Raw genomic sequence first — 72,089 nt, forward strand, 5'->3', positions numbered from 1 at the left:
ATAAACACATAGGGAATAAGGAAAATGGCATTTGAAGAAAAGCATCGACAATCTCTATTAAGTACAGTGCTGAATGTTCATCTTGATAATAAAATGTTGAGGGTAGTAATTTGACCTGCTCAATAAGCAAAGCCAGAGAGAACATAATAATTACTCTGTCTTGTTAGTGAGAACACTGTTAATATTAATGAGAATGTAACACTCAAGATCCCGGGGATAGATAAAAGGGCAGCTCCAGATCTATGAGACTTGCATGTGGCTGTGAGGTCTCCTGACAAATTAATTACGGGCTCCTCCACTCTCGTGGGCGAACTCCCAGGACCTCTCCTGTGGCCTCTCTTAGTACACGAGTTGGGGGAAGGTGGACATGGGAAGACAGACTCTATTTTTTAATTCCTCTGAACTGAGAACCAGGCGAGAGGTAGGGATAAATGCAAGGGGAAGCAGTAAGATGAAAAGGTGTTTCCTGGTCTGGATAATTCTCTATCCTTGGGCTGATACAGGGAGCCTAGGAGCCAACCTGAGTTCTGAGGAGTCAAGGAAACAGCGCTTTGACTTCCATGGGCACATGGCCCTCTACCAGGAGGCTCTTGGGAGAGTGGATTATCATCATACAGCTAGTCCTGTGTGCACCCAGATATCCTTGCTGGTAATGTAAATATTTGCCCAGAATGCTACAGTATTAGTCTAATGTGCAGTGAGATACATTTGTAAGGTGTAGGGAGACTCACGGTGGCCTTCCTTGGGTTTGGTCTCCTGACAATAGTCCCTGGAGCTTATTTTAGTTTTTTATAGTATTTTCAAAGTACAGTTATAGCTTTGTAATTTCTTGTATTTTTTTGGGTTGTGGTAAACATAAAAACCAAAACAACAATAACAAACAGCTTTCAGAAAATATGAGTTATGCCTGCTATGTCACATGGCATTTGCATAATTCTCATTTGGGTTAATAATAAGAGTTTGCTGTGTAAATGGTAATCACAGTATATGGCCTTTACTGTCTTCCTTCCCTGCATGATTTATTGCAAACAGGATTATGTAATAGAGTGGATCCTGCGCAAAGGGCAGCCTAATCAGTGGTCAAACTGTTGTTTTCCCCAGTTATTATAAAAACAGATTTATTACCAGGCATATTCAACAGAATGCAATGAATGTCCTGGACCATTCTTTTCAAAGACATCTCAGCATTGGTCTGAAAACCAATTCACAGTATTTAACAGTGTGCCTAGTGTTTTCTGTAATACGCCTTGATCTCTGCATGAACTTCTGTTCACTTTGAAGTACTTCGATGTTTGCTTCTTTGGAAGAAAGTGGTCAATGATGTTTCTTAAATAGTCAAATGGGGGTGCGGATTTAAATACACTTATTTTGTCCTATTTTCTTTCTGGATTATTTAACTCTAAAATAATTGTAACTAAGTTTTAAGTTTGGTTTGGAACATTTTTAATATTTCTGTCATTTTGTTCACAGATATTATGTTTGTACTACCTTCTCTTATTGGATATTAAGTTTCTTGGGGAAAAATATCTTTTTATAGAGCTCTTGAGAGCACTCACCATGACCATCATTCTTATTCATAAGCACTCCTGCAGTGGCTGTTTCCTATGGTTCAGTAAATGGTGGCATCAATATGGAATGGTTTTGAGGCGATGTCCTCTAGTTGATGAAAATGGAGGACTCTGGCCTGGTCACTTTCTCACCAAATGCTATTGACTGCCTGGGCAATGTATAGTCGTGTTGAGTGCCTAAGGGATATTTTGCATGTACTTAGTAATATGACATGTTAAAAGCAAACTTTTAAGATATAGTGTCTCTCAAGATGCATTCCAAGCTCCTACTAGTGTACCACTGGGTCCTGCAAAAGCTGAAAAGTTACAAAACAACCTCTAAGACTTCCTTGGAGAGAAGGTCGTGAGTGGCCATGGGGGTGTTTTGTTTCTTTGCTCTCAGCATTGGAGCAAGTCCCAGGCTCACTCACTAGCTACATGGTTGTTAAGAGGCAGGATGTGAGGGATCCTTGTGCTGGTGAAGAACATAGCAGACACTGTATGATTTGGAAGCAGACAGAGTGGCAGCGGTGTCAGTAGCTTCCCAATAGGGTGGCCCCTGGGTCATAGTGATTTCATGATCCAGCTGCCTGCCTGTGGGGGTTTCTAATTGTGGTGAGGCACTGTGGTTATGGAACTGGCAGTGTCCCAAGGTGGCAGGCAGCTGATCACAGTAGAGGCAGTGCTTTTTCCACTGGCCCAGTTTTGTGGTGTGGCTTGGGAATTATTTCTGAAGGCTCAGCTTAGATGTATTTTTTTAAGCCTTCTGTAGTGATTCTCTAAGCCAATTAATTATCTGTATAAATGCGTTTCTTTTTAAAATAGATTCTGTTCTCCTTAACTATACCGTGACCAGTATCCCAATGGGCCATGTACTCTCTCCAAAATGTTCCAAGGTCAACATTGGCCATTATATTACTGCATGGAAAGTTGTGAAAGTATCACCAGAAATAATCACAAATATAATTATAAGTGGGGATTTTTCAAACCCATTGCAAATGTTTACACATAACAGATTTCCGCCTCTAATCCATGATTTACATTGTGATATCCTCAGGCCCATTAACTTGACTTATAAAATGTCCCTTGAGTTGTACTTTGAAGCCCAACAAAATTGAGTTGTTTGAGCTGGAAAAGCAAAAGCAGGCAAGAGTGCAGAATCTCCACAGGAAATATCTTGCCTCCAGGGTCCTGTCACTCAAACTAGAGATTGAAAATACCAATATTCTAACAGATGTCTAAGGCTGCTTATTTCTGTGGGTTAAGACACAGTGCCAACTAGAGGTCAAAGCAGTGGGTCCTGTTGCCAGGTGAGCCATTTACTTTTACTCTTTTAACTTTCACTGACTACTGGTATTACCTGTCTTTGAAAACACAGAGAATGATAGAAAGGTGGCAAAAGAGACAAAAAGGAAAAGGAAAACTTTCTCAAGATGCTTTAGTGATGATGGGTGAGCAGCATCATTTTCATACCTGGGGGACTGTACATACCAGTTAGTCTCAGAGAGAGGAGAGAAATGCAAACTATATGTAACTGTGAGCCTCACCAGGCCGAGCAGACAAGCATAGAGGAAGCTCACTACCTTGCCTTGGGAAGGAATTTTTATTATCAGGGGAAATGGCATGTATAGATTAAAGTGGAAGAATGATAGAAACATTTTGAGCACATGGGAGAATTTAATACGCAACAGAATAGGAGTTTAAAAGTGAAAAAGGACGTGGTGGAGCAAAGATAGCTCAGGGAAGGAGAGAGACTATACTGCTTAAGAATTATAGTCAGCTGTGAATAATACAGATTCCTTTCAAAATTGTGGCTTTTGATCTCATGTTAGAAAAAACCCTCAAAGTAGGCCATCTGAGGCTGTCATAGCAATGCTGGAAGATAATCATGGACCCAATTTCCTTTTTAAAAAATTTATTTATTTACTTTCAATTACAGCTGACATATTACTATTTTCATGTGTGTAATATAGTGCTTCTATTTCTGTTACCCATGTTCTAAACACAAACTTTCATTCTCAAGGTCAACTCAAGATGAAGATAACTGCCTGAGTTCTAGAGAGCCATTCCCTATTCCAGCCAGCAGGCAGTCCTTTCCTTCCCAGAGGCTCATAGAGTACTCCCTCTTGCATCTCATAGGCCAGAATTTAGTCACATGACCTTACTTAGCTGCACGGGAGGCTGGGAAATTACTTCATTTGCCAAGCAGCAATAGGCTCAGCCAAAAAAAAAAAAAAGAAAAAAAAGAAAAGAAAGAAAAGGAAAAAAAGGGTTCTGTTACTAAGGAAGAAGGAGAGAGTGGCTATTTGGTAAGCAACGCATGATCCTTGCCACAAAGGCTGAGCTCTACCACTAGAAATGGAGTTTCTTAATTTTACTTCTGGGTAATCCAGGAAGCTAGAGCGGTTTTCAGAGAATACTGCCAAAAATGGCTGAGCAGAACACATAGCTGTGTGAGTTTGGCAATGGCAGCGGAGACCCTTTTATCTGCCTGTTATAGAGTTTAATCAATTGCAACGATAGCAGGTGTACGTGGGAATTCTTTGGCATTCTGCCTGGGTATCTTGTCGAATGCCCTCAAACAAATGCTTGCACTGACTGAAACTCTAAAAAGGTTCTAAGAAGAGGAAACAAGGTAGGAATCTTTTCTGAGGTCACAGTCATGAAGAAGTATATTCAGGTGATTTTAGAGCCACAGAATCTCAAACCTGAATTAAAGACACATTGACTATTATAAAAAGACTAAACTTTTGTTTGTACCAAACAGTTTAAGAAAAAATAATTGATCAACATTTGCAAAGTAGTTTATTTCATATATATTTGAATAATTAGATCATTTGATGACACCCATCCTACATGTTGACAACCCCTGGAGCTGAGCAGTGAGTGTTCCCTATAGATGGGGCCTACATTTGCTGGCTCTCAACCATCCACATGTTTTTAATATGTCTAGGTCTAGCCCACCTTTTACTCATTTATGTAACTTGCTGGACATCTGTAAGCATATTTGCTTATGCCACTTGCCAGGGATGGCTCAGAAGGTAACTAGTGCATAGCGTGGGGTTGGGATGGTTGCTGGCCTGCCTCAGTTCCTGAGTGTCAGGCATGTGTGGAGGACTCCAGGCAGGGAGAGGTGAGAAAAGTTTTAAGTGAAAGCTGGGGTTCTACAAGAAAAGAGCCTGACAAGGAGGGCCTGAAGGCTTGTCCAGTATGAGGACTCCAGGGATCACCCATGAGAAGACACATAATTGCACCCTCTGTGTACCTGGTATCTCAAGACTGAAGAGGCTCAACTGGAAGACTTGGTTTACAAAGCTAGAGCCAGAATGTGAATGTAGATTGTAGACAAGTTGTTTCAACACAGGTGATTGAACTATATGGTGTTTTGAAGTGGTAATTGGCCTGGGTAATGTTTTCAGGGTTGTGGTCCTAACAGATGGTGCTATTTGAAATCCTTCCCTACAATCTCTAGGAATGGCTCTGTAACATACTTATAAGGCTTATTCGAGGGGTTCACAATCCAAGCCTATATTCCAACTGGATGGCAATCTGTTTATTAACAGTGTTATCGGAATGTGTGTAGTGGGTATTAAATTTTTGAAGGAAAGAGATATATACAACTGCTTCCCAGGCCACCCTCACCCCAGCACATTACTGATAGACTCATGTGCATTTTTGCAACCCTTAAAAATTCCCTTTAAATCCTGGCTTGTATGGCTCAGTAGGTTGGGCATTATTCTGTGTACTGAGAGGTCACCGGTTTGATTCCCAGTCAGGGCACATGCCTGGGTTGCGGGCTCAATCCCCAGTAAGGGGTGTGTAGCCAATTGAATTTTTTCTCTCATCCATGTTTCCATCTCTCTCTCCCTTCCTCTCTCTCTAAAATCAATAAAAATATTTTTTTAAAATTCCCTTGAAAATCACTATAATTTTAATGTGCAAAAGATGAAGAAGAAAGAACCCTTAAAAAGCTATAGGATTCAAATACTTCTTATTTATAAAAAGAAACATGGTGCTTCAAGATATGTTGGACTGAATGCTTTGAGGAAATATCATTTTCATCATTTGAAACTTTATTTAGGGACCATATTATACATTTTAGAAAAAATCCTGTCTTCTCTCAGCCCAAGTAAGTCATTCTAGTGGTATTTGTACCCTTGGACTTTACTTGAAGTGAAATCTTTTAGCTCTACCTAGCAGATGGTAAATGTCAACAATTTAAAGTGGCTTAATTCTGATCTCTAAATTTGCCCTACTGCTGAATGCTACAAAATAGAAAAGGAAAATAAAAACTATTTGCTACATTGAGAAACATGTGCAATCTCTATTTGACTTTCCTTAGATGTGAGATCTGTAATTGTAAGATCTGATTTTATTCATTATAACTGGGAAAGCTGCAGTACTGTAATTAGCAATGGTGACAGTAAGTACATCATTTCTACTTCAGTGCTTTGAGTTTTAATGTTTTTCTTGGGTGTATTTAATTGATATAAAAACATTATACAGAGGTTGGCTCAGCTAAAGGTTGATTTTTCTAGTACTTGAAATGAGATGCATTCAGTGGTGAGACACAGTGTATTAAACTACAATCTGCACAGGAGAAAAATAGCAATTTGCTTTTTATTTGGCTTTACCACTAGTATTTATTATGGCTGTATCCTAACAAATTCAACATTTTCCTATTGTGCTGTGCTCCATTGTATGTAGTAATTTACATATTTTATTCTAAATTTACTTTGAAGTATTAGGTTTTATTTTTTAAATTTATTTATTTATTTATTTATTTATTTTACATTTTTTTATTGAGGTATTATATGTGTACATATCTTACCATTACCCCCCCCCACCCCACACCCATACATGCCCTCACCCCCCAGAGTTTTGCGTCCATTGTTTATGCTTATATGCATGCATACAAGTCCTTCGTTTGATTTCTTATCTCCCCCACCTCTCCATAACTTTCCCCCTGTAATTTGAAAGTCTGTTTGTTGCTTTACTGTCTCTGTATCTATCTTTTTGTTCATCAGTTTATAATGTTCTTTATTATCCATAAATGAGTGAGATCATGTGGTATTTTTCTTTCATTGACTGGCTTATTTCACTTAGTATAATATTCTCCAATTCCATCCAGGTTGCTGCAAATGATGAGAATTCCTTCTTTTTTATGGCAGCATAGTATTCCATTGTGTAGATGTACCACAGTTTTCTGATCCAGTCATCTGTTGACGGGCACCTAGGCTGTTTCCAAATCTTAGCTATTGTAAATTGTGCTGCTATGAACATAGGGGTGCATATATCCTTTCTGATTGGTGTTTCTAGTTTCTTCGGATATATTCCCAGGAGTGGGGTTACTGGGTCAAATGGGTTTTAATTTATTAATTTTTATATAGTTTGGGAAACTTACCTTGAAGATACCCTTTTATATCTACACTAGTGGCCTGGTGCATGAATTCTTGCACATTGAAAGGAAATTAATTAGAAGAAATATTTTAATATTGCTATTCACCCTTTCTCTAAAATAGAAGTGTCAATAAATTCATGATCGACAATGACAGATCAAAACACATGCGTGCAATTGGCGCCAGCGAGAGCTTTATATGTATCATGCATGTGTGAGTCAACTTAGCCTTTTATATATATAGTATAAACTTGCTTAATTAGACCTGCTTTCTGATGTAGCTAAACTTTTTCCAGCCCAGTGAATCATCTCAACTTCTCTTTCAGGTAATTGTCAGCAACATGACAGTAAATATCAACATGAAGCAGATTATTATTGTAGGTCATGCAGGGAGAACAAAGGGTAAAATATTTAACTGCAGCAGTGTTTGACTATATTCTGCGCAGTGAGAAAACCTGAAGTCATTTTCAAGGCCCATCATTTCTTATTTCTTTTCAGTTGGGTCAAGTTTCTAAACTTTCTAAATCTCCGTTTTCTGGCTAATAAAAAGAAAATAGGATTTCACCGAGTCTCCTATCTACCTACTCCAGGACTTCTGTAAGAATAAAATGAGATGAGGCATGGGAAAACACTTCACAGACATTTGCACCTGGCTATAAAGCAAGTTGTGTTCCTGGGCTGAAGAAACTGCAAGGAGGCTAGTTGTTACTAGGGAGAGGAAGCCAGGTGTTGCTACGTGACGTCATTATCCGGCGCCCACACACCGCATTTTGCACCATGGGGTCTCTGGCAGCATTGGCTGCGATTTGATTTGGTGGGCTGTCATTCTGGGCTGGTGGCAGGGCCTGTGTCCCACTTGGGGAAAGCTGAGTGTTGCTTTGTGGGTGCCAGGTCCATGGTACCCTTTCTCTGTAAATGGCCAGTGTGTGTCACAGCAGCTCCTGAATTGAGTGTTTGGCCCCTGGTGGTCAGTGCACGTCATAGCGACCGGTTGGATGGTTGGACACTTAGCATATTAGCCATATATATATATATATATATATATATATATATATATATATATATTCTAATTAATACCACTTAAATATTTATTCTAATCCTCTCTAAATTTTAATCTTAGTAAAACAGAACTACAGATTCTGTTTTTAGAGAACACTTGTGTATGTACTTGGGATTTCTTTCAATTCCAAATCTAATATAAAGGTGCTAAGGCTAACATCTAAATTATTATGTTTTATATATGTTTGTCTTTCAAATATATATGTTTCAAAAATAATACAAGTCTCTTAAAGCTTTTTTAAAAAAATATATTTTATTGATGTTTTACAGATAGGAAGGGAGAAGGATAGAGAGTTAGAAACATCGATGAGAGAGAAACATTGATCAGCTGCCTCCTGCACACCTTCTACATGCCCTTGACCAGAATTGAACCTGGGACCTTTCAGTCCGCAGGCTGACACTCTATCCAGTGAGCCAAACCGGTTAGGGCAAAGCTTTTTTTTATAAAATGGGGACAAGCTGTAGAGAGAAAAGAAAGAACAAATATCTTAGAGATCCATGAAATTCATCATAATGGAAATTGAATTTTAAGCAATTGCACTTAAAATTATTTTGTGAGAATTTTTATCTCTAATGTATACATAACCATTCCATAAAGGGATGTGTCATAGATCACTTAGGTTGTTTCTAACAATTCTTTTTTCTACCAATACTAATGCTGGAACACTTGTGGGTAGAAACCATTTCCATATTTTAGATTTTTAAAAGTTGGAATTCCAAAGGTAGATTTAATAGCTCCAGGGATATATTTTATTTAATATTGCTTTGCAGGAAGAAGAAACATATTTCTTAATACCCTGCCTGGATTTTTATTGTGTGTGGGCCTCATGAGAAGTTGGGAGGAGAAACAATGGAAAAGGAAGAAGAAATGTAGGGCTTTGCTACCCAGATCTTGTTTATTAACTGAAAAGAATTTGATGGCAGAAGGGGAGACAGTTTGAACAAGTTTGTCCCACATCTGTGTTTTTCCTTTGGGTTCTGATGGTCCAGAGACAATACCAAGACTTCTGAGATTTTATTGGGACAAGTCAAGTTAACAAACACTTGAGAGTTTACTGTGTACTTTGCAAAGCATATCTCACAGCAAAGTAGGTGGGCAGTTGTCTGGGGCTTTCCCACTGAATTTGAGACAGTTATTAGTCTATTGGGCTGATTGTGATTACTCCAAAGTCAATAGAAAACAACTGAGGAGGTAACTGTCCTGGTTACAGTTCTTTGGAGGTCTTGAATAATGTTGAGTTTTTGCTCTGCAATCTGGCACCTTGATGGCTTTTGGCTTTCTTTCCTCTGCTCCACTTTTTCCCAGTATGGTAACTAACTAGTCAGTGTGCCCAAAATTATTCCCCAGGCTCTGCTAATTCTTAAGTTCTTTAGGCAAGGAAAGTGAATTAAATAAGTGAGAATACAATGTGTGTGTGTGTGTGTGTGTGTGTGTGTGTGCACATGTGTGTGTGTGTGTGTGTGTCTTTGAAGGGGAATGAAAGAAGATTTTTGATGTTAAAAAGCAGCTTTTATACTTGTGAAGGTTGAGATCCACCTCTCCATACTGTGGACAGACGAGGAGAAGAGGAAGAAGAGATGGTGCTTTGTGTATGCCAGATCTCTTGGGGTGATGGGACCTCACAGATGGTTAATTCTGCTCCAAATTCTTGTGCAGCTTGGCTCTTCTGCAATGGTTTTTATTCTGGGTCATCAAGGTGGGCTGATCTACCAGGCCAGAGGCTGGCTACAGAAGTACACTTAACTCTCTAGATTTGTGCTTTCCCACTGATTTTGATGACTGATGATTTTGACTCCTTATCATTTCCTACAAATGAGCATTTCCTTTCCTTTGTTTCTAAATCATGCCTGCATTTAAATGTTTTAAAATATTCACCATTTTTTTGTTGTTTTTCACCAAAACAAGTTATTATCAATATGTGTGAGAGAACAGGAGTCCTTTCAGTATTGCTGGAAATAAAATATGCAATCCATTCTCTACACAGCAGCCAGGGTGAGCTTGTAAGATATAAGTCAGATCACATCAGTCACCTGCTTAAAACCTTCATGGCTTTTCATTGATCTTAGATTAAAAGCAAAACTCCTTATCATTTCCTACAAATGTCTGCATGATCTCGCTCCTACGACCTTATCTCTTCACTACTCTCTCCTGCTCATTGACTTCCAGCCACACTGGCCTTCTCTGTTTCCTGAACTAGCCAACCGCATTTCTGCTGGGAGCCTTTGACATGGCCGTTTCCTCTGCCTGGCTGCCTTGATATGGTGGCCCTTGGCGTGGGTCAGGTCGCAGCTCAAATGCCCTCCTCAGAAAAACCCTCGCTGACCACCCTACTGAAAGTAGCATGTTTTTCCCTTACCCAATCACTATCCCATCACCCTGTTTGTCTGCCTGAAATTATTTTGTCTATTTCTTCACTCATTTACAATTCAGAAAATGCACTCTATGGGAGGAGGCACCTCCTCTCTCTAGTTCATTGCTTCAAGCTCAGGACTAGCATAGTGCCGATAAATGCATGTTTTGGGGATGAATTAAATCATTAGTGTATATCATGTCATTTCCAAAGATGACAGAATATCATTATTGAAATTTAATTGATAAGGGATATTGGGATGTAGAAAAAATGAAAGGTATACTTAATTAGCATTAAAAATGCAATGGTTTCTCAGAACTCATTAAAATAATGGGATGTTAGAACACAGAAAGGTGTTTGTTTCCTTTAGCTCAGACTCTTACTTTACAGGTATAAAACCAGACCCAGGGATTCTGTGAGTGGTAGAGCTGGGGCCAGGTGGTATACCCCTGATTCCTACCTCATGAGTGCTGCTTACAATCTCATGAGTCATGGCTACCACCCAGTGGATTGGTCACAGCAATGAATATTAGGGTGGCCATTTGCTCTAGATTTCACAAAGCTATGGGAAATGGATTGAACATAACTTCCTGTTAATTTTTAAAGAGGCAATAAATGATGATATAACTACTCCCACCTTATTTGCAGTTTTTCTTTCTGCAGTTTCAGTTACCCATGCTCAACAGTGGGCCCAAAATATTACATAAAAAACTCCAGAAACAATTTATAAGTCTTAAAATCACATGCCATTCTGAGTAATGTGATGAAATCTCCCCAGACCCGCTCTGAACCTCCTGGGATGTCAATCACATGGCCATGCTCACATCTCCACACTGTATGTGCTCCTCACCAGTTAGTCACTTAATAGACACCTTGATTATCAGATTGAGTATTGCGGTATTTCAGTGCTTATGTTCAAGTAACCCTTATTTTCCTTAATGACAGCCCCAAAGTGCAAGAATAGTGATGCTGGTAATTTGGATATGCCGGAGAGAAGCCGCAAAGTGCTTCCCTTTAAATGAAAGGGTGAGTGCAGTACAATAAGATATCGAAAGAGATCACATTCACGTAACTTTTATTACAGTTTATTGTTATAATTATTCCATTTTGTTATAAGTTATTGTTGTTAGTCTCGTACTATGCTAATCTGTAAATTAAGCTATTACTGGTAGGTAAGTATAGGAAATAACATGGTATATATAGGATTCAGTATGTCAATTGATGGTTATTGGTGAAAATTCAACACCAACAGGAATCCCCAATTTTGGGTGCTGTGAAGAAGGAAACTTTATTCATTGTAAACAGCTTAACAGTGATAAAGCATGGCTATGAAAACAGCACTGCTGTGGAACAGCTCAGTAGTGCTACAGTGTGGCTGTGGAACAGCTCAAATTGATGCAGCAGGGCTGTGAAAACAGCATGGTGGTGAGGTTGCCCTGGGGCCAGGCCTCTCTCCAGCTAGGCAGCTCTTTTTCAGTATGGTCTACTCCCCTCTGCTCTAGGGAGATATCTTGGGTGTTCTAGCTCTAGCCTGGGAAACATAGTCTTTAGTCTTTGGTGGAAAGGGTGATTCCTGAGCCAGAGGGGAGCTGGCTTACTTGGAGAGAAGTCCCCACCCTTAGTCCCTGACTAGTCCACCCTCATGCAAATGAGGACTCTAAATCCTCACAGTTTGATTGGTCCAAAAGGCATTATCCTGATTGGTCAGAATAGAGCCACTCTGATTGGTAGGATCTGCACAGTTCTGGTTGGGTGAGAAAAGTCTTGGTCCTATTGGTTGAAATAGAATTCCAGGATCTCCTTTACAAGGGCTGGCTCAGATTGCAGAAACACAGTGCAGGCAGGCAGTTCAGTGCAAAGGTAGGCAGTCTAGCTTGAAAGCAGGTAGTTTAGTAGAGGCAGATAGTCTAGCACAGACACTTCTCTGTGAAGTGCAGTTTGCTTGAGAGGCCCCTATGTAGGAATGGCTGCTAGGTTCTGTTTTATTTTAGCCCAGTTATCCACCAGGGCCCCTTCTTAGTAGGTGTCTTCTTTCCCAGGGTTCACATGTACTATCCACAGTTTCAGGCATCCACTGAGGGTCTTGGAACATATCCCATGAATTGGGGTAGGGGGGGGGGTGGTTACTGTATTTTAGGATATTAGAGAAAAGCATCTGAATACTTTTTCTAAAATTTTGCAAGGTGAATATGGAAAGAAAGTTGTAGCTTTCCTTTCTCCAATTGCTTTCTGAATGTCAACAGATTATTTCAGCTTGCCTAGAATGTCATGAGTAGGATTTATATCTTCTCACATACTCTGTACTGTCAGAATCAGACTCACTCATCACCAAGCAGGATATTCTAGTTGAATTTCCTTTAGAAAGGGCAGTAGGTATAAGACAAATGAAAAATGTGATTCATTATTATCATAATTTTGATGAAAATGGGAAAATTCATCCTGGCAAATTAAAAAATCTATTACATACTCATGTGTGTTACATATATATTCTTTATTTCTTTGTCCTTGTAAGATTTTACAACCTGTAGAAAATGAGAAAACAGTAGTTTAAAGTTCTTAATTGAACTAGCAGCTTTGTAATTTACTCAATGAATATAAACTTAGGCTTTTTTTAAAAAAGAAAATGAGTTTGTTTGGAGACTATGAATATACACTGAGTGGCCAGATTATTATGATCTCTGAACACATAATAATCTGGCCACTCAGTGTGTGTGTGTGTGTGTGTGTGTGTGTGTGTGTGTGTGTGTGTATATATATATATATATATATATATATATATATATATATATATAATAGAGGCCCAGTGCATGAATTTGTGCATGGGTGGGTCCGGCCAGCCTGGCCAGGGGGAGGGGACATGGGTGGTTGGCTGGCCTGCCTGCTGGTCGAACTCCTGGTCGAGGGGACAATTTGCATATTAGCCTTTTATTATATAGGATATACACTTAGTGGTCAGATTATTATGTGTTCAGAGATCATAATAATTTGGCCACTCAGTGTATTTCAGAAGTACTTCAATGATTTTATAATCTAAATAAATATTTGTATTATTCTGAAAAACAATTGGGTAATATGTTTCAAGTATTTGAATATATTTACTCCCTTGGCTCAGTAATTGCCATTTTAGAAATTTATCCTACCTTAGGAATCCAGCCTAGAGCAAAATCTGAAATTTAGTTAATTTTGCAGAAAGATTTTTACAGCAATATTAGTTACAATAAAAAAGTTGGACTCACCTAGTATTTATTTATTTATTTTTTTAAATATATTTTATTGATTTTTTACAGAGAGGAAGAGAGAGGGATAGAGAGTCAGAAACATCGATGAGAGAGAAACATCGATCAGCTGCCTCTTGCACACCCCCTACTGGGGATGTGCCCGCAACCAAGGTACATGCCCTTGACCGGAATCGAACCTGGGACCCTTGAGTCCGCAGGCCGACGCTCTATCCACTGAGCCAAACCGGTCTCGGCTCACCTAGTATTTAAATATAGGTATAAGATAATTTGTGGCAGACCCATTGATATAGGTCTATACAACTGTTTAACAAATTTCAATATTTACAATTATTTAAATGATAAATAAATTGACTCAAAACTATAGAATAACCTCAACTATGTAAAAAACAATGAACAAAAGAAGAAAAGAAGCCAAAATGTTAATAGAGGTTATCTCTAGGACTTTAATGATTATTATTTTCTTTTTAGTAGTTTCACTTTTTGGTTTTACAATATGCCTTTATTGAAAATCTGAAAACAACAGAATTTATTTTAAATCTTAGCAAATGAATACAAGTGAATGAACTATGTCAAAATATGGTTTGAATTATGTAAACTTCTTTATAGAAGATTATTATATTATATATATATATACACAGTATATACATATATTTATATAATTTCTTTTACTTACTTGCATAAATAGCTTCTCTAATACAGAAAATCTTTACCAGAAATTATGACAACTTAAAATTTAGTAAATTCATGTTTGTTTGTGTGTGTATTTAAAGTATTTATCTCTTGTATCCTATTTATATCTTGTAGCTTTTGCCATAAAACTGAATTAGTTGGTGGGAACTAATTCAGAGTTACGGAACAACTCTTGCATAAAGATTTCATTATATAGGTTATAGGATATATTGTAAGAGAAATGTTTTGTAGAAGAGTACTTGGTGGAAACTCAGAAGGGCTTTATGTGTTCTTCAGTGGTCACAAATACCTTTGCCTAATATACCACTGATACACCCATAAGAGATTAGTACTTAGTGAGGAAGGTCATGTTATATTTACTTTGTAACAGTAAATTTTAGGTGTCCAGGATAAATCAAGAACCCAAACTCATGAATGGAGAATTCTATTGTTATTATCTTAAATATAAACTTAGACCCCTCAAGCAAAGTTCACAGTCCAGAGAAAACCCCTGGGTATGTTCTCTGGGGAAGACTGGCAGCAAGATAGTAGGTGTGTGAGGGAATCATTGTTCATGAAGTAGAGGGCAGATAGGAGACCCTTTATATACTTCTAATTTTATGCCTTTCTATTGTTTCATTAGGAAGTGACAATGTAATCAGCAGCCAACAGCATTGGCTTCAGAATCATTGGAGCCAAATTTGCCAGTTTCTAACTATGTAATCTTGAGCAAGCCACCTTTCAATTTTCTCACCTATAAAATGAGAATAATGGTCTGAAAAAGAAATGAAATGAATCATCTAAAGTATTTGAACCAGAGGGAATTTAATTGGTTATGTGGGTCAGGGAGGAGCCGAGAAGCCAAGCAGCATCACTAAACAACCCAAATATTAGCATTAGCAGGGAGCATCAGCCCCTCTGTGATACAGAGCGAAGTGGCACTGAGATGAGCAAAAATTCCTACCTCTGAGACTTGTTGTGAGGATTACAAGAGGTATTGTGTCTACAGCATTTGAACTGTGCCTGGCAAATATGTGGCCAATCATACTACCATTATCATCATCATCATCATCATCATTGTCAGTGCCATTTGCAGAGTAATAACATCTTTTCATGAATATACTTTTGTATTTATTTTAATATATTTTTATTGATTTCAGAGATGAGGAGAGAGGGAGAGAGATAATAACATCAACGATGAGAGATAATCATTGATTGGCTGCCTCCTGCACACCCCACGCTGGGGATCGAGCCTGCAACCTGGGCATGTGCCCCGACTGGGAATCGATCCTTGACCTCCTGGTTCATAGGTTGATGCTCAACCACTGAGCAAAGCTAGCGGGCTTTGTGAATATACTTTAGATATTGGGTGCCAGGAGGTTATTTCTGGTATAGCTTCCTCTTTTCTGGGCTCTGCCGTGGTCAGGTTGCTAGTCATTTCCGCATTTTCAGTGCCCACCTAGACAGAGGTGTTCCACATGCCTCTTTCATTTTCCTGTTCTAATTTGCCCTGTGCTGAGTTCGGGTAGAGTGACCAAACCAACTCATAGATGACAGAACCGAGCCATGGCCAGTTCCAAATAATCCAGGCAGTTTTGAGAGTATGATAGTATTCATAACCCTACGGGCAGATCCTTGCAAATTAGTTTTAAAATTAATGATTTTCTCACATATTTTAATCCCGCAGGACTTGAGTTTAGCTGTGTCCTACAAAACTGAAAGAATACATATCTTTGTGTGTATTTGCCATAGCTTGATATTAAAATTAATGAACTTAAGGAAATCAAAAGTTTGACAAGATGCCCTAATAGGCCACCAGGAAGAATTACATAGCTGTTTCTTTAAAGCATAGACATAAAATAAAAAATTCCATCCAAACATATCACAAGGCTTTGCCAAAGGGCTCCCTTGAGTTGCTTGCCTTTTGAAATCACACTACTTATTGTAGCATTTTGCGAAGTCCTGGGAATCTCCTTCCTGAGAGATTTTTATCAGTATGAAAAATACCAGCTTTTATAGGTTTTAAAATATTGTTAGTCTTTTACACATTGGCTTTTCAATTATACTCATTCTCAAAAAGAACATTTATTGATCTTAAGGAATTAAGAGTTGTCTGGTTTTCGTCATTGCTGTATTCTTCCTGTTTAAAACCAGATCCTAAATAGGTGATGATAAAAGATAATAGTTTTGAGTGCTTTCTCCGTGTCACTTACTGCTCTTGCATTTTGCCTTCATTCTCTCCTTCTATTGTGCTGTCTGGACTTACAATAACCTCATGAAACAGGTGCCTTGTTTTAAAGATTAGGAAACTGAAGCTGGAAAGTTAAAAATCTCCTCCAAATTCACATCACCATGCTGCCAGATTCACACTCTTAATCACTCTGTGGTAATGTTAACACATTAATGTGAATGTTAAATAGAGAAGCAGAAATGGAGGGAGAACGAGGTAAATGGAAAACAGTGTGTGAATACCTCAGAATTATAGATTACTAAAATGTCAAAGCAGGAAAGGATTTTAAAACACTTCTAGTTCAGTCTCCCCTTTCTACCTTTAAGAAAACTGATCTCCAGTAAAAGAAATGAGCCTCCTGATAATGAAGACTAACCCCCAAGTACCAAGTCTCATATTCTCCTCTGTCTTCCAGAACACAGAGTTATGACCATATCCAGTGACATTCACAGGCTGAGGTTGAAAATGTCATCCATCCCTTTCTTTGTTCCAAAGAAGCAAATGCCTGCATATGGGTTGAAATGTGTTGCTTGTGTTTGCTGTGTGTGCCAGAATCAGGAAAACAGTTATCCAAGGAGGAATTAAGACCCGTGGGATCCAGGAGTGGCTGCTTGTTGCTCTTCTCTGCCTCTGAATTAATGTTGACCAAACATTGGTGTGTGGGCTAAAAGGCTGTTGGCAAGTTGACTCCAGAATACTCCATATTTCCTGCATTTTTCAATCTGGTGCCTAGTCCTGAGTCTCTCCTATCTTTCTCTGGTACGACCCTCTTTTGGGTTAGCTTTGTAATTGGCTCTCTTGTTTTATTATTTATTTAAAAGAAATGGTGCTCTCCCCACCCCCTTTACTAAATAACTTTATTTGAATGCCTATAATATGACAAAAATTTTAATGATTAATTTGTGTATGTGAAAAACAAGACAGAAGAGAATGTAGAGAAAAATAACATGCACATGTTATTCTAAATAGATGCCATTTGTTTTACTTTGGTATTGGTGTCCCTATAAAATTATTCAAAGAGATTTTATTCTTTCATTCAGAACGATTATCCAAAGGCAAACAACACATTGGTTTTGCTTGGTAAATGCCCTGTGTATGGGATTCTTCTTTCAGTTTTAAGGCTCAACAAGGTGGTGAGGATGGAAGGTGCTGTGTTTTGATTTTTAAATGTCCTTGGCTTTTGGTTTTTGTAAGGCTCTTTCAGGAAGTTTAACTCTGCTACCCGTATTTGAGTCATGACACCTGGGAGTGCTGGGGAGTTACTCTGGAGGCGAGGCACACGGTGGAAGGAAAAGTGTGTGAGTGAGAGCCCTGAACCCTGCGAGAATCACAGTGACAAGAGCTCTTCCTGACCCTTCTCGCTCCACCTTGGGGTTAGCATGAACTGACCACTGGTGACCCTGCTCTCAGGAACAGAATCCTTCAGAATCCAGATGCAGTCACTTCTGGAAAAGGCAATGACCCTGGTCACTATGGTGTGGATGGAAAACAGAAGGGCATCAGGAGGGGCCCTGGACAAGAACAGGAGGCCTGGATGTCTGCCCAGGTCTGGAATATGCCTTTGGCTAGGTCATTTGACTATTTTAAGCCCCGTTTACTCTCCTGCAATACAATATGAGTTCAATGATCTTTGTGGCTCTAGAATTGTATGGCTTTTAGTGGTCTTTGAAGCACGATCATGAGTTCAACAGAAAAAAAGTCATTTCCATTCAGAACAGTTTTATGATGTTGCTCTGACTCACTTAGATGGTTAATCAAAACAAAAGCCCCCCCCCCTTTTTTATGTTTTGCATTCCTTTCAGCCAGCATGGTGCTCTATGGCGTACTTGTTGAGAAAATAGAGTTCTCCAGAGAGCACTCTCACACTGACTTATGAACTGGGTGATAACAGAAGTACAGAATAAAAACTCACAGGGTGTGTAAGAATGGGAAAATAGCCTTTCTTCTCTCTCTGACATAGGGAAGAGCAAAGGCACATATTGATGTGTTTATGCCCCTTTCTGAGGTCAGTGTCCTTGTCTATATTATTATCATGTTTTTGTGCACAATTGGGTTGTTCCAACTCTTCCCTGAACTTTGTAACTTTTCATCATATTTCTTATCTGGAATATTCATAAAACTCCACTTAGGCACCTTCATCTGCAAACTTTATTTGGTCAAAGCCTGAACTTGACTGCAAGTGGGGGTACCTTTGATATACTTGTTTGCTTTTAAAAAACGATGTAACTGCTTTATGAAGGGACATAATGGAGCTGTGTTCTGTTCTCTTCTTTTCAATAACGTAGAAAAGAAGGCTGTTATAATTTCCTGGAGAGGTGGAGGGCTGAAGCCTCCCCATGTGCTGCTAATCATGGCTGAAAGGAGAAACTATTGTACGAGGGGGATGTCTGAGGCTGGAGATAAAATTCCCATTATAACCTCTTTCATTATTTCTGCGTTTCTGTGGGGTAGTGAAACTATCCTCTCCAAAAATGTCATCTCTTTTCTTCCTGAGCCAAGTAAAACACATTGTTTCTTTCCCGCAGATTAGAAAAATAATAACGCGATGCTCCACACTTTCTTTTATTCAGTTCGTCAAACAACTGATAATTCAGACTCTCTCTTTTGTTTAGTTTATGCAGTGCCAGGAAAGGAACCGTAAGCAGAGATCCCCTGAGCGTAGCACCGAGGGCCCGAATCCCTGTTTGGCTTTCTTCGGAGAGCTCACTGGCAGCCGCAGCCCTGCTTTGTGCCAGCTCTCAGGCGGCCCCAAAGCCACATGCACAGCGATATAATCTTCAGTGGTTTGGGCTGGTTTATAATCTGCCCCGCTGAGGTTTAGTTCAAGGCCTTTAGGGCATCTGTCTCCTGTGAGCTGAAATAAAAAGGTCTGATTTGGAAGAGATTTGATCCTGCCAAATGAAAGTGGCGCATTTCCAACTGCACATGCTGAGTGGCCTTGGAACACATCCATGCGAACACAGACGTGCATTAGGCAGCTCGGTTGTGGAAGGGCTGTGCTGAGCACAAGGGAGAATTGAAAGACAGACGACTCCCATGAAATACTTACCTTCAATAAGCACATACCGGGTTGGGAAGACAAGCCAAAGATGCACAAAGAATAGCATTCAGTGTAAATTTGTGCAGCGGTACAAGACCCACAGAGTTGGAGGAGAAGACTTTTTCTTTCCAGCTGTAGGAATCAGGGTTAGTAGTATCAGTCGAGTCCAATTATTAGACGCTCTGGAGGCTGACTATCCTAAAGAGAATAGAGTAAATTTGACAGGTGTCATTTTTTGAATGCCCAGATTCAACCCCCTTTCCAAGTTTGGGCAGTTGTTTGCTGTGTACAATCTTGGAAGGAGGCTGTTCTTTCCTCTCTCTGTCTCAGACAACCAGGTTCTAGGTACAGTCATTTGACCCAAGCTCAGCCAATCAGCTTCTCCTGCTCACTCTATAGCGAATGGGTCAACTCAAGGAACTGTTAGAATTGATTCCTGGTGTTTGTGGTGGTATCCATTCGTTTTCAGTGGTGGCAGTAGCAGCACCCCAGTCATTATTCCTGCTATAGGATGGCTCTTGTGATTTTTTACTCCTTGGCCTCCAGAGTACCCTGGGTTTGTTTGTTTGTTTGTGTCCACTTTCTGTATTTTGAGCTTTAGCCTTCCACTGATTCTGTGAACCAGCATGAACTGTCAACAGAGTTCACCTGGCTGGCTAGAGTCAATTTCTGTTACAACAAGCAAGAATTGTGGCAGCAACTGAATGCCAAGGGCTTCATCATTGGTACTGACCCACCTGTCCAGCTCATCTTCTGCTTCTTTTTTCCTGGGTACTTGTCCTCCTATATTTATCTGTATAACTCTCTACTTTAAAGGTTGAGCTCAAACATTTTGATTTTTTCCCCAAGTTATCAAAAAGAGTTTTGTGCTTGCTATTCCTCCATCTTGTAATTATAATATTTTTATACTATATGTCTTTTTAAAAAATTCAAATTCTTGTCTCTCTGTCCACTAGCCAGTGAGTAATTTTTTTTGTAGGAACTCTGTTTTCATCTTTGTTTTTCTAGAGCCTGGCACAGATCCAGTTAATATAAAATGCTCATTGCATGAAGGAACAAATCTGTTTTCAGAGAGGGATGTGCGGTTGAACTTGTGCACTTAAAAAGAATTAAAAAACAAACTGGAATAACTGTTGTAATACATACACTCCGGTGATACCTAGGATGGAATAAAATAGTCTAGACAGTGGTCGGCAAACTGCGGCTCGCGAGCCACATGCGGCTCGTGAGCCGCGGTTTGCCGCTCTGTTGACTAATGAGTTTGCCGACCACTGGTCTAGGAAATGTGTGAGGCCCATCTGAGATTGAATAGTATATCTTTATTTTCCACTTTTTAAAGGCAGGTTTATTTAGGTGTTATTTAGTTACAGTAGAATTCACTCTCTTTATCATACAGTTCTACAAAATATTAACACATCCATACAATCATGTAAACACTACCAGAATTAAGATATTCAAACAGTTTGAGCCCTCCCCAAATTCCCTTGTGCCCCTTTGTAGCCATTCTTTACACTCCCAGCTCCTGGAAACCACTGCTCTATACAATTTATATTTTAAGCAGTTAGCATAGTTTTACAACTTCGTAGAGCAGTTTTATTCTGTGAAACTAGGAAAAGTAATTGGATAGTGGATCTTACCTTGGTATAGAATTACCAGAATTTGCAAATTAATATAGCACATATACTAACAATTATTCATTGTTTATGTGACATTCTAATTTAACTGGGCATTCTGTATTTTATCTGGAAACCCTATCTTGGAGGTTATGGCCACTGTGGGAACTGTTAAAGTTGAGGTTAAGTGTGAAATTAGCACACAGAGGAGGGAATAAAAGGAAGAAAAATATAAAGAATAGAGATTATGGATCATCAGCAATTTCAACCCACTATTAAGACACTTTGGGAAAACCTAAAAGGAGATGAGAGAATGAGAGTTTTGTATGAAAGAAGAAATTCACTTGCTTGTACCTGAATGATATATGCAAGACTGCTTTTAAGACCAAGGTTCTCAATGTTCCAATTTGTAAACCAACATAAGCTTCTATCAAGGCAGCTTGCCGCCAAGCTGTGTTGTGGAGAAGTGCATCTCAGGAAGTCATTAGGCACCTGAAGTACGTGAAATGCATTCTATGGAAACGGTGAAGCATATGCTTGGTTTCCACCCTTAAGAACATGAACTTTTAGTGAGTTATCAAAGAGAGTGTACTGCCTGCTATTTCTCAGGGCGGCCATACAGTAACAAAAATTTTATAGTAAACTATTCTTCTGATTCAAGTTGATCATATTCAAACTGACTGGCTTCTGTTTATTTTTACATTATTGGGACAGAAGGGCTTACTAAGCAGAGCCAAATAAAGGCACTTTCAAGTATGTTTTTCTTATTCTACATTAAAGAATAAACTGTTTAAAAAGACTTTTGGCAAGTCCATTGTTTATACCACAGATGAGTCTTACCTTCCTGTTTTAAGGTAAGCTTGGCAGAACAGTTACTTGGAAATAGGTTGTTAGTGTTTGGTCTGAGTGGTAGCCCCTCATGTTTATGCTTCTTCTTCGTTCTTTTCCCAGCTCTCTAAAGCTAAGCTGCCCTGCATGGCAATCTCCAGCCTTACATCCCTGCCCAAGAGCCTCTACTGCCAACTTGGTTGATGCTAAATGGATAATAGTTATGAATGACTTAGCATTTTAATGCTATTAATTAATACTTTACAAATAGTATCTTTGCCTCCTGGGTTTGAAGATGCAAATTATGAGGAGCATGAGAAAGAGAGGATAAGGGGGAGGCATCTTTGGTTTCTTATCACATAAAGGTGGCTGTCTACTTATGCTTAAAGAACAGGCCCTTGCTGTCCTACTCTAGAAAGCTGGGACTAGAAGGGACCTTGGAGGGCATCTCATTCAGTGGTTTTTGACCTTTTGTTTTGATGTAAATGGCATCAGTTTTTGAAATCACATTGAACGCACAAATATAAAGGAGAGAGAAGCCAAACAGCTCTGATAGAAACAGGGTTAGGGATTCCAGAGTTTTGTTAATTTCTCCTTTTCCCTCTATGCTTATTTGGAAAAATATCAGAATTACTGGAAATGGAAGCAGGAAAAGTCACACACATGTTTGCAAGAGAACCAAGTCCCTTCCCTTCAGAGTTCTTTCTACCACCCCAGCTCAGTTGGCTCAGCAGCTTTCTGGGGAGATGGCTTCCGTATCCCTGGCATGTGCCTCCTAAAACAGGAGTCCACATGGAACAGAGAGGAAGGACTCTGCAGATGAGTACCGAGAGGATATGTCTTGTGTAAACCTGGTGGCAGGGCTTGGCATAGAGTCAGAGCAGGAGGTGACTCAGAAATGTTGATGCTTAATGACATTACTCTGTAGCTGCTGAAATATTTGCAATAAATGTTGCCTGAGGTCTGTAATGTGATTTATAATAACTATTCTATCCACCCCCCACAACCTGAAAAGATGAGCAAGTTAATGCTATTAGTTCTAAAATTGGAAGATGATAATTATTAGGTGGGTCTACTGGGAGCTGGGCTGTGGTGGGTTGTTATCAGGTTAGAAGCAGTTATCAATAGGGTACTATCAATCAACTGGGATTGGCTATGAGGTATCCAAATTTTCCTTTCATGATGGATATGGGGCATGTTTGTATAACCAAGTCTTCAAGAAGATAAAATTGGTGTCTAGGCAACAGAAACATTTAAAGTGATCTTTCCATTATATCATACTTGGGGAAGAAAAAGCATATGGACAAATTCATATTGAAAATGCATGATATGTCCAGTTATGATAGTAAAGGCTATATGTTGGTTGGTTATGTGAGTGTGAGGCAGTGACTTGATACTGATGCATGATTCATGACTAGGACAGGAAGGGTAACCCTGGCGGTATTCCCTCACATATGTAAATGTCATGAGGGAATCTTATCTGGACTTGATATTGACCCATATAGTATTTTTATATGTTCTTTCTTTTCTCTTCTCCCCTTACCATCCTTCCCTTGCCTCTGCTCTTCTCCATCACGAGTTATTGGTTTCAGCTAGACAATTCCCATCACATAATGCTCTTGCCTACTTTAATTTCTTTGATAGAAATGTTCCTTCCCTCTGCTCTGTCTATAGCAGGGATTCTTTACCTGGAGAGTAAGATAAAATTTAGGACATCAGTGAAACTGGATGGGGAAAATTGTATCATTATCATTGTTAATGTGTTACTGAAATTTCACATTTTCTTCAATTATCAATTGGCACAAATCACAGGAATATTAGCAATACCTTTGTCAATAATGAAATCACAGTATTCTCATGTCATATTACAGTTACAGATATCCTTACATATCATTTGTGCTCATCATATGTTGAAATTCTAGTAGTTGATTTGGCCATCTACTAGATCTTGTAATGTAATGTGTTGATTTAAAAAGCATATATATTATTATTTTTACAAATTTGTTTTAAAAATATTGTTTTCCTTTTATATATTTTTAAATTTCTTTATTGATTAAGGTATTACATATGTGTCCTTATCTCCCCATTGCCCCCCCACACACACACACACTCATGCCCTCACCCCCCTGTTGTCTGTGTCCATTGGTTAGGCTTATATGCATGCATACAAGTCCTTTGGTTGATCTCTTACCCTTACCCCCACCCTCCCCTACCTTCCCTCTGAGGTTTGACAGTCTGATTGATGCTTCTCTGTCTCTGGATCTGTTTTTGTTCATCAGTTTATGTTGTTCATTATAGTCCATAAATTAGTGAGATCATGTGATATTTATCTTTCTCTGACTGGCTTATTTCACTTAGCATAATGCTCTCCAGTTCCATCCATACTGTTGTAAATGGTAAGAATTCCTTTTTTATCGCAGCATAGTATTCCATTGTGTAGATGTACCATGGTTTTTTAATCCACTCATCTGCTGATGGGCACTTAGGCTGTTTCTAAATCTTAGCTATGGTGAATTGTGCTGCTATGAACATAGGGGTGCATATATTCTTTCTGATTCGTGTTTCTAGTTTCTTGGGATATATTCCTAGAAGTGGGATCACTGTGTCAAATGGGAGCTCCATTTTTAGTTTTTTGAGGAAACTCCATACTGTCTTCCACAGTGGCTGCACCAGTCTGCATTCCCACCAGCAGTGCACAAGGGTTCCTTTTTCTTCACATCTTCGCTAGCATTGTCTTTTGTTGATTTGTTGATGATAGCCATTCTGACAGGTGTGAGATGGTACCGCATTGTTGTTTTGATTTGCATCTCTGGGATGATTAGTGACTTTGAGCATGTTTTCATATGTCTCTTGGCCTTCCTTCTGTCTTCTTTTGAAAAGTATCTATTTAGGTCTGTTGTTCATTTTTTGATTGGGTTGTTTATCTTTCTTTTGTTAAGTTGTATGAGTTCCCTGTAAATGTTGGAGATTAAACTCTTATCGGTGATAACATTGGCAAATATGTTCTCCCACGCAGTGGGCTTTCTTGATGTTTTATTGATGGTTTCCTTTGCTGTGCAAAAGCTTTTTATTTTGATGTAGTCCCATTTGTTTATTTTCTCTTTAGTTTCCATTTCATCGGTGAAGAAATTGCTTCGGCATATGTCTCAGATTTCTCTGCCTGTGGATTCCTCTAGTATTTTTATGGTTTCCCATCTTATGTTTAAGTCCTTTATTAATTTTGAGTTTATTTTGTGTATGGTGGTCTAGTTTCATTTTTTTGCATGTATCTGTCCAATTTTCCCCAACACCATTTATTGAAGAGACTGTCTTGACTCCATTGTATGTTCTTGCCTCCTTTGTGAAATATTAATTGAGCAGTAGTTTGGGTCAATTTCTGGGTTCTCTATTCTATTCCATTGATCTATATGTCTGTTCTTGTGCTAGTAGCAGGCTGTTTTGAGAACAGTGGCTTGGTAATACAGCTTGATATCTGGTATTGAGATCCCACCTACTTTGTTCTTCTTTCTCAGGATTGCTGCAGCTATTCGGGGTCTTTTTTAATTTCAGATGAATTTTTGGAAACTTCGTTCTAGGTTTGTGAAATATGCCGTTGGTGTTTTCATGGGGAGTGCATTGAATCTATAGATTGCTTTGGGTAGTATGGACATTTTAATGATGTTGATTTTACCAATCCATGAACATGGTATGTTCTTCCATCTGTTTATGTCTTCCTCTATCTCTTTTTATATAGTCAGTTATGCTACATTGCAACATACATGTTCCTAAAATCACCCTGCTATGAAAAATCACACAGTGAAAACCATAGGTTCATGGGAAACATGGAGTTCGGGGCATAGCACTCAAAAACTTTGTCAATAAAAAAACTTTATCATAAAAAGTGATAAGAGCCTAACAAAAATGGTAGCACAGTCTTACACAGTTATATGTTAAGCATTTGATTTCTTATCACATACAGGTGGCTGTCTACTTATGCATAAAGAACAGGCCCTTGGTGTATGTCTTACTCTAGAAAGCTTGGAAAGCATCTCACTCAGTGGTTTTTGACCTTTTGTTTTGATGTAAATGGGATCCATTTTTGAAGTGATAAATACTGGAATAAATACTGGAGCACAAATGATATGTAGAGATATCTGTAACTGGTACCTCACCTTGAAAAAGACCTGAAATATGCTTGTGGAAGTGGTCAAGGCTGTGAGCTATTGTGAAATGGGGTTCTTTGAACTCAGATGGAAAGTTGTAGCACCAGGTATGATCGGAACAGCAGACAACACCTGTGGTGAACTGGGGGAGCTGGTAGAAGTTTGGGATGTGCATGTCTATATGTTTTGTGTTCTCTGATGTAGGTACTGATTTGCATTCACCTAGTGCTTTTTGTGGATGGAATGATTCATAAGCAAACGTGAAATCTGTGTTAATCTAAATTGTTCCCTAATATGTCAGTTGCCTTGGAAAACAAATTCATGTTTTAAAAGCATTATAGAAGAAATGGCTATACTTGATCCAATGTATTTTATTTTGTATATTTAAAAATGTGAGAAGGTTGCAGAGACTTTAGGCTTACAAAAGGCCCATTGCACAGTGAAGGTCAGGGATTCTTGCTCTGACAGACCCTTTCAATTCATGCAGCTCAAACACCTGCAACTCCTCTGTGGAACGTGCTTCCATCCCCTGCATTGCTGCCCACCTCACCCCAACTACAGTCATTTCTTCCACCCTAGAGCTTATGGCACGTGTTTAAATTACTCATCTCAGAACTTAATCACAGTCTGTTTTATATTATTACATACATTTTAAAACATTCTTTACCTCTGCAACTATATTCTAAGCTTCTTAAAGATAGAAGCAATATTTTTCTGTTCTTTTCATTCTTTTTAGTGTTTTATAAATTTATTCTGTGCATTCTCATTGAATGAATTAATGAAACAATATTCAGCCAAGAAAAGTGAAGGAAAGCAAGAACTAGAATAATGAGTTGCTCAGTATTGTTACTTGTTAATGATAGACGAAGGGGTGGGGGCAGAGCACTGTCATCTTCTAAGTGCTCAGGAGAGAAGCAAACAGATTAAAGGGCAGCGTTCATTGTGTTGAGACTACAAATAATTCCTGACAAGAGTTTTAACGACCTCCAAGGGCTCCTGGGAGAGCCTGAGGGACGCCTGCCTCGACGTCCTGTCCTTTACGTCTAGAATAGACTCCCCATTGGTTGGTTGAAAATGTTGCCATGTCTAAAGGTAGCAGAGATAGAATAGATGCTTTTGACATTTTAGCTTTTTAAATAATACTTTGCTCAAGCCACACATGAGTAAGTCAGCCACAGAGTTGGAACCTTCTGAGCCCCCCATGTAGGCTTGTTCTGCGTCCTTATGTTAGGGTGACAGAGTTTGGAGCTAAAACGAAGGAGCCAACCCTGCAGCAGAAGCCGCTTCCAGACCCACTGTGCTAGTTTTGAAATGAGGCATTTTCTGTCCACAGCCATATGCAGTGTGAACGGGCCGCAGATGTACACCGAGTGAGTGGGCGAAATAACGTTTGGTGGGAAATAATGACAGTTTTATGGCATTAGTCCTTGGAGCCCCAGGTGCACTTACTCATCTTTCATATATTTTAAGCTTTCAACCTTGGGAATATTTCAGCAGGTTAGCATCTGTATTTCAAAGACGAGCCCTGCAGTGAATCAGCGAGGACAGCGAGTCATATGTGGATCTGGGAGAAGAGAGGAGAGCACCCTTATTGAGAGATCAGTGTAGCAATGCAGTCGAGGAGAAGGCCATGGATTTTTGTCATTTTGTTTTTGACAATCCAGCTCACGGACCTTACTGCCCTGACCTTGGAGGCAACCTTGGCAGGTTGTACCAAGTTTTGCATACTCCCCTCAAATGTCAGGACCCTTTTCCTGGATTACCCCGACTCTGAGCATGGGCTATCGTTTCTGAGTTCAGAGTATCCTAACCTTTGACTTTTGTGTTGGGGATTTCTACTCTTCTCCTTCTGATTATCTGATGACAGAGTGAGGATTATTTTGTGTGAGTCAGGGCTATGAATATGGCCATTGAATTGGCTGTTTAAATATTTTTTGTTGTTAATTTGAATAAATATATTTTAGATAATTATATGGCCATAAAGATAGCTAAGAATGTATTAGCCTTAGCTAATATTGATTTTTTTCTTATAATTTTATGGATATTATTTCTTGGACTTAGTTTTAGTTGTCTAAAACATTTCCCACCTTTAAAATTATCAATATGCAAAGTACAATTAACAGTAGCTAAAATATTTCTTTAAATCCATACAACTAACCGCAACCATAGTGAACACAATTTGGGTTAGATTTTATTTCATTTATCCAAAGAATATTGTGAAATATACTGAGCAATGAGAAAATACCTCAAGATCTTGGACTTGTTAGAGATTCAGAGTGAATTTCAAACAAAGAAAAGGAAAGAACATGAGTAGCACTACTATAAAGTAGCTATAGGAGTATGGTATCTTAGGGAGGCAGATTGTTGTAGAAACACAGCTAGTGAAATAATCTGCTAGAAAGACTGTTTCTTAAAAATTCTCATACTCCTGTAGCATTTACTTCCAAATCATACTGCCCTTAGACTTGGGCGAGAGGGTTCCCTGCCTGGCCCGGCATGTTGGAGAACCCCAATGTAGCCATCCTCTGGTCACATCATTCTCTACTTGTTCTGTGGCATTGAGGAATCATGTCCTTCCCTTTTATAGATGATGGATGGTCGGGCATGAGGACCCTGGAATTTCCTGCCCCAATGTCCCTAAACCAAGACAAGGTCTGTCCTTCAGAGCAGGTTGCACTCCACACAAGGGGTGGCCAAGGCAGTTGTTTGTAGGGCAAGGAGTGTGGATGGCTGCCAAACCGTGGTGTCCATATCTGAACTTGCAAATCCTAGTGAGGGAGTGAGTTGGTGCAAAGGGAAAGGGGGTGGCTCTTTCTGAACCCTACATTTTGGCGTAAAACTTTTCCTAGGTGCTTTGCACACATTATCTCATTTAATCCTACAGAACACTTCAGGGTAGTGTTTTATCGTTACATCACGGGAATTAGGCTGAGGGGAGTTAAGTATCTAATCCAAGGCCACTGAGTTAGTAAGAAATTGAGCCAGGATTTAAACCTCAGGCGATCGGGTTCCAAAGTACATAGTTGTTTTCACTTTGTTAGATTGCCCTTTGTCAGCATCTTTGTCTTTATACTGTCTCCGTTCTCCCCAGAACCTTGGCACATATTGATATGCAATAAAGATTTGTTGAATACCTAAGACTGTGGAACACACTATTTGTTCACCTTTACTATTAATAGGATATAGAGTATAATCATGGTGTAGGTGGAAAATTCCATGGAAATGTGGCAAAGGGGGACGTTTCACTCTGCATCTATTTATGCTATTACCTAGATACCATGGCGTCCTGGGCTCATGCCTGCACTAGTTAGCCCAGTAACATGCTGCAAGTTTTCTGGCTAGCATGGACTCAAATGTCTCAGGAGGAACTTTTATTCAGAGAAAATATTAACAATCACATGTATGCTGCAGTTTTCTTTTCCTTAAAATGACACAAACTTTGGGTGTTAAGGTGATTCAAGAAGGCTGTCAAAACGCCCGCCTCTCATGGGTTGATTGGCACTCTGCTGGTGAGGCCCCATTCTTGGCTTTCCTGTGCCGTGTTATTCCACATGTGTGTCTTGTTCATGTTGCTCCCTCCTGGAACATTCCGCTGTGCGGTCCCTCAGCTTTGTCTTTCCTTGTGCTCCCTCCCACGAATCAAAGATGCCAAGACCATTCTCTGCTGTTGGCAGAATGCCTTGGAACACTTTCCTAACTCCTGCTATAGACTAGTTGTGGTATTTTCCCCATGTGTTCTTAAATGTTTTGGCTGATTTATCTGTCTTCCTTGCTAGACTATAGCCCCATTTGAGGGCAGGCTTTTGTGTCACTCCTGTTTATCATTGTACGAGAGACCTGATGCACAAAATTTGTTCACTTGGGGTGGGGGGGTAGTCCCTCAGCCCAGCCTGAGCCCCTCACAGTCTGGGAGCCCTCGGGGGATGTCCTAAGCCAGCAGTCGGACATCCTTAGCACTGTCGCGGAGGTGGGAGAGGCTCCTGCCACTGCCGCGGTGCTCGCCAGCTGTGAGCCTGGTTCAGGGCTTCTGGCTGAGCAGCGTTCCCCCTGTGGGAGTGCATTGACCACCAGGGGGCAGCTCCTGCATTGAGTGTCTGCCCCCTGGTGGTCAGTATACATCATAGCGACTGGTTGTTCTGCCATTCTATAGATTTGCATATTAGCCTTTTATTATATAGGATTGTCACATCTAACAGCTTTCAGAGGGGAGGGTGTTGGGGGCTAGGTGAGAAGGGTGAAGGGATTAAGCAAAGAAAACAAAGAAAGACTCGTGGATACAGACAACAATATGGCAATTACCAGAGGGAAAGGGGTTGAAGGGAGGTAGAAGAAGGTAAAGGGAGGATAAATGGTGATGGAAAGAGACTTGACTTGTGGTGCTAATATATAGATGATGTATTGTAGAATTGCATACCTGAAATCTATATTTTTATTAACCAACTAGAGGCCCAGTGCACGAATTTGTGCAGGGGTGAGGGAAGGGACCACAGGAGGTTAGCTGCCAGCACCAAGGAGGGAGCTGGCTCTTGGCACCCCTGGGAAAGGGGCCATGTCCACTGCCACCCACCCCCAGTTCCCCTTCCCAGTCTGGGCCTGAAGGCCCCAGTGGGGTCGGGAGAGAAGGTGACAGTTGCCGGGCCGTTGCAGAAGGAATGGATGCCGCTGCCGCCGTTGGCACCCCGCCATTGTGCGATTCCCTGCCTCCCCCCCTCCTCCTTCCCTCACCACCGCGCTGCCACCACAGCAGGTGGTCACCCCCTGGGGAGGGAGAGGACAGGAGTGAGACAAACCCTTGTGTTGAGGGCTGACTTTCAATGGATCTTAGTGAGGGAGCTGCTCTGCTACATACAAAACCCTGAACCAGAAGCAGGTCTCTATGAATCATTTAGCACCAGGGGCCAATGGGGACCGGCTGGCGAGGGGGAGGGGCTGCGCGAGGTTGGCTGTGGGAGTGCACTGACCACCAGGGGGCAGCTCCTGCATTGAGCGTCTGCCCCCTGGTGGTCAGTGCATGTCATAGAGACTGGTCAACCTGTTGTTCTGGTCATTCCGGTCATTTGATCATAATGGTCGCTTAGGATTTTATATATATAGATGTCACCCTAATAAATTCAATTAAAAAATAAACCTAAAAGGTTATCTAATCTATTTCTTCTAGATTATAGAATTGGTTGTTTTTTTAAACTATGTTTTTATTGCTTTTTAGAAAGAGAGGAATAGAGAAATAGAAACATCGATGAGAGAGACACATCTATCTGCTTGCTGCCTTCTGTGCACCCTCTCCCCCCCCCCCCCCCCACACACACACACTGGGGATCGAGCACGTAACCCAGGCATGCACCCTGACCAAATTGGTGACTTCTTGGTTCCTGGGTCAATGCTCAGCCACTGAGCCACACCGGCTGGAGGGAAGCCCGGGTCCCATGTGGCAGAGGGAAGCTAGTGCTGGCAGCCGGGGGAAGGAAGGCCTACTCTTGTATGCCGCGCCAGCACAGCCAAGGGTTCGGCGAGCCTGAGGGAGGGCTGATGAAAGATGAAGAAAAAGACAAGAGAATAAGCTGGGTCTAGGTGGATCTTCTGTGTCTTGCTGAGGCCACAGAACAGACCCAGACTGCAAAGCTGATGCTTTATTTATAGTCAGGGGCAAACATGGTAATTTACACTGTTCTTGTAAGTTTCACTTGTTTTGGCAGCACTTGCTGCACCTCCCACTGCCCATTAGCTACCCAGGAAAGATCTAAGGAGCAGTCACAAGATCAAGCTTAATTATACTTAAAGGGCTGTGCCCTCCAAGTTGGGACTTGTTTGTGACTTTGCCAGCAGGTCAGCCCGAGGCTTAACCCTATAACCGCTCCCTACACTCTTGCATGAATTTCATGCATCGGGCCTCTAGTATTTAATACAATTTCCTTCTTGCCTTTCCTTTTTTGATGTAAGTATCCCTGAAATGAGTAAAGCAAAATAAAGACCTAAAAACTCAATGATGGCTATTAAAATGTAACAGAATTGTATTGCATTTGAATCCACTGTAATATAGTCCAAATGTTTTTCATCTATTTGGTATATTTTTTCTTATTCTGATAGATGATACAACTACAGAGCAAGCATTTCCTTTGTGTCATTGACTTGCAAAGGTACACATCATCTGCACAAATCGTCCTCACTGTGAGATATATTAACAAGAAAACATAATTGAACTATGTCTGTTAAAGATATGGAACCAGTCAACAAATTGTTCTTAGTAGAGAAAAAAATAATATAGCTAAAATTGACATAGAGAACACAGGAAAAAGCTGCGGCCTTTAAGTGGGAGGGAAAATGGTGGAAGATAGTGATTATCTATTTGAGTGTGCAATTGCATTTTTGAAATAGTCACCTAACTATGTATCCACATGTAGTAATTCTTATTCCATGGTTATGATTTATTTTAAGTATTCTCTGTGTGTAATTTTCAGTTATGTATTAAAAAACAAATTTTAGAAGTGTAATACATTTGCTTGAAATTGCTTTAGGAATGTGTTTACATCCCATTTTGGAAAAAGTAGAAAGATTTTTCTTCCTCTAAATGGTGAAGAAGAAAATTCTGATCTTTTAGAAAAACACATTTATGTTACTTGGATAGTAGGCAGTTAGTCATAAACAGGAGACATTAAGGAAAAACAAGACATTTAATGCATTTTCTTTACCTGATCAGTTAATTGAGATTTTGCCCATAATCTGCTTCTGTTTTACTGGAAGATGTTTATTGATTTGAAGAAAGGTAAAAAAAAAAATTGTCAAACTACATATAAACTGTGGCCAAATAAAGATTTCATAGTTTTTCCTCAAGTAGAAGTATTATCTGAAATATAGTTACAAAAAGTACTTGATTCTCTGCGAGTACATTATTTTGAATGCACATTTGAACTAGCTAAAAATCCTACTCTACAGCTGAATGCACTGCCAGTCTGTTAATCACAGCCATAAATGTGAGTCATTTACAATTGGGCTTCACACATGGAACATCTTGAAGATGTTTCTTCTTTGGATGAGACAAACTAAGCATGCATGGAAGCTCTATTGCGTTAACTTTTCCACAATAAAAATCTCATTATTTGCATTTCCTCCAAAAGTGGCTTGGAATTGAAATTCTCTCTTGTAAATAAAAATGCTTTGGCTTCTTATATGAAGGTAAGCCTACTGACCTTTGGTTATAAAATTGTATCATTGATTATATTATAAAGTATATTTCATCAATTGGAATCCTGTGTTTATTATGCAATTGGAAGTACAATCTCATGGAAAATAATTCCTTAGAAGATTGAGTGGTTAAAAACACCACTTTGGTGATAAAATCAAGACAATGTTCAAAATTGTAGCATGTTTGACACGAATGCACTTCCAGCTGCTTATTTTTCTTTCACCACATTTTAAGTTTTGTAGTACTTTCCCCCATCTAAGTTAACCAGTTCTATTAATCGTGACTCTTAGAAAACTCTCCAATGATTCCTAGTTTGCCACGCTGTAGTTTTCTTTACTTTATTTTTTAAAAATATTTTTATTGATTTCAGAGAGGCAGGGAGAGGGAGAGAGAGATAGAAACATCAAAGATGAGAATCATTGATTGGATGCCTCCTGCACACTCCCTTCTGGAGATTGTACCTGCAACCCCGGCATGCGCCCTTGACCAGAATCAAACCCAGGACCCTTTAGTCCGCAGGCCTAAGCTCTATCCACTGAGCGAAACCAGCTAGGGCACTGCCTCATTTTAATTCAGTGGTTCTCAAATGGGGGTAATTTTGACCATAGGGCAAATGTCCAGAGACATTTTTGATTATGATAACTAGGGGAAGGGTGCTATTGCCATATAGTAGGTAGGAATCAAACATTCTATATTGCACAGGACAGCACTTACCCCTAACCCAACATAGTATCATGTACAGAAATATTTGGTAAATGCTATCTTTAAAAAAAAGTGCAACCCTATAGATAACATTATATTTAAAGGTTGGAGCAAGGCAATAATATCTTTGGTCACACCTCTATTCAATATTTTGCTGGAAATTATGCAGGAAAAAGAACTAAAAGGGATAGTTTGCAAATGAAGAAGTGGCCTTTATTCATAGGTGACATGAAAATATGCATAAGTAATCATAATAAATGATTTCAATAAAAGTGACTTGATTTAATAAGTGAGATGAGCAAGGTCTCAGTTTCTAAGTCAGTACAAATTCAATTATATTTATAAATACTTGCAATGAACAATTGGAAGTGAAATTTTTAAATTACATTTACAATAATATTAGAAAATATAGGTTGTATAGGGTGAATATAAAAAAGAGGAAATGCAAGTAGCATCAGAGAATGAAAACTAAGTAGGAAATGTGATAAATTAAAATTCTGAAAGCTACAATATTTCTAACCATCAAAAATTTGGGGGAAAATTATTTAAATGGTCTTTAAAAAATCTGTCTTTAAATCTGTTTTAATAGTACTCCTCTGAGTTACATTTCCAAAGTTGGAAATTACCTTAGAAAGGAGGTAGAGTCAAGTATTTAATTAGTTGTATTTTATAATTTTAGTAATGTTTCAAAATATAGACCTCATTAATTTTTCTTCCTTATTTTGGAGGATTCTATTTGGATTTCATTCTTATTACATTTCACGAATAGTCAGATAAATATATTGTCATAAAGTTCCACAATATAAATGGATGTGGGTATTCCATTTATGTCTGTTTAATACTTTTTAAAAAAGGTATTTTAAATAAGCTGATAGTCAATGCCCAGGAATCTTTTTAATTACTCTTTAACAGGAATAGCTTAGGAAAGAGTTCATCAGTTTTCCTGATAAGAAAAATAAAAATAACTTATCTATATACTAGAGGCCTGGTGCACGAAATTTGTGCACCATCTCCAATCCAGGACCCCTCAGGGCAGTGATGGGCAACCTTTTGAACTTGGTGTGTCAAACTTCGCCAAAAAACTGAGCATAACTCGGGTAGTGTGTCACTTTGAGGAAAAAACTAACTCCAAGACTCTAGTCGCAAATGTTTCATCCTCAGGAGCAGCAAATGTTTCATCCTCGGCATGCGGCCGCGTGTCATCAGAAATGGCTACGCGTGTCAGTGCTGACACACGTGTCATAGGTTCGCCATCACTGCCTCAGGGGATGTCCTACTGATGGCTTAGGCCCACTCCCCCTGGAAGTGGGCCTAAGCCGCAGTCTGGCCTCCCTCTGCAGGAGGTGACCGGGCTGATCAGGAGAAGGTGCCGCCCCCATCACCTCGCTACTGCTGCCACTGCTGGCCGTCACAGCTGCCAAGGTGTTTTCATCAATGTGGACTCTAGTCCCTTCACCACAAAAAAATGACAACTTTCTTTAGGCATTTTCAAGATGTCTCCTTCATAGGATATGACATTTCTTTTTTTCTTTTTTTTATCCTCACCTGAGGATATTTTTCCATTGATTTTTAGAAAGCATAGAAGAGAGAGGGAAAGACAGAGAGAAACATCAATGTGAGAGGGACACTTCGATTGGTTGCCTCCTGCATGAGCCCTGACCTGGGCCCCGGCCAGGGAGTAGCCTGCAACCTATGTGCATGTCCTTGACTAGAATTGAACCTGGACCCTGTGGTTGGCAGGCCCAGGCTCTATCCACTAAGCCAACTGGCTAGGGCAGGTTATGACATTTCTTAGCCCCTCCAGCAGCAGACCTTCATTTTTTCCTCCAGGAACGAGATGGAAAAACCCTAGATCACCTTCTTGGATTCTTATTACCCAAGTTACCAAGAACACTGAGAGTGGCATACGGGGAGCTTAGCCAATGAGCGGTTAGAAACGGTGTTTCCTCTGCAGCTCGCGTGCAGAGGTGGAACTGCCGGCGCACCATGACTGTCAGGCCCTGTTCTCTGCAGGCCTGCTTGCCGTGGTGGCAGCTGGCAGGCCCTGTTCTCTGTGGGCCTGCACCATCCGTGGCTTGCCTCACCACGCACACTGTCCCTTCCCGCCCACCTGCACGCGCAGCCTCCTCCTGAGTGGTCGTGATGTTATGGTGTCCCGGACAATTTGCATATTACCTCTTTATATATATACTAGAGGCCCGGTGCATGAAGTTTGTGCACGGAGGGGGGTTTCAAATATACAGTGTACTGATGATTTGGGGGATCTTTTCTCCTGCCATTGCATATTTCTTTTTGATCATGCTCATTTATAAGTATATAAATTCCTTTTATTTTTCTTATCAGGAAAACTAATGAACTATTTCCAAAATATACAGTACACTGCTTTGTGTTAAGGTTTATAAGCTAATTAATAGAAATTTTTGGCAAAGCTAAGTACAAAAGAATGATTTGTATTTAGCATATCAAATATATCTCAGTAATAAAAGTTATTTAATATCCTGAAAATGTTTGGCTTTCAATTTTGTTTAAGTGGCTAATTTCCGTTTGGTGAAGATAGGCTTTACTTAGCCCTGCATAGGCTCTTTCAGAATTCTCATAATCCTCAGATATTGTAAACTAAATTAAGTCCAAAATGGTAGTTATTGATGCACATTATTATTAAAAAAACACTGAAAATTTTATTTAATTATATTTTTTTCCACTAAAATAATGTGTTTTTATAGTTACTTAAGCACATAGTTTTCTATGTGTATGTTTGGGTATGGACATAAATGCACACACATACTAGTAGTTTGACATCATAACTAATATAAAATGTTGACTCCTGCTTTTCTACTTAGCAATTTATCATAAACATTTTCATATAACTAAACACTCTGTGTAATATGTCTGTGTAATATGAGTTTATCATAATTTACTTAACAGTTTTTTCGTTGTTGGGCATTTTCTTATATACAAATTTCTAGGGAACATCTGTGTGCTGCATTTTAATCTGCATTTTAGCTTATTGACTTAGAATAGATTCCCAGCTGTGAAACTGCCAGGTCAAAAGTTTTTCCAATATTGCTTTTCACTGTATCCTATCAGTAGAGATATATAAATATGCTTGTTTTATTGTTCACTTATCAAACTTCTATAATTTTTATTTTTGCTATTTATAAGTGGAATATCATTGTTTTAGTTTGCATTTTATAGGTGACTATTGAGGTTGATATTTAAAAACCTGTCTTTTATGCCTTTGTCTTTTATGGTTTTAGGTCTTCTTCATGATTAACCTTATCTCTTTCTTTCCTAAAGATTTTATTCCTGTCCATCATATTGTGACAGATATTTTTCACATTTAAGCATTTACTTTTTAGTTATGTTTTTTTATTTTTAATTTGGAGAAGTACATTTTTAATGCAGTCAAACAGTATTAAAACACTGATTATTTTGTGCAAAGATTCTCTTAGGGCAAATAGAATCTTACATGTGCATCACCTGAAGAGTAGATATCATTAGTAGTTTAATTTTTAAGCTGTGGCATATAGTTAGCTTTTATTTTTAGAATAGCATCCCTTTAAACCTACAGCTAAGGGGAGGCAGATGGCTAAGTTGTTTTCCACTTCCCTGAAAATATTCAAGTTTGGAACCAGTCTTATCAGTCTCTAATGGAGGTTGGCAATGTCAAGATGGTTTGTGGCCATGTCAAGATGTCGAGTCAGTGCCCAGGTCATTGCTTTTTAAAGATGCTGTTCTTTGGACCAACGGGAAACCCAGCAACAGGATCCTAACAATTTCTGATGCCTCCTCATATCCCTTGTAGACAGTGCAGAACATTTTGTTCTTCAGAAAATATTCAGGCCTCTTTCCTTCTGTTACAGCCCTTACTATTTGCCTATTTGTATTATTGGTCTGTACTTAAAAAAAAGAAAAAAGAATACTTTTGGGAAAAGGTCATTTTAAAAAACCATTATGTCTTTGCTTTATGTAGCTACTAGTGGCCCAGTGCATGGATTCATGCACATTGAAAGGAAATTAATTAGAAGAAATATTTTAATACCGCTATTCGCCCTTTCTCTATAATAGAAGTGTCAACCAAATTTACGATCAACAATGACAGATCAAAATACACGCGTGTGATTGGCGCCAGCGAGAGCTTTCTTTATATGTATCATGCATGTGTGAGTCAACTTAGCCTTTTATAGATATAGAATAAATTTGCTTAATTAGACCTGCTTTCTGATGTAGCTAAACTTTTTCCAGCCCAGTGAAGCATTCTCTTTCAGGTAATTGTCAGCAACACGACAGTAAATATCAACACGAAGCAGATTATTATTGTAGGTCACGCAGGGAGAACAAAGGCTAAAATATTTAACTGCAGCAGTGTTTGACTATATTCTGCACAGAGAGAAAACCTGAAGTCATTTTCAAGGTCCTCCATTTCTTATTTCTTTTCAGTCAGGTCAAGTTTCTAAGCTTTCTAAATTTCTGTTTTCTAAGGAATGAATAGAAAATAGGATTCCACTGAGTCTTCTATCTACTTACTCCAAAACTTCTGTGAGGATCAAATGAGATGAGGCACAGGAAAACACTTCACAGACATTTGGTTCAAGTGTGAAATGTTTGCACCTGGCTATAAAGCAAGTCATGTTCCTGGGCTGAAGAAACTGCAAGGAGGCTAGTCGTCACTAGGGAGAGGAAGCAGGTGTTGCTACGTGATGTCATTACCCGGACAGACACTTAGCATATTAGCCTTTTATATGTATAGATATACTCTCCTATTAATTATTATACTAGAGGCCCAGTGCATGATTGAATCATGCACGTGTAGGGTCCCCTACACGCTTTCGCTTTTCGCGGTGGAGCTGGGTGCCTGTCTGCTGGTGCACCAGGCCTTTCAGAAGCCTCCGGCCTGGTGCCAGAGCAGACAGGCACCCAGCTCCCCCACTTTTGATGGTCCGCGGCCGCTGAGGGGGGCTACCCTGCTGTTGAGAGGTGCAGGGGGCGGGACTCCCGCCCCCTGCACCTCTCAACGGCCGCTGAGGGGGGCTGCCGCAGACACCTGACTACCCTGCCGTTGAGAGGCGCAGCTGGGTGTCCGCGGCAGGCCACCTCAGCGGCTGCGGATCTGGCCGTTGAGAGGCACAGGGGGCGGGAGTCCCGCCGCCTGCGCCTCTCAACAGCAGGGTAGCTCCCCTCAGTGGCAGCAGATCCATGCCTCTCAATGGCCAGATAGGCCACCCCGAGTCCCGCCCCCCAGCCTCCCGCCGCCCAATTGTGGGCGTAGCGGAGTGATGGTAATTTACATGTTACTCTATTATTAGATAGGATATCTACTAGTGGCCCGGTGCACGGAATTTGTACATGGGGGGTGTCCCTCAGCCTGGCCTGCACCCTCTCCAACTGGGACCCCTCGGGGGATCAAGCCTAAACCGGCAGTTGAACATCCCTCTCACAATCCAGGACTGCTGGCTCCTAACCGCTCACCTGCTTGCCTGCCTGATTGCCCCTAACCACTCTGCCTGCTGGCCTGCTCACCCCCAACTGCCCCCCTTCTGGTCTGATCACCCCTAACTGCCCCCCGCCACTGGCCTGTTCGCCCCAACTGCCCCCCCCTGCCAGCCTGATCACCCCCAACTGCCCTGCCTGCCGGCCTACTCACCCTGACTGCCCCCGCTGCCATCCTGCTTGCCCCCAAATGCCCCCCTGCTGTCCTGCTCGCCCCCAGCTGCCCCCTGCCATCCTGTTCACCCCCAACTGTCCCCCCCTGGTGGCCTGCTTGCCCCCAACTGGCCGTCCCTACTGGCCTGCTCGCCCCCAACTGCCCCCCTGCTGTCCTGCTCTCCCCCAGCTGCCCCCTGCCATCTTGTTCGCCCCCAACTGCCCCTGCTGCCGGCCTGCTCACCCCCAACTGTACCCCCCTGCTGGCCTGCTTGCCCCCAACTGGCCGCACCTGCTGGCCTGCTCACCCCCAACTGCCCCCCGCTGCCGGCCTGCTCGCCCCCAACTGTCCCCCCCTTGCCGGCCTGACCACCCCCAACTGCCCTCCCCTCCTGGCCTGATCGCCCCTAACCACCTCTGCCTCGGCCCTGCCACCATGGCTTTGTCTGGAAGGATGTCCGGAAGGTCTCCCGATCTAATTAGCATATTACCCTTTTATTAATATAGATTTTATATGAATGTATAGCTTTTTTCAAATATGAATTATTCTATTTTGACAAACCATTAATAATTCCCTATTCTTTCACTGTCATTTCTTATTTGGTATGTCATTTCTTAATTTTCACCAATCAAAAATTGTTTTCCTTCCTCATATATTTTGTCTCCCTGAGATCTTCAGAATGTGAATCAATCTCCAGTCTGTTCTGATTTATAATCATCTGCTTCTTGTATGATTTCCTCCTTGGTACCTTGTGCCTTCTGTTATTCTCTTCTATCTATCATTTTAACTTCACTTCTTCCTACCCTGCTCACACCATTGGCCACTATCATATGAAATGTCTGGCCATATGAAATAAGCATATATTCTGTATGTATGCATACATTTTACTAAAGCCACTAGTAGATATCACTCCTACTCACACATATGAGATGGGCAAATACCAATGTCTTTGTGATTCAGCAAGCATCTCTAAACATATCTAGAGACATGTTTTTTCCTCGTCATTTAATTACTATACCAAATGGCCTTCATCTTTCCCAGAAGAGCTCAGACAGTTTTGATACTTTAACCAACCTGATCTAACAATTCAGGAAAAGTCAATTCAGTGACATTAAATTAAAAGATGTACTGCCACATTTGTAGGGTCTCTAAAGTGACATTTTTTGGGGGGACCGGACTGGTAACCCTAATGTGACATTATTTTAGCTGGGATTTCTAGGTTCTTTTCCAGGCCATAAAGTTTTCTGTAAAATGGAAGTAATTGCCCATTTAATTACAGTTTCAAAAATTTGCATTTTTGGAGAAACTGGCTTTTTCTCTTGTCACGCTATAGCCGTAATTGCTATATTGTCTGCTGTTAATTTGCATTTTTAGTTGAGCTTTAAACATTCAGCCAGAGGATGGTCCAATAGGAGATTCTATAACTATCTCAGTAATTGGTAGGGAAGAATTATTTTTTTATTGCTATTTTAGCAGTAGGGAAGTCTGCCCTACAGGGGTTGGGAAAGAACTGATAACCTTCAAAACGGGCTCTTCACTTTGGGGCTGTGATGAGAAAAACAGAACAGAAGTTAGGAATGGAAAAATTAGAAGAGACAGATGGTGACAGATTATAATAATTTTTAGGATCACACAAATTGTCTGGAATTTATGCTACAATTTTTTTTTTTTTTACCAGTTAGGGCAAAATGTCATGCTTATTTTGAGCTCTTGTCAACACATTTAATGCATTTATGCTGGACCTTGGATTCTGTTATGTTTATTTGGTTCTTCAAGGAGTTTTAGAAAGCCTACACAGGGCTTGTCAGTGTTTTTAGCAACTGATAAATTTTAGCATTATAAACGTTTTCTAAAACATTTTCTTTTAAACCACTCTGGGGAAAGATAGGAAAATAAGATGACTGATTCTTAGATTATCGGCATTTAGAGCAACCTTCTTTTAGTTGCAAAAACATCGTGATGATGTCTTCAATGTGAGACAGGGGGACGATTTCAGTGAGTACAGCAGCTGTTGATTCAAATATAATTATACATATTCCTTCTCTGGTTTCTCTTAGGTGAATCAGCAGCTTTAGTTTATTATGAAAACTAGCTATCTATAAGATGGTTCTGTAGAATTAATTCTCAGAAATACAAGGTACATACTAGTACATGGCATAATCTGGTGACTATGAAAAGCTCCAGCGAAACACTCATCTCACTGTGATCTTCAATGTTTCTGTTGCAATTATGGTCATAGTGTCGATAATAAAACTGATTTGACATGTGATTGAAAAAAAATGTTTTATGTTCTCTGGAGAAAATATAAATGATTCCTTATAAAAGAGAAACTTCAAAATGAAAGCACATAAAATACCAGCTAGAAACTGCTCAGCATGACTCTTAAACTTTATCAAATGAAATTTTTTGAGTGTTGAGTTTTGAGTTCTCTGACTATATGAGATTTGACAGTGAAAAAATACCCAGTTACATAGACGATATATTATAATTAGAATTTTTTTGCATGTTTTATTAACTGTTTTTAGTCTCATTTTTTCTAGGTGCCCAGTAATGTGCTAAAAGCTGTGCATTTAATGCACTCTTAATTTTTATGTTGTTTTATTTTGCTATGTGTAGAGATATGTAGGACCAAACAAAGAGACATGAAACTTTTGGAGGAGGGAAAGCACATTTGCATTTTTAATTCAGTCATCTCCTACTGGAAACTAGTTTAGGTTGAATAAACTAAAAAAAATGTGCATCAGAGTTTTGGAGGTCAAAGGTAGAAGCTACCCACCATTTGGGGTAAATGATCATTTAACCTCTAAATACGCTAAGTATTTAATGATCATTAAATACGCTAAGTATTTCATGTTAAATAAGACATGGAAGAAGGGTCCTTAATGTATGTCATCTGTGATGTTATTCAGGGGGGAGATGAATCAGAAGAAAACAGTGCTTGGAGGTTTGAGGGGGAAAATTAGATGGAGTAGTTAGTGTCAGAACAACCCTGTATGCAACAGCCTTCAGTAAACATAGCACAGGATTAGAGCAAACAAAAGGTTGAGAGATTAAGAAAACCCCTGAAATCTCTAAATTTTTTCAAGAAATATAATTTCAGCCCTGGCCAGGTGGCTCAGTTGGTTGGAGCATTGTCCCATACACCAAAAAGGTTGTGGGTTCAGTTCCCGGTCAGGGCACACAGCTAGGTTTGTGGGTTCAGTCCAGGTTGGGGTGCATTCAGGAGGCATCCAATCAATGTTTATCTCTGACATTGATGTTTCTCTCTGTCTCTCCCTTCCATTCTCTCTCTAAAAAAATCAATAAACATATCCTTGGGTGAGGATAAAAAAGAAAAGAAATATAGTAATTTCATTGAATCAAAATTTTAGTTAGCTCCAGGATAAATATTGATGATAAACAATTTTTTATTAAACTAACCAGTGGATGCCCCCTTAGCATGCTGAAGGCAAAAGCAACGGTAGACAATTAGCAATAACCACACAAAACATTGAAAGGGGCTGTCAAATGTGGACTATAAACAATAATTGACTTAAGAATTCAATCATTTGAAATATTTGAAGGATATAACTTATAGAAAAATCCAGGGAAAAGATAAAAAAAACTTCTGCCTAGGGTGGTAACATGAGGCAAGAGTAGATATTGCTTTAAGGAAGAAGTGGCTTTTGAGCTGGGTAGGATTTTTATATACAGAAAAGTGCATGGTGTGTGTAGAGAAAAGCGGGGAGAGGAATAGTGGCTCATTCCAGATTGAGGGAATTTGTTTTTCCTTCTACATGTATTGATTGCCTCTTGTGTACTAAATACTAAACTAGATGCTGGGAACACAGGATAAAGAAGCATTTTAGTTCTTATCTTTGAAGCGCTTCCACAGTGGGGGAAGCACATGCATGAGGATTGTGGTTGTTGTGTGCTAGAGACTGGCCCTGGGTGCTCTAAGGCCTGAAGGGGATGCCTCTTCCACTCAGCAGCACCAGGGTGGGTGGGGTTCATTCTCAAGGCTCCTCAACCCACTGACAGCTAGATGAGATGCGTAACCCAGGTGCATTTTGTTTGTTTGCAGCCCTTCTTATACTCTGCTTTGTACTAAAGTTATTTACATATTTTTCTTTCCTCAAGACCTTAAGGTCATGGAGGCCATAACGTTAGGTTTTATCATCTTTCTATCCCTTTGTGGTGTCTAGATCAGGGCCTTGAATGCACAGTGGGCATTGAAGAGTTTTGGGATGTAATTAAGTTTTACATTTTTTTTTTTTTTTTTTTTGGAAAATGAAACATCTTGTAGGGGGCATGTCTATGAGACAGGTGTTCTGTTCCTTCATGTTGTCAGCCTCACTAATTCAGGCTGTCACAGTTTTTATAGCTGTGTTGTGTGTCTGAATCTAAAGAGAACTCGTATGGTATTAAAGTCACCTTTGGCCCTTGATATTATTTTTGAAGTATGAAGACTGCAGGGATATTGAAGTTCTCATTGCTCTGTGTCCATGCTTTTTCTTAATAAGGGGGAAAAAGCTGAACATTAGCAAGCCACTCTGTTCATTTATTTTTTAAAAGGCACTTGTTTAAAAAGTCACTTTTTACCCCAACTTCACATTCAATTTAAGTTTATTTCTACCTACAAGATGCTAAGTCAAAATTCTGAGATTGCTGAGGAGGCTTCTTATTTTTCTCAGCTGTAAACCCAATTACCTTTCAAATGATTTTATAGCTGACAGTAAATGGTCCATGAAGTATATGAGTAAAAACGAGGGCAAACACTTCATGCTTAATTAGCTGTAATGGTAGTCAGTGTAATGGACTGGAGTTTCAAAACTAACTGTTGACAAATCATTTAGTGACCTCATAAGATTTTGTTATGATTTCTACAAAGGTATCCTTTGCTGGTGTTATGACACACATCTTACCCTAGCTGGTAACTTATGATGTTTTATTTTATGTAACAAGTATCTGTATATCTTTGGAATATGAAAGTCTATGGAGATCAAGTATAAGAAGAAAGAGCTATGACTTGGATTCATTGTTGTCATAAATAGCCTTTGAGACTGTTATTTCTTTGGAAAATATATCTTAAATATCTACCATTGCTTATCCCGTTTCATGGAAATGGTATAACTGTATAGCTTCTTCCAGTTCTTCCAGGGTGTGTGTTAATCTCCTCTGTCACTAAGGAAACAGACAAATTCTGCAAGTTCTTAAATAGTTCCTTATGGTACTTTTGAGAATAATCATGTTTTCTGGATTGCTGTGACTCAGATTGTTTGTAGCCAGGTCTGAACTCATGGGGAAGGGAGGGAGCAAGTGTAGTACTAAGTGAGCATCCTGTTTACATGAAGTTGTTCAACCAACATGTCTTCATGACACCAGCTTTTTCTTCAAAGCTCTATATTTGGTCCGAGATGCTGAAATCACTGTCTCTTTTACATGTGCTCTATGAGACGTTTCAAATGCTTTTCAAATCTTGGAATCTGGTGATGGCATTTAAACAGTTGCATAAACATGCAAAGCCAGTCATGTGGTATGCTGGCCTTCATTTGTCAAAGTTTGTACAAATAGACCAGAAAGGAACGCTCAAGGTCATTTTGATTGCAACCCATCATTGACGACATTGGGAAATTGTAGGCACCACGTCACCCTAGGAACTTGTGTGGAAGTGAAGCAGTGGGATAGACGTTTTCCTCTGCTGCTCCTCTTTTGCCTCCATTTTCCTGAAACTTAATTTCCTTATTCATAAACTCCAGACAAAATTGATTGTTTCCTTCTCTGTAATTTTTTGTGTATATTTGTCTATATCGACTAAGGTAATTTTCTAGTTGTAGGAGGGAATTTTTGGTAGGTTCTTTTTTTATGACTTTCTTTCCTAAATGAGCAGGTCTTTACAAAAAGTCACAAGCTTAAGAAGTAACAGCAGAATCCCTCTTAATCAGCTAAGAAGTGGGTTAACTGATGCTCTCCATTTCGTCCGTAAAGTCTACATTCTAATGCCTGTGACATTCTAGAAGGCTGTTCTTTTGTACACCTGTGTGCTTCAGTTCCCCCTTGTGGTGGTGTCTGTTTACTGACTCCCAAATCTGTTGACAGTTGTCATTGATATTTTATGATATAATTAATTATTATGTAAACTTATAATATAGACAAGTAAAGAAAACTAAAATAGGATGCTAGTCACTTTGCTAAAGAAAAGTTGTTGACATAGGCATGCCTGAGCCAATCATAAAAATTTGGGAAAAACATAAATGACTAAGAATTATAGATTGATTCTGAGCTCAGATTGCTTTTCAAGTGTTTTTAATTTTTTCAATCTATATAATAAAAGCCTAAGTGACCATTATGGTGGAACGACCAGAATGACTGGTCACTATGAAGTGCACTGACCATCAGGGGGTAGGTGCTCAATGCAGGAGAGCACTGCTCACTAGAAGCCGGCTCACGGCTGGTGAGCACAACTGTGATGGCGGCAGCCTTTCCTGCCTCTGTGGCAGCGCTAAGGAGCAGCAAGCCAAGAGGTAAGGAGCAGCAAGCAGGTGGGTGGTAAGAAGTGAGGGATCCCGGATTGCGAGAGGGATGTCCGCCTGCTGGCTGAGGCCCGATCCTCCTGAGGGGTCCCAGACTACAAGAGGGCACAGGCCAAGCTGAGGGACCCCTCCCCCAGTGCACAAAATTTCATGCACCAGGCCTCTAGTTTATTATAAGGAAATGAAACTGGAAGTCATCTATGATGCTTAATGGCTATGCTTTATGTATGATGTGGAAATCTAATTAGCAGACTGGTACATAAAGCAAAGGCCTTGACCCTATAGCAAAAGAGTCACAAACTATGTGCATTTAAGTGTCTCTAAAAAGAAGGTTTAAAGTATTATTTTTAAAGATTATTGACTTTAATATATTTATTGATTAAATTTTCCAACTACCTATTAGGAGTATGTCAGTTAAAAAGGCTTCTAACAAGAGGATAAATTCTTACCAATTGCAAAAATGTCATGCTTTACATGTGAGGGGGAAAAGTGAGTGAAGGGTTACAGATTCTCATGACTCTGGGTTCCTAATACCCTGTCTGGTTTGGAACTGTCTGGTCTGGACCCGGAAGAAAGTGTTTGCATCAGTCAGTCTCAGCAAATGCAAGATCAATGGCACAGATGGGGAGGGTGTCTTTTTGCCTTAGGTTGTGCTGGAGAAATGCCTCTAAAGCCTCCTTTTTATGACACAGCCCATGCCAAAGAAAACCATCAGTCATTGAAAACCTTCAGCTAAGAGCAAATCACACACTTATTTCTCATATACCACATTTGTATCTTAATTCAAACTTTAATATTGAAGTTAAGGCCTACATGCATAGACTATTTTAGGGAGCAGTTCGGTGACTAAAGAATGTGTCCTTAAAAGTACCACTTCTTGGGGGTTCTCACCCTTAGGTAGCAGATTGTCTTAAGGCCTTCTTGCCCAGATGATAACACTGTTATTGAGAGATGATATAAAAGCATAAATAAGGCTACCTTGTCTTTCATTACTATGCATTTTATCATCAACTAATTTTCAGTGTCTTCAAGATCAAATAATAGATTAATAGCTCACTATACCACCGAACATAGCACCTGACCCTGAGTAAGTGCTGAATAGATGTAGAAATAATGATCATGTTCTCAAACTGGAATATTTTTGAAAATGTTGCTCTTTTGTATGACAATTATAACAGAAATGTATCTCCTAAGACAAATTTTGGTTTTATCAAATTGATTTGTTAGCTCTTATCTCACCCTTTTATTCATTGTGCTAACTACTATAGATGATACTGTGTATTTTAATGTTGAGATGTGATTACACTGTATTCATTCAGCTGGTTTCTCAGAACTGTCTGACTATGAGACAGATATTTCTATTGTCAGTAGTAAGCTTGACTGGGTGCATGTGAAATTCATGCAGTCCTGGCCTGCCTTTTCCTTTTCTGCAGATGGTTGCTCATGGACCTTCATTTGCCTCCCTCAAATACAACAACAGCCCAGAGGTAAATCATTCAAACAGTGTGGCCACCCTGGGAGACCTGGCACATTTTGCAGACCCTGCTGTGATACAAACCAATCAACCCAAGTCTTTTATATCTTTTTTCCATATTGTAATTCCCATGAGGTAAAACGTTAAGCTACATTAAACCTCATAAAGAGAAATTTGAGTTCATGATGTGTAACTCTTAGTAATGGTAATTAGTATAATCTGCTTCTTGAATTTGCTGGTATTTGAAAAAAGTTAAGTTTTCTCACTTCTATTAAATATTTAAGACGGATAACTTTTTAATAGAACATTTAGTACCTCTTACAAGACTTTGTAAGTGGCATTGATTGTATGAAGAATTATGTCAAAAGGTCAGGAGCAGACAGCTCATGAAACCAAGGACATAAACATAATTTTTAACATAAGAAAAAAACGTATTTTGAATTTCAAAGTATAAATAAAAACCTGAAGTTGACATTTTTGCAATCGGATATCTCCTGTGTATTAGCCAACATTTTGGGAAAAATACCTAGAACTAAGGACAAAATATTGGCAGATGACTCCTAATTTAAGAGAGGAAGAATATGTTAGGGAGAATGCACCTGTGTATATAACAGTGAGCCTATGGGCATAAAATGTAGATAATGTTAAAAAAGATGGTAATATAGTACATACTACTATTAATTATAGTCAGAAATGTCATTACCCCTCTCTTGTTAGTTGATAGAATAAGTAGACAGAAAATCAGTAAGGATTTAGAAGAGTTGAAAAGCAAATCAATTAACTTGACCTATTGATGTTTTTTAGAGCACTCCATCCCAAAACAATAGAATATATGTTCTGTTCAAATGCACACAGAACACTTACCAATATAAATTATAATTTGGGCCATAAAATTAAGTCTCACTATATTTAAAAATATTGCAGAATATGTTCTCTAAACACAGTGGAATTAAATAAAAAATCAACAACAGAAAGACATTGGGAAAGTCCTCAACTATCTGGACACCAGATAGCATACTTCTCTATAACCCATGTGCAGTGGATTGATCTGTGGCTTCCAAAATGCTATACCAAGTCTTAACCCCTAGAACCTTCGAATGTGAGCTTATTTGGAAAAAGGGTCTTTGCAAATGTAATTAAGTTAAGGATCTCAAGATGAGATAATCTTGGATTATCCAGGTGGAGGTCCTGAACTCAAAGGTGTCCTTATAGAAGAAGAGAGGAGGAGGAGGAGGAGGAGGAGGAGGAGGAGGAGGAGGAGGAGGAGGAGGAGGAGGAGGAAGGAGAAGGAGAAGGAGAAGAATAGAGGAGAACACACAGACACAGAGGAGAAGGCCTGTGAAGACAGAGGCAGAGACTGGAGTTATAGAGCCACACAGCAAATAACACATGGAGCCATCAGAAGCTGAAAGATGCAAGGAATGGGATCTCCCCTAGAGCTTTCAGAGAAAGCATAGCCCTGCCAACACCCTAATTTTGAACTCCTGGCTTCCAGAACTATGAAAAAATAAAATTTGTTTGTTTTCAGCCACCCAGTTTGTGGTAATTTGTTGAGATAGCCATAAGAAACTATTACATATTGGTCAAAGGATAAATGTAAAGGCAAAGTAGAAAGTATTTTGAATGAAATGAAAGTATATATACAACATATCAAAATATTTGCTGTATGCTCATGAAGCAGTAATTAGGAAAAAATTTATAGCACTAGATGCCCATCTTAGAAAAGGAGAAAAGTCTTAAATCAGTGACCCCAGCTTCTACCTTAAGAAAGTAAAAAAGAGCAATTGAAACCCTAAGTAAGCAGAAGAAAGGAAGTAATAAAGATCAAAGCAGAAATCAAGAGCATAGAAGACAGGAAAACAATGGGGAAATCGATGAAAATTGATTCTTTGAGAAGATTAATAGCATTGATCAGCAATTTTCAACTTTTTTCATCTCATGGCGCATATAAACTAATTACTAAAATTCTGCAAGCATACCAAAAATATATATTTTTTGCCAATCTGACAAAAAATAGGTATAATTTTGATTTATTCACACCAAGTGGCTATTGTTGTGTTGGTAATTTAAGGGAAAAGAGATCAGTGCACCTGACTAAATAATCAAGCATTGCATGCTTTAAAAATTCTTGCGGCACACCAGTTGAAAATTGCTGGGACTGATAAACCTCTAGCCAGGATGCATCAGGAAATAAAAGAGAACACAAAAATGGCCAGTACCAGGAATGAGAGGTGATATCACTACAGATTTCATAGCTATTGAAAGGAGAACAGGGACATAATGAAGGATAATGGAGGAGTGGGTTGTTTCTCAGCTGTCTTTTCGTGCCTCCAGCCTTTAGAGCACCCCTGCGTTACTCTCAGGAAAGGCCTGTGTGTCCCTGGCTCAGAACTGTGGCCTCCCTCTTGTGAGTGAGGTTTTGTAGGATCTAATCCGTCACACCCGCCCACATGTTGTGTTTCACATTTTTACAAGTTTGGCTTTCTCCTTACCCTGTCCATAGCAGATGTGCTCTTCTCCTTAAACTGGGGATAAAAAGCAGCCATGGGGCTGTTTGTTCTTTAAGAGGAAGGATTTCTTCTTTTCTGGAATTTAGCTAATTTAACATTTGTTCTACCCTCAGCTCTCTGGGGATTGAAATAAACAAACAAGCAAACATAGTTTTGGAACTAATTTGGCTTGTTCTTGTTGTGAAGTTAGGAGGGATGGGCTGTCATAACAAAATACTACAGACCGTGTGACTGAAATCACAGAAATTCTAGGGGCTAGAAGTTCAAGATCAAGGTGTTGGCAGGGTTGCCTTCTTCTGAGGCATCTCTCCATGGCTTGTAGATGCCGACCTTCTCACTGTGTCCTCACATGGTTGTCACTCTCTCTGTGTCCCATACTCCTTTTCTTATAATGACGCCAGTTATATTAGACTAGCGGCCCGGTGCATGAAAATCATGCAGTGGGAGGGGGCGGGGGGAGGCCCCTCAGCCCGGCCTGCACCCTCTCGCAGTCTGGGACTCCTCGGGGGATGTCCACCTGCCAGCTTAGGCCCGATCCCTGGGGATCGGGCCTAAGCTGGCAAACGGACATCTCTCTCACAATCCGGGATCCCTCACTCCTTACTGCCTGCCTGCTCGTTCCTTACCACTTGTCTCGCTGCTCCTTAGCACTGCTGTGGAGGCGGGAGAGGCTCCCACCACTGCCACTGCATGAGCCCAGCTTCTGGCTGAGTGGCGCTCCCCCTGTGGGAGTGCACTGACTACCACAGAGCAGCCCCTGCATTGAGCATCTGCCCCCTGGTGGTCAGTGTGCATCATAGTGACCGGTCGTTTTGGTCGTTCCGCCATAACGTTCAATTAGGCTTTTATTATAGACTAGAGCCTATGCTAATTAAGTTAGTATGACCCAGGTTTAACTTAATTACTCCTTTAAAGGCCCTATCTCCACATGCGGTCACATTATGAGGTATTTGGAGGTTAGGGAGGTCTTCAACATGTGAATTTTGACAGAACACAACTCAGCCCGTAACATCCTACTTGATCTGGCCCTCCAGTACTTCCTTGACTTCATATCCTACTACCTAGACTCTTAATCTATCCGGCTGTGCCAGCTTTGTCACTGATCTTAGAACATGTCAGACATATTACCATTACAGGGCATTTTTACTGGCTGTAAGTTCACCTGGGGTAGTTTTCCCTTTAAGATCTTCACTTGACTCATTGTTCCATTTCTTTCAGGATTTTGTACAAAGGTTACCCTTCCTTTGAGGCCTACCCTAACTCTCTTATTTAAAAGTGTAATCCTAATGTTGCTGCACTATTTATTCTCTCCAGTATAGTTGAACTTTGAACAACCCAGGTTTGAACAACCCAGGGTCTACTTGTATGTGAATTTTTTTCAATAAATACTATAAATGCATTTTTTCTTCCTTATTATTTTCTTAATAACATTTTCTTTTCTCTAGCTTACTTTATTGTAAGAATACAGACTATGATATTTCTACAAAATGTGTCAAATCAATTGTTTGTGTTATTGGTAAGGTTTCCAGTCAACAGTAGGCTATTAGTAGTTAAGTTTGGGGGACTAAAAATTATATGTGGATTTTCAATTGTGCAGGGGGTTAGCACCTCAACCCTCACATTGGTTAAGGGTCAACAATAATAGATACCTTCTAATCTAACATACAATTTAGTGATTTATTAAGTGTCTTATCTTCCTCTATCTCACTAGTATATGAGCTCTATAAGGGCAGGGATTTTTATTTTTTTTTACTAATTGATATCACGTTATCCATATGTGCCTGGCATATATTGGACATTCTATAATGATTCAGTAATGAATGAATTTAAATGGTACATTTTTGGTGATGATTGTCTCCATTTGGTTTCTAATCCAGAGTTTATAATTTTTTTAAATGTGATACTACTTTAAGGAAAAATAATGATTCCACTGCCACTGAAGCTTTGGAAGCTCCATATTAGACCAAATTGAACAAATTATAGGATTTCCAACCTAGAATATGCTAATGGAGGTCTTCAATCTCCATCGGTGAAGTGGAGATCAAATGTAGCATAATGCAAGTGTTTTTCACCATGCACTCCTTTTTTTCCTGAATCATCTTGGGAGACTAGTTCCTAAGACTAATGTTTATTATAACTCATCTAAGGTAATATATATTTTTTAGATTTCTCACTCTCTCATTCTTTTAAGAGATTCATTGTTATGCCACATGAATTTTAATCAATTTGGTTTCTTCACTCCAAGAATGATAATGACTTCTTGGTTTCATATGTTGAAAATATTGTTTGTAACAATGTTATTTCTATTGTAACATAATCTTTTGTTCTTACTTTTTCTGTTACTTCTCCTTTCTTTTGCTTTTCTTTTCTGAGTTTTGGTTGAGTTAAAAACTGTATAAGGTATGTTCTCCTTGAAAATACATCCTTCCTCTCATAGAATTTTTATTTGGAAAACGCTGTATAAATCTTTTTCAATATTCAAAGTTGGTTTGTTTAGGGGTGGTGGTGCAATGTTAGTATGCATGCAGAATTAGTAAAGGAAAACCAGATTTTGAAATGTGTTTTCTTGAGTTTGAATGAGGATAGAGTGAGGATACAAGGAAATAATGGTCTGCATAAAGAAAAGTAAATGAAATAGAAAAAAGAGGAAGAAGAAGTGTGGAAATGATTGAAGAATATACAGGGGGAAAAACACAATGAAGAGCATAGGAAAAACAAGTGGAGAAAGGCTTTATAGAGAGAAAAATGAAAAGAGGATGGATAGAATTAACATTTATTAAGTACCAACCACATCCCAGACTTTGTGCTAGTTGAGCCCTTTAATAATCTTCTGAATTAGGTATTATTATCAGTGATTTCATATACATAAACCAGCCAGTTAATAATTTAGTGCTTAAACTTCTCTGGTCTTATTACACACAGAAATGATACATATATTTTAAGGGCATTTAAGATTAATCATAGGCTATTAGCTTAAGGCCTTTTTTGGCTCCCTGTGTCACCCATGTAACTCGAGGTTGACAGGATCAACATCTCTGCAAACTATAATCTATTCTCAGTCCAATTAGTTGACAAGATATAAAGTAAACTATTCAAGGTCACACAGTTGAAAAATGACAAAGCTAAAGTTTGAATTCAAGTTTCTTAGAGTTCAAGGTCCACCTTTTCCGATAGCACTAAGGCTATAAAGATGAATAATACATGTCCCTGTGCTTAAGAAACTTACAGCCTAGTGGAGGGAAGATAGAGATAATAGAAAAAGAGCCAGAAGTGATAGGATCTAGATTTATTAGGGAAATGAAGACAAAAGAATTATTCAACTTGTTTTTCAGGAGTGAATAGGAGTTTGCCAGGTGGAATTAAAAAGGGAAGAGGGAGAAGGCAATACAAGCAGTGGGGACCACATGTGCAAAGGCATTGAGTTTGGGGAGCAGCAAACTACTTGATCTGGCTATAGCCCTGATCCAGGGGAGGGGAAGAAGGGAATACCAGGTGTACCGGTTAATAATGGCGGATTTTGTAATCAAAGAAAACACGATAATTTCAAGAGAAACATCAAAAGTGCTTTATTCAAAGTAATGTCCATTGCTAGCTACACATTTCCCCCATCTTTCAGGTAATTTGTGGATACCGTCCCAATAGAACTTTTCTTGTTTTGAGGCAAACCATTCAGAAACCCAATTTTCCACTTCTTTGTATGTTTTGAAGTGCTGCTCAGAAAGTGCGTGTGCCATCGATTGGAACAAGTGGTAATCTGAAGGAGCAAGGTCTGGTGAATATGGTGGGTGGGTTCATACTTCCCAGGCAAGATCTTTTAACGTGTCTCTAACTGGTTTTGAAGTGTGTGATGGTGCGTCATCATGAATCTAAATTACTTTGCTGTGTCTTCTGGCACATTTTGGTCGTTTCACGATCAAAGCGTGGTTCAAATTGATTATTTGTTGTCGCTAGCAATCAGTATTAATGGTTTCACCTGGTTTTAGAAGCTCATAATACACCTCACCTTCCTGATCCCACCAAACGCAGAGCATTGTCTTCTTTCCGAAGTGATTTGGCCTTGCAGTCGATGTTGATGGTTGACCTGGATCAATCCATGATTTTGTGTTTGGGATTCTCAAAATAAATCCACTTTTCATCGCCAGTCACAACTCGATGCAAAAAAGGCTTTCTTTTGTGCCGTTGAAGCAACATTTTACTGATGACTTTTTGGTTTTCCATTTGTCTTTCATTCAGTTGATGTGGCACCTGTTTTCCTTCTTTAAAATCTTTCGCATTGCTTGTAAATGATCAGAAATTGTTTGCTGAGCAATGTTTAATCTTTCTGCAAGTTGTTTTTGAGTTTGACACCCATCTTCATCCAATAATGCTTGTAATTGTTGATCTTCAAACTTTTTCGGTTGACCAGGATGTTCTTTGTCTTTCACATAGAAATCATCACTTTTAAAGCATTTAAACCAGTGTTCACAAGTATCTTGAGATGGAGCATGTTCACCATAAGCTTCCCGAAGTATACGATAACTTTTTCTTCAAAATAAAGTAATGAATTAAACTTCCTGCAAATATTTGTTTTTTTGGCATGAAATTCAACATTTTTAAGCGTAACATATCTATGATGTTAACACCTTCAGCAAATTTGACATATGAAGTTTTGAAGCTTGCTGTCAACACAACAAAATAGTATGCATATCAAATTGCATGTATATCAACATATGTGTAACTCCATCTATTGAAAAAAATCTGCATTATTAACTGGTACACCTAGTAGATGTTGAGGCTGGACAGAAGGACTGGGTCAGATGGGAACACTAAAGGGGAATGGGTAGGTGATAGCTATACTAGAGCAATGACAGTGGGGAGAGATAAGAGGAACAAGTGCTCTGGGACATACAATCAGTAAATTTAGTGCCTTTTAGGAATGGTGAATAAAGGATGATTATATTTCTGTCTTGGTTTCCTTGGAGGCTGATGGTTCATTAGTGAAATGCTGAAATAGAGAAATCTGGAGGAAGAGCAGGTTTCAGCAGGAAGAACAAGGACTTTGATACTGGACTTGATGATTTTGAGATACTTTTTAGTATCTTTGGGGAAGATTATTATTTAGTAGACAGGTAGAAGTCTGCTCCTGAAACAGAGTGGAGTGAGCAGTTGTAAATTTAATTCCCCCTTCTCTGTATGTATATCTTTTTTCAATATCCCTTTCTAAACTACATTAATAATGCTTGTTATTAGCTTAAGAAAGTTAAAGATTTAACCTAAAATGGTTAAAAATGCTCATAACTGGCAGAATGTTTCCCATGTTAAGTTCAGTAATTATGATCACAGTGTCCTCTTCAATATTAGCCTCCAAGCCTTGGGGAATTGTGGCCTAAGAATTACACTGGGTACTCTTCTGTTATCTCAGGAAGCCCTTATTTTAGTGTAATATGTATATTTAGTTAGTAACATGAATAATTAACACTTACAGAGCCTTTAATGTGAGGCAGGCGCTATTATAAATGATAAACATTTTTCAACTCAATTAGTTCTCACAACAGTGCTGTTTATTGAGGCAGGGTTAAGTAACTTTGTTAGGTCTATCATGAATCCTGTTCTCACACATTGAGTGCTGAAGGTTCTAGTAATTTCTGACATTTGGTCATATGAGCCTAAGGCCATAAGGTATAGCTCTCTCTGCCTCAGATTACATCGAGCAATTTGTTTTGGTACTTGTTCCTGTTGCTTCTTGAAAATTGTATTTTAGCAATTGTTAGTAATTTGGTAATGTTTTATATAATTTCTGTTCTTTAAGGGATAACTTTTTATCATATTCTTTAGTTTATTTATCATATTAAAGAAGTTAGAAGTCTGCTACCAGGAAGATGGAGTACACATACTTTTCCTCCTGTTAAGTACAGCTACAAATCTCTCTCTCACACACACACACACACACACACACACACACACACACACACACACACACAGATGGCAAGAAGAAGGAAGGCTTTTTTAGGGACCTTAAGACCCAAGAACAACATGGTGGTAAGCCCCCCCCCCCATTTTTTTTTCTTTCCTCGTGTATTTCAGACTCAGCTGAAGAAGCTAAAACACAAAGATGCCAATGGGCACAGACAAAAAAACAACAACAACAAAAAAAACCCTCCACAAAAGCCTGCTCTCTCTAACCAAAGGACCAGGAAAGGGGGAGTCTCGCAAGACAGAAAACTTTTAGACAATAACTGTCCTATTCTGGACAAACAACAGAGACCCACTTCCACCCATGCCAACAAAGGCCACATGGGAAGCCTAGATTTTCATCTTCGTAAAGCTATAATAAGGTGCCCACTGGGAAAAGACCAAGTAGGGGACAAGGACTTTTATCTCTACTTTGATCCTTCCATCCACCACAGTGTGAGTAGAGACTTCATGGGGACCTTGGTCTTTCAAACCCACCTGTCAGTAATACGATCCTCCTCCCCCTCTCCAGTGGGATGTCATTAGAGGAGCTCTAGTGAGCAGTCTCCTTTCACCATGGCCCAGTAATAATAAGGCCATGCCCATCACAGTGGAGACCATGTTGGGAGCTAGAACTCCCAAAATTCTTACCTCCACTCAACAGAATTGAGGACCATCCCACTAGGATGCTGAGTGGGGGACTTGGGTTTCTGCTTCCACATGGCAATCGAGGGGCAGCATCAGGGCAGTGTCAGAGATATCTAGTTAAAACAGAAGGTTTAGATAAGATATTGAGTCTTATATCGTAATAAAAATGTACAGATTTCAACAAAAGATCACTTGATATGGCAAGAACCAGGAAGATCTCAAACTGAAAGTCAAAGGCAATTATTAGACATCAACCAACACTGAAGTGGCAAAGACATTAGACTTATCTGACAAAGATTTTAAAATAGCCATGATAAAATAGTTCATTGTGAAATATAATGAACAACATAAACTGATGAACAAAAATAGATACATAGACAGAGAAGCATCAAATGGACTGTCAAACTTCAGTTGCAAGGCAGGGGTGGGGGAGAGGGTAAGATATCAAACGAAGGACTTGTATGCATGCATATCAGCATAACCAAAGATACTAAGGGGGTGAGGGCATGTGCTGGGGACTGGGGGTGTCTGGGGGGGGGGAGGTCAATGGGGGGGGAAAAAAGATATATGTAATACTATATGTAATACTTTAAACAATAAAAATAAATTTTAAAAATGATTCAATGAGCTATTCTGAATACCTTTTGAAATAAATGATAAAATAGAAATCCTCAGCAAAGAAATAGAAAAGCTCATACCTGAAACAAAAATCTCAGTGGATGGGCAAAATAGAGAGAGAAAAAATAGCTAACATTCATCTCATGAGAATCCAGAGAGGAGAAAGAGGGATGGGCTAAAAAGCACTTGAAGAAATAATGGCTCAATACTTCCTAAATTTGACAAAAAAACATAAACCTACATATTCAAGAAGCTGAATGAACCACAAACAGAATAACCCCGAAGAAATCCAAACCAAGACATTTCAAAATTAAACTTTTAAAAACTAAAGAGGAAAGGAAATCTTGAAAGCAGCCTGAGAAAAATGACACCTTACAAACAAAGGAAAGCTAACTTAAATGGCATCAGATTTCTCATAAGAAACCATGTAGGTCATAAGGAAATGACATACTATATTTATTTACTGGAAAAAAAGAATTGTCAAGCCAGAATCCTATATTCAGTGAAAATACCCTCTTTATTCTCTTCATGAATGAAGAGGAAATCAAGACATTCCTAGATGAAAACAAAAGGATTTGTTAAAAGCAGACCTACACTGAAAGAATAGCTAAAGGAAGTTCTTTAAATGAAAGGAACCTTGGACATTTAGGAAGAAAAAGAAATATGGTAAACAAAAGTATAAATACAATTGACTTTCCTTCTCTCTTGAGTTTTCTAAATTATATTTGATGGTTGACAAAATTTATAATATTTTCTGATGTGGTTCTAAAGGTATGTAGAGGAATTATTTAAGAATTATAAATGAGCCTGGCCAGTGTGGTTCACTGGTTTAGCATTGACCCATGAACCAGGAGGTCATGGTTTGATTCTGGTCAGGTCACATGGTTGATCCATGAACCAGGAGGTCATGGCTTGATCCTCAGTAGGGGGTGTGCAGGAGGCAGCTGATCAATGATTCTCATCATTGATGTTTCTGTATCCCTCTCCCTTCCTCTCTCTCTGAAATCAATAAAAATATATAAAAATATTTTTAAAAAAGAATTATAAATGCAGAAAGGCAAAGAGATGCTAAGGGAGGTAAGGTTTCTATAATTCACTTGAACTGCTAAAATGACACCACCAATAGACTGTGATAAGTTATGTATACATAATGTAATACCTAGAGCAGCCATTCAAACAGCTGCACAAAAAGATATGCTCTAAAGCACTACAGATAAAACAAAATAGAGTTAAAAACTTTTCAAGTAACCCACAGGAAGACAAAATAAGGAAAACAGGAAGAATGAAAACAGAATATCCTATCTAATAAAAGAGAAACATGCAAATTGACCGTACCTCCACTATGCCCACAAGCCACACCCACAAGCCAATCAGGAGCGAGTATGCAAATTAACCCAACAAATATGACAGCAGCCACAGAGCTGGAGAGAGCAGGAGGCTTGAGTTGCCCCCAGCAATGGAGGAAGCCAAGCTTTCCGCCCACCCTGGCCTGCCCTGGCCTCCGCTAAAGGCTACAAAGTTTCCATTATAGAAGATAAATAAATCTCAACAAAAATGGTGGCAGCCACAGAGCTGGAGCCAGCTGGAGGCTTGGGTTGACCCTGGCGATGGAGGAAGCCAAGCTTTCTGCCCATCCTGGCAGACCCTGGCCTCCGCTCAAGGCAACGAAGTTTCAATTATAGGAGATAAATAAATCCCAGATACTAGGGCCTCCACTTGGTTCACCAGAGGGCGTGGCCAGCCTGCAAACCACCACAGTCTCCTCGCCCAGGCTGCCCCATGCCCCAAGGGAACCCCCACCCTGATCTGGGACACCATTCAGGGCAAACTAGCTGGCCCCCACCCATGCACCAGGCCTCTATCCTATCTAATAAAAGAGTAATATGCCAATTGACCATCACTCCAACACTCAAGATGGCTGCCCCCATGTTGACATAAGATGGCCAGCAGGGGAGGGCAGTTGGGAGAGACCAGGTCTGCAAGAGAGAGCAGTTGTGGGCCATCAGGCCAGCAGGGGAGGGCAGTTGGGAGGGACCAGGCTGGCAGAGGAGGGAAGTTGGGGGCGACTGGGCCTGCAGGGAAGGGCAGTTGGGGGGAACCCAAACCTGCAGTGGAGAGCAGTGTCGGGGGGACCAGGCCTGCAGGGGAGGGCAGTTAGGAGTGACCATTTCTGCAGGGGAGGGCAGTTAGGGATGACCAGGCTGGCAGGGGAGGGCAGTTAGGGCAATCAGGCTGGCAGGGGAGCAGTTAGGCATCAATCAGGCTGGAAGGGGAGTGGTTAGGGGGTGATAAGGCTGGCAGGCAGAAGCGGTTAGGGACAATCAGGAAGGCAGGCAGGCAAGGAGTTGGGAGCCAGCAGTCCTGGATTGTGAGAGGGATGTCTGACTGCCTATTTAGGCCTGATCCTACCTGGATTGGGCCTAAACGGCGAGTCAGACATCCCTTGAGGGGTCCCAGATTGGAGAGGGTGCAGGCTGGGCTGAGGAACATTCCCCCCACCTACCCCCTGTGCACGAATTTCATGCACCAGGCCTCTAAACAGGTAACAAATAATAAAATGGCAGACTTAAGCCATGCATGTTAATTGTTACATTAGATGTGAATGGTCCAAATGCACCAGTGAAAAAACATTGTAAAATGAGATTGACATTGTGAGCTAAAAACTATGACCCAACTATATGCTGTCTACATGAAAAACACTTCAAATGTAATGATTTAGGCAGGTTTAATAAAAAGAGATAAAAACATATGTCAGGTATAATTAATAAAAGGAAAGCAGAAGTGGTTATATTATGATCAGATAAAGTGGACTTCAGAGCCAAGAGAGAGAGAAAGTCACTAGGTAATGGTAAAGGGTCACTCCAACAAGAAGACATAGCATTCCTAAATGTGTATGAAGCAAATGACAAAGCTGAAAATATGGAAGCAAAGACTGAAATAAAAAGAGAAATAGATATTCCACAATTATAGTTGAGGATTTCAGCACCTCTCTCAATAATTGGTAGAACAATTAGTTAGAAAATCACCAAGGATATAAAAGAACTGAACTACAACATTAGCCAATAGGAACTAAGAAACATTTAGAGAACTTTCCACCCAACAACAGCAAAATACACATTTTTCAAGTTTCTATAGAACCTATACCAAAATAGACCCCATATCCTAAGATATAAAAAAACTTCAACCAATGTAAAAATAATTAAAATCATACAGATGTGGTTCTTCCACCACAATGGAATTAAACAGGATATCAATAACAATCAGTAACTCTTGAAAACTAAACAACATCTTTAATCCATGGATCAAAGAGAGTATCTCGGGAAACAAAAAATATATATCAAATGAAATAAAAAGTAAAAATGCAATATATAATTTGTGGGACACAGTTAAAGTTCTGAGAGGGAAATATATAGCACCAAGTGTACACATTCCAAAAGAGGAAACACCTGAAATAAATAATTTAAACTCCCATCTCAAGAACCTAGAAAAAAAAGAAAAAAGAAACTTAAAGCAAGAAGAAAGAAGGAAAGAATTGGTTTCATAGGCTGATTGGAAACAATGATTTATTCAAAATGGCTTTTAAAAGATGATACAAATATACTGTGGACTTCAAAATGCCAATACCCAATTAAATAAGAATCACAAGAAAATGAAGTTAATAAATTGACTTGATGGTTACTGTGATGACTAAGATAATGATTACTTACTGTGATCTTTTAAAAAATATTATAACCAAACATATTTCTGGAAATGAGTCACTAAACATGAAGCAGCATTTTTCTTTCTTCTTTGGTTAATCAAAATTCATCTTATATTAAAGAATATTTTTATCATGAGTTTAAGTTGATGTTTACAGAATAGCTAAGATATTTTCACATTTATTTCCTTATAATCAGAAACAGAAATTGTTGTTACTAGGGGTTCTCAACATTGGCTGCAAATTAGAATCATTTAGTGAGCTTTGAAATATACTGATGCCTGGGTCCCATCTCGGGAGATTCTGATTTAATTGCTCTGTGGCAAAAATTTTCAAAATATGGTCTTAGACCTGCAGCAGCAGCCTCACTTGGGAACTTATTAAAAATGCAAATTCACAAGCCCCAGTCCTGACTTAGCTGTCTATATTTTAACAAGCCCTTCAAGTAATTCTGAGCCAGCATGTCTTAAATTTTAAAGTGCATATAAATCTCCTGGGAAATCTTAAAAAAATACACATTTTGTTGGTGGTCTGATATGAGGCCTGAGATTTTTATTAGCAGACTTCCACAGGATCCTAATGATGCTGGTAGGCAGCCCCCATTTGAATAACAAGGGTTTATATGACATCTGGGCATTTGTATTTTAAAATTTCCCAAGTGGCAATGCGGCCAAAGTTGAGAACAACCAGTCTAGATAGCTCTATGTGAGACTGCCAATAGTGCATAGGACTTGAATGGACTTTCCTAGGTGCTTTGTACTTTAGGTTGTGGAGTCCTTAAAGAGCACATGCTATTTATTTTCTTTAAAGGGAACTGACTTTAAGTTGCTTCTCGGTCACCTAAGAATCCCAGGTATGATGGTTTTATTCCTTATTTTCTAGAATCGATGTTGAACATCCTGCTTTCTATATCTTGTACTTCTCTACCCATCTACGTTTGCCTCACTCACCACCTTTCAAGGTTTTGATCTCTTTCCCAGTCGGAAATGAGCTAATGGGATGAGCTAATCATTCCTGGGTATTGGGAGAGAGTTAGATCCCTCCACTTTAAGGTCACATCCCTCCACTTTATGGACCTTGTAATCATCTTTAAGACAATGCCCCGAGACCAGTGTCTTTAGAACATCTCTTTTCATTTCACTACTTTCTGATTGGGCATGTTCACCATTGCATTGTTATCAAGAAATACCCGTGTGCGGATCACTTCAACTCTACATGGCCAGTTCAGATATCTCTCTGACATGACATTTACTGGACATCTTCCTTTATATTTTTCTAAGAAAATGTTGCCTCATACTCAGTGTGCCCTTAACAGAAATCTTTTCCACCATATCTGTGTCTCCTTCTGCATTTTCTTCATGTCAATGATAAATAATTTGGAAGTTACTTGACTCCCACCCGCCTTTTCGCTCCAAATGGAACTTACTGTTAGGGTCTGTGGATTCTAGCACTCTTGAATCCTAGCACTCTTGAATCCATGTATTTCCCCCCATTATGACAGTCAGTGTTGTGATTCAGGTCTTCACCTCTTAAATTGCATGGTCCTAATTTAATTTCTCTGCCTTGAGGCTGGCCTTCTCTTATCCATTTTCCAAATGGCATCCTGAGTGTTTATTCTTGCCACTTCTCATCTTTAAAAGTCTTCAGTGATTCTCCATTGCTGTCAGAATTAAGTCTAGATCCTTAATATGACTTTAAAATTACTAATGGTTCAGTGCTTGCTCGCCTTTCTAGGAATTCTCTGTACCTTAACCTACATGTATTTTTTTTTTCTGTAGGTTCTAAGACTTTTAATAAGTGATTACTTTACTTAGAGTGTCTTTCCATTCTCCCATGTGCCTAATGCTCACTCTTCTTTTTGCTGAGATATTATGCCAGGTCTAAAAGATTGCAGTTCATTTCTTACAGGTGACTTCCTTGATCCCACCACTCTCAAGGCTGAGTGACAGAACCTTTTAGTATCCCCAGTGTTACAATCATCACACTGAACTTCAGTTTCCTCTTTACTGGCTTATCTTCCTCAACAGCTCTATAGGGTAATCTTATACACCAATGTGTCCTTAGCATAAAGCCCTGTGTCTATATAATAGTCTATGCTCAATAAATATTTTAAATATATTAATAAAATCATAATATTAATAAAAGTATAAAGAAAGGAACTTGCCATGGAAAATCAGTGAGAGAGAGAGAGGTCCTAGGTAGGTGGAACTGTTAGAAATACACAAACCACATTAGAGGTAGTAGCTTCTCTTTACCATAGTTCTCAGATTCTTATAGAAGGGTATCTGAAAAACTATACCTCAAATAAGTGGAGGAGTATGCTAATTAGGCTGAATGACATATTTCTTCTTCCAAGGTACCAGACTATAATTTTTAAAGGACCTTAGTTAACAATTACATTCTTTATATACTCGGAGCAGGTTGTTTTTTTTTTTTTTTTTTTTTCTAGGTTCCATTTCCTTCCAAAACCAGATGGAGATTCCTGGTTTAACTGACACAATTTCATATTATGAGTATTGGCCTTTTTTTCTACCTTGGTTCCTGGGCTGTGTGTGGTAAATTTTCCGATATACACCTGGTCAGCAGTAGGTCAGAGAAGAATAAAACTCCTTCAGGTTACCGAGCTGGTGCTCTTCTTTGGTGAGTGAACCCATACCATCCGAAAAGGCCTGCAGATCTGTGGGAACCTTTTTTCCAAACTTTGAAGACCATGCCAGGTTTAGAAGGTTTCATTTCATTTCCTACATGCATGTCTGCCTAGGGAAATCTTGTAACATAAACCAAAGTTTAGTAAGCAGTGAATGAATAAGTGTGTGGATTGTGATAAACACTTCAGCCGAGCATCTCTGTCAGTGTTCCATGGAATTCTGCATCCTCGAGGCCATGTGGATTTCACAGCATCTCCTGATTCCTGTTTTATCAGGCCATCTTCTTTAGCAATATGCATAGCACCCTTTTTAAAAATCGAATTTATTGGGGTGACATTGGTTCACAAAACCATACAGGTTTCAAGTGTACAATGCAATAAAATATCATCTGCACACTGCATCATGAGCCCATCGCCCCAAGCAAAGTCTCTTTCTGTCCCTACTTCCCCCACCCCCACATCTCCTTTGCCTACCTCAATTTTGATGCTGGCTTCCATGAGGAGGGTTGATGGTCTCTTTGCAGACCACAATGCAGTGCAAAGTGAATGTCAGGGTTTCTCCTGTAGGGGAGCCTGGCACACTGAGTGCCAGTGGAGTCTCTTTCTCTGAGCTACTGCTTCCGATTTGGGAATTAGATACACTTATTCTTGCTTCTGTGCCTTTCCTTATGTACTTTCACACAGGAATTACCCTCGAGTACACCTTATTCTACATCTCTGCTTTTCTAAATCTTATTTTTCAGGGTTCAGCTCAAGTTTATCTTCTGCAATTAGGGCATAGATCATGGGGGTGCTTTGCCATTCTTTTTTTAAAAAGATATATTTTTATTGATTTCAGAGAGGAAGGGAGAGGGAGAGAGAGGTAGAAACATCAATGATGAGAGAGAATCATTGGTCGGCACCCCACACTGGGGATTGAGCCTGCAACCCAGGCATGTGCCCTGACTAGGAATCGAACCCTGACCTTCTGGTTCATAGGTCAATACTCGACCACTGAGCTACGCTGGCTGGTCTGCTTTGCCATTCTTAATGCTATGTGCCATTCTCTTAAATTATTTCGTGTTTCTTTCGAATAGAGGTTGTTTTTTACTTTCTATGGAAATGTATGGCCTAGTGTAGTCTATCACTCAGTTTGAGGCCATTTAAGTGCCCTGCTTCATTTGAATTGACACATTGAGCTGTTCTTATCACATTTCCCACTGTCTTACCTGAAAACTGGGTTAGCACAGAGAAGACTTGGAGCCATCAAAACATTCTCCTAGAACTTTCTTCTGACTTTCACAATTGTTAGAGGGATTTTTCTTTTGTGGGGATTATATCTCTCTGGCTCTCAATGTAACTAATCAGTTTTCATCTCACCCAGTATGGAACTGTGCAGGAAAGAATTAGAAGGTGAAATTGGAGGATTAGAGGTTAGAAGAAACTGGTTAACTTCTTTGTTCCCTTAATTTTCAGTTATAAGGAAAAAATTGGATCAACTACCTTTCTCTGAACCTGACCCCAGTTTTCTTTAACTTAATACCATCAGTCCCTAGTACCAGTGCCTGGCTCAGGAAAAAAGCCTTTCAATAAATACTTGTTGAAGAGATTTATCACACTAGTGAGGGTGGCTATTAAAATAATAGTAACCTCAATTAATGAAAATAACATCAGCAGCCTCCCTGCCAATCAGTCACTATCTACATCTTTGATTGTCTTTGGTATTCTGGAATCAGTAAAAATGGTGTTTTCAAAGAATCTTATGAAAAATGCATATATATCCTTGCTTGGCAAGATGGTTTTTAGAAGGGATATAGTCCAGCAATCAAGAATGATGTAGAAAATTTTACATGGTAAATATTTAAATAGAAGACGACATTTTAAATCTAAGTTCAGAGTTACTGTTTCAGAGGGACTTTAATGAGAAGCAGAGACACCTTTGAAAAAAATCTCTACTTTTTAAATTTTATTCATTTTTTAAACATATTTTAATCATTATTATTGCAAGTATTACATATGACCACTTTTCTCACCCATTGACCTCTTCTAGCCCACCCCACCCCCAGCCCCAGGCCTTCACCACCCTATTGTCTGTGTCCATGGGTTATGCATATATGCATACAAGTTCTTTGGTTGATTTCTGCCCACTCCCCACCCTCCCCCGCCTTCCTTCTGAGATTCAGCAGTCTGTTCCATGCTTCTATGTCTATGGATCTATTTTGTTCATCTGTTTATTTTGTTCATTAGATTCCACATATGAGTGAGCCAGTCAGAAAAAAAGAAAAATCTTTACTTCTCTTTCCTAATAACTTTACTATGTCAAAAAATCTTCACTAAATTGGTCTCCTCAGTCTTATTTCCTATCCTGGTTGGTAGTACACCTGATCTTCCAGTCATGAAGGCTAGAAACCTCAGCTTAGTTTTGGACTCTGCCCTCTTCCTTCAAACCACTGACTCGTGGTAAGTTCCCCTTAGCATGTGTTCTACATCTGGATCTGTGTCTAGTCTCAATATCCCTTTCTTAGTTCAGGTTCTCAGATAATAACCTTCTACCTTATCACCAAGCCTGTCCCACTTCAATTCATCTCCGGTACTGTCATAAGACAAATATTGATTTTGCTATTTTCTTGCTCAAAACTTTTAGTAGCTTCTCCTTACTCCCAAAAACATAACATGCAAAATTTGACTCTTGAGAATGTTCACAATAGCATTATCTATAATGTCAAAACATTAGAATCAACATTGATGTTCTACAACAGAGGAATAGTTAAAATAAAATTAGTACTCATGATGAAATATTATTTGACAAAAGTCCTGCTTTTGAAGAATTACCAATGTGTGAAAATGTGGAATGTAGCAGAACATAACATTGAACATACCATCATAAATATGAAATATATATGTATATATATATATATATATATATACACACACACACACACACACACACACACACACACACACACACATATGCAACTGTTATTTCTGGGTGGCCCAATTATGGCTACATTTTTTAAATTTTCTACAATAAGTGTATATTGCTCTTATAATCAAAGAAAACTTGCTCTGACAATGAGATCTGGAAGGGAAGTTATGACTTGTTTAGTTTAGTTGCTTTTAATATATTTTTTGACCATGATTCCCCTTGAGCAGTGGTCAGCAAACTGCGGCTCTGTTGACTAATGAGTTTGCTGACGACCACTGGGCTAGGGGCTTAATCACAAGGAACAACAACAGCCTGTAATTATTGGAATTGAGAGTCTTGAGGATCTGATGAATGACATGGAATGCTTCTTTAAAAAAAAAAGAATATCTGCCCATAGACAGAAATTTGGCACATAATTGCAACAAGATATTGGACCCCATATTAATAAGCTTTTAACAGTATAATTCTCACATTTAGAAGATAATGGAAAAAGAGTCAGGCCTAGATTTTGGGCTTCTAAACTTTGACATAAAACTAGGCTGTCCAGAAGACTTTGGATTACATTGCAAACATCCCTTCAATCATGTGGTCCTCACGGATGCTCTGTAAATTGCTAAGCCTGAGGTACCAGAGCACACCTGGAGAGGTTCCCTTTACCTCCTCAGAGGAACCTCATTCGTGGTGGCTGTTGCTGCTGCTCTTCAGAGCAGCTCCCTTGCTCCTTCCTATAAAAACAGGTCTTATTGGAGAGACCAAGAGGAATAGCTTCTAGTTACTGATACCTCGTATAAGTAAGTGAATACTATAATGTGTCTGATAGCACGGCATTTGGTACCTATTACCTTCTTTAGCATTTCCCCACACACTTTTCAACTTTATTGTGTGCAAGGATGATAGAGACTTTTGCTTTGAGAATGCTTGTTTTCTTCCATTATCTGGCAGTTTCTGTTATATAACCTTGATCATGATGATGATGATGATGATGATGGCAGGGCAGCTTGGAGGCCGGTCTCTGTGCCTGTGCTATGCTTGGACCGTTCACCATGCTGGACACCATTCCCTGCCTGGTGCCTGAATGGCCTGCCAAGTGCAGGACTAGAACCGCACCTCCTTCCCTGTATTGGGTGATTCTGTCTTTTCACAGCATTCAGTTAGGCAGTAGGTGAGGGAAAAAGCACCACCAATAAGAGCAACACATACACTAGAGCTAGCCTTTCAACTGGAAAGGTGAGATGCCTTTACGTTGTCAAAAAGCCCTTGCAGGGCCCTGATAAATCTTGCCACAGACAGCAGATTTTGTAGATAAAGGAAACGTGTTTTCTTTGGTGCCATAAAGCTGCAAACACAGATCTAGAAACAGCTGTCTGGTAATTTTTTTTAGCAAGTTGTTAGGCCCTCCACAATATAATCTCTGCATAAAGCCCTGAATCAAATCAGAGGATGGAACCCCTGCTGTGAACAGAAGAGTTATATAAAGGTAAGGAAATGAGCATTTTTGAGGACTTCCAAATGCCAGTACGCTGAGGTGCTTTCACAGATGTTATAACATTTAATCCTGAGGAAATGCTATGGGGTAGCTGGTGTTATCCTTGTTTCTATAGGTGGGGAAACTGAGGCCTACAGGGTAAGTGTGTTGCTCAAAGACACACAATAAGAGACAACCTGAGTGTGTCGGATTCCAGCACAAGTCCTTCCTCCCATCTAATAAATAGCTCACATGGGGGCATATTGTTTTGGATGTCCTAATTATCTTTTATGTGTATGTATGTTTTTAAATATATATGTACTATAATCTTATTCATGAAAATTAGAAAATACATAAAGCTATTAACATGGTGCTTGCGCGCGCGCACACACACACACACACACACACACACACACACACACACACAAAGTAGTTCTGTCCTAACCACAACCACTTGCAGAAGCTGATTAATAGTAACTGGCCTTGGTAACGATTTCCTTCCTTTTCTATTTCCCTTTGCTAATATACGGTTGTATTTATTTCCAGTCCTTTCCCTTCCAGCATATTTCTAATGTAAGTATAATCAAAATGTAGACACAGTTTTAACTCCTAAACCAATTACTTTTTTGCGTAGTGCTTCGTTCTGTCACCTACTTTAGCATTCTCCTGCTGTCATTTAAGTAACATTTGGTAAAAGGAGAAGCAGGAAGAGTAAAGCAGACCCTGAGTGGTCTGGGCAGAAACATGCAGGGTTTCATGCTGCCCACATGCTTTTCTTCAGTCCTCTCAGCCTGCTCTGAAGGAAGGTGGTTGGCTCATTACCATTTGGTCTGTGGCACAGGAGAACATCGTTATGAGTTTTGGCTGAGCATGGAATGCCAGAGAAAATGTATCCACTGCCTTTCTATTTCCTGAAAGGGCAGTCAGGTGGGTGTGACTTTCAGATGTCTTCCTTCTATCCTCTTAGAAGTGACCATTTTAAGTGTCTTATGTTAGGTTGTCTGTCCACCTAGAAGTGAGGACTGGATGCACATAGTTTATAGAAATGAGGTTGAACAAAATGACATTGTTTGGGAAACCGCTGTACAACCAAATGTGGACAGTGTCAGAGAACAGGAATCAGGAGTGTGGAGGTTGCCCGGTTTCCTGCCCCTCCCACATTCCCTGCAAGCATCCTCCCAGGCACCTGGTGCCAAAGGGTGAATCCCCACCTGCCTGGGGAAGCCACTGGCCACGCAGGTGTAGAGGAGGAAAAGGAAGCATATTAGAAAGATACCAGCTAGCACTTTTCTCTTCAGAAGCTGACCTTTTTCTTATATAACATTTTAGGTTGCTAGACTCTCAAACTTCAGGGTTTCCTTTTTTATTCAATCCTGTGAACAGGTACCCGATTCCATTTTCTGTGTCTCTCAAAGTCTTCTTTCTATATTTTGGATATTATATATTTTAGTTACTACCCACAACTTAATATTTTTAAAAAAAACCCGTTAAAGATGGTCAGAGGACATAAACAGACATTTTCCAAAGAAGACATAGGGATGAGTAAGAGACACATGAAAAGACATTCAATATCACTAATCATTAGGAAAACCACAGTGAGATGTCACCTCATAACTGTCAAATGGCTGTTTCCAAAAAGACAAAAAATAACGAATGTTGGTAGAAGTGTAAAATTGTGCAGCCACTATGGAAAACAGTATGGAGGTTCCTCAAAAAGTGAAAAATATAGCTACCATATATTTCAGCAATTCCACTTCTGAGGATTTATTCAAAGAAAATAAAAACATTAATTTGAAGAGATATATGTACTCTTATGTTCAGATGTGGAAACAATTTAATTGTGTCCATAAAAAAGGTGTGTTTGTGTTTGTGTGTGTGTGTGTGTGTGTGTCTATATAATAAAAAGATAATATGCAAATTGACCTAACAGCAGAACAACCGGTCGCTATGATGCACACTGACCACCAAGGCGCAGACACTCAATGCAGGCAGAATTTAGCATGCACAACATTTAGGGACCTCTCTCTTTTATTTCCCTTTGATTGTTTCATGAAGATTTGAGCTTGAGGGTAAATGGAGTATCTTGTAGATCATTGGATCTTACAGTTGAGGGCTTCACATTTTGTGCATTCCCACTTCTAAGGTTCTGCTCCTAAATGTTTACTCAATCCTCCAATTTAAGTGTCACCATTTAAAAAATTAAACTCATATCTGATCTTCTCTAGGGAGGTCTTGCATACATTTTATCTCGTTGTTTCCTTTTTCAGAACTCCCTGAGGTTTTTCAGTTTACTATTTTTCATAGGTGGTATCACCCAATGTGCTGATTTTATTCATTGTGCTTTTCAAAGTTAAGGACTTTGAGGCATTTTCTGTTCTTTCCGGGTGCCTTATACTGTGCCCTACTTACCGTAGGCTTTAATCAATAGTTGCTGCTTGATTGTTGGGTAGTAGGAACCAAGGAGGTGTGCCTCCCTCAGGATGAATGGTGTTCATTGGGAGGCAAGACAATAAAACTGGCATCATTATGTCCAAGGGTACACTAAATGGATTCACAAGGCATCCTGAGCTTTGATATATTGAAGCAGTAGAAATACTATGAAGAATTTTATTGCAAGAACCATTTGGCCAGGCAGCTTCCCAGATGTAGCTAAACGCTGCTTTATCGTTTTGTAGAGCTTGTGTTAGCTGTGTCTCCCACTGCTGCTGGAGACAGTGACTAGAGTTATTACTAATGCTTGTCATTTCTTCTATGCTTGGATTTATGATCTGTTCCTTGTGACATCCCTTCTCCCACTTATGATAACAGTCGGGCCCAGCAGTTAGAGGAGCAATGGATTAGAACTTATACAAGCATGTGGTCACTGTTGCCTCAGGTGATAAGGAGCAAAGGAAAAGAGGAGCAGAGGGAATAAACCAAATTATTATTTTAAACTGTCGTGGTTTCTAATAAGGCACTGGAGTTCCTCTGCCGGTAACCCTAAGACCTCTCTTTTAGAGTCCTTAGTGAGACTCTTTAGAGCTATGGGAGACGGACACAAACCTCATTAACAGAGGCCTGTCACTTCATCAGAGGTAGGTGTAGCACAGGTAGGCATTATCAGAGGCTTATGTGACAGAACCCACCTCAGCAACTAGCACTAATTGGCTCCCCTGGGAAGTCCCAAGAAAAGCTATCAATTGCAAAGCCAGAGTTGTTGTTTATAATTTTTGGTGATTTCTCCTCTACTGTTCCTTCTCCACCCCCATCCATTCTACCTCTCCTTGCATAAATAACAAATGGTAACCCCAAAGTACAGAAAATTAGAGGCGAGGCACATCTTACTTCTGTTCCAAATGCATTTTTTTTCTCCCTGCTCCTTTCTCCCCAGGGTATCTTTCAGAATGAGATGTGAGATTTCCTCTCCCCTGTCCTTCCCCCCACTACCACTGTGAGTGTAAAACAATACTGTCATGTGGGAGGGATGCTCTCCAAGGTTGGCTGGCAAAGCTAGAAAGAATTGTTGAAAATAAATGTGTAATGTCGGTGCATCTTAAGAGGTGATTTCTGGTTTCTAGAATGTGACTCCGATTCTACTCTGCTTAAAACTGATGTTCTTAGTCTCACTGAATATTTTTTGTTAAACCATTATATTTTAAGATTAAATCACAGGACAAAGAAATCCTCCTTTGTCTGCAGGATATTGGATGTGAAACAAAGAGAGACTTTCTGTGGTCCAGGGAGTCTTTTGTTAAGAAGATAATGATAATTGCAGCTATCACTTCATAAGCACTTACATGTGAGGAACTACCATGGTCAGCTTTAGAGGAAGAAATTGATGGTCAGAGGTCAAGGTCCCAGAACAATTAAGTGTCAGTGACAGGATTTGAACTTGGGTTTCCCTGACTCCAAAAACCCACTCTCTTAACAATTATGCTCTTGCTACACGTTTGCTATAAGTTTGTCCAAAGTCTTTTAGCCCCACTTTAATTTAAATTAGTTATCAGACCAGGTGTTTTTTCTAATGTTTGAGGCACAGGATCAACTCAGATGTAGTTGGC

The sequence above is a fragment of the Cnephaeus nilssonii genome (genome assembly GCF_951640355.1).
Source record: "Cnephaeus nilssonii genome assembly, chromosome: 2".
Taxonomy (NCBI): domain Eukaryota; kingdom Metazoa; phylum Chordata; class Mammalia; order Chiroptera; family Vespertilionidae; genus Cnephaeus; species Cnephaeus nilssonii.